Genomic DNA, 72,089 nt, shown 5'->3' on the forward strand with positions numbered 1-72,089 from the left:
TGGTCATAATGTGAGTCATTTTACATTGTTTTCATTCAGGACTAACTAGACATCTGAAGAACTCTTCTGACGAATACCCATCTCAAAATTACTTTCCACTGAGGAATAGAGCAAGAATTTCCAAATGACCATTGGGTCGTCAGTTTAGCATTAGTTATGACCAACTGGACATCACAACAACTCTTTCAGTTAAAACACCATGCCGAATTGACCATTACATTGGCCACTGTTGTGGCCTGAGTGGCACCATTTTCATTAGAAACCTTAAGTTTTTAGTAAAATCCACATGTTAATAAGAAATCCATTTAGCACAAGAAGTGATGACAAAGTTCTCAAAATAGCCACTATGATAGCCATACTGAAGGAGTAATGATAAAAAACTTACTAATCTTTGAAATTCAATAAATTTCGAAACTCATTAATGCCTGAATTTAAATGTTTAAACTATCCAAGTTATATTTTTTCCAAACGTCTGACATAATGCAGTTTTAAGTTCATCTATGGCAACTATACAATTAAAATTGTAAACAGCTCACTGGTTGTGGATTTTGTGCTCACATTTGTGACTAACAAATAAAAGGATGATGCCAATTAATGCAACAATATACTGGTTAAAAAATACCAACACTTAATTATCATGTAAAAAATTCAAATTGCAACTACAGTAGCTTATCACTGGGAAAATATTTCAATATAAATTAAGGAAGAATCACTCACTTTTTATTTGTGTTTTCAAAACAGGTGAATTGGAAGATCCAAACTGCACCTTTTCTTTCTTAGATATAGAAAAGAAAAATTCACAGTGCAGCATGCATTTCCTTTTTTCTTTTTATCTAAGTATTTTTTTGTTCTCTTGCTGGGAGTATACTATGCAAAAATAAGAGTAACTCTTGGGTAACATCTAATTTTCATGCACACAATTCATTGTCATATTCCAGAAAATAACAACAATAATCTCACAACTATAACAACAATAAATATTTTCACTACAATAACATGTACAATGGATTTATGCTTTTCTGAAAAGAATTTTCAGGAATTGAATACAATGCCATTTTCTTGGTGAAGAGTAAGTAGACTGTTATGTATACTATAATACTATTTTAAATGATTATACATTGTAACGTGTGAATTTGTAGTTGGTGTTGTGAGCTTTAATGCCATTTTTCAGCACGTGAGAGGCTATATATGGCTGCCAGTATTATTGGTGGCGGAAGAACCAGGGAAAATCCCGGAAAGAACCACCGACCCACGAGAAGCTATTGGCAAGCTTTCTCACATACCCACATTAGCTGAATCCGAGACTTGAACCAGCGCAGACAGGTGAGATGGCAGTGATCCATAACGGAGAGCGCTCTCGACCACTCGGGGCCCCAAGTCATTTTGTAAAGATCATATTAAATAGTAATTTTGTCCGTTATTATGGGCTTTTACTTTAAGATAATGTAATTTTGTTTGTAAACATGTTAACATGGATGTGAATTCAGGACATTGGTCTTACCCTCTGAAAAACATGATCAACCTGCAGTTTTCTTAACAGCTTGCCAATATTTATGTAAACATTCATGACCTTTATCTGTTCTTTTTTTTTAAATCCAAATTTGATGGAAATTCTACTAAGATGACCGACTATTTCCCTAAAATTGTTTATTGCAACATAGCTCAATAAAGAAGGCATATACATCATACATGTAATGTTGTTTCAATCAGAATTACTATTCCTATCTTAACATTTGTTGTGGAAAAGGTCTTTTAGAAGTGTTCAATTATTATTTGAGGAGATTTATGTATTTTACTTACCAGTATCCATTGGAATTGCAAAGTTTTCATTGACTTTAGGATAATATAACTCTTCAAGGATTATTGTGAATTAATTCAAGGGCATATTCTAGGTTACATCAATTTGAAACAGCAAGACCATTTCCAAATTTAATATCATTCACGTATCAAATCATGTAAGATTGGGATTTGTTTGGACCACCACTGGAATTAGTTTGGAACATTACACTTTTGGAGATGTGGTATACTTTATAGGACTATTTGGGATTTAATTCACAAAGCTGTTCAGTTCCTTTTAAGGAAATACATTATCTGTTGAATTTTACAAAACTTGATGATTATTTTATCTGTTATTTTACTTAGTTGAAGAATATAGAGTGGTAACAAGATAACATGAAAGGTCTTTTAGTACAATCCTGATGAAAATATAATCATCCATGCTTGTGGGGGGGGGAGAGATTGCAACATTTTCAAGACAGTCAGTGTAACATCAATATTGGATATACCAATGGCAACATTTCCACTTAAAAACAGCTAGTCATCATAACTCTGCTGGTGAAAACCCTATGTTGATATAAACATACATTTAGGAGGAGAAGAGATAGCAACATTTTTAATATGTCCAGCATGGTGGTCATAATGTGAGTCATTTTACATTGTTTTCATTCAGGACTAACTAGACATCTGAAGAACTCTTCTGACGAATACCCATCTCAAAATTACTTTCCACTGAGGAATAGATCAAGAATTTCCAAATGACCATTGGGTCGTCAGTTTAGCATTAGTTATGACCAACTGGACATCACAACAACTCTTTCAGTTAAAACACCATGCTGAATTGACCATTACATTGGTCACTGTTGTGGCCTGAGTGGCACCATTTTCATTAGAAACCTTAAGTTTTTAGTAAAATCCACATGTTAATAAGAAATCCATTTAGCACAAGAAGTGATGACAAAGTTCTCAAAATAGCCACTATGATAGCCATACTGAAGGAGTAATGATAAAAAAACTAACTAATCTTTGAAATTCAATAAATGTCGAAACTCATTAATGCCTGAATTTAAATGTCTAAACTATCCAAGTTATATTTATTCCAAACGTCTGACATAATGCAGTTTTAAGTTCATCTATGGCAACTATAAAATTGAAATTGTAAACACAGCTCACTGGTTGTGGATTTTGTGCTCACATTTGTGACTAACAAATAAAAGGATGATGCCAATTAATGCAACAATAAACTGATTAAAAAATACCAACACTTAATTATCATGTAAAAAATTCAAATTGCAACTACAGTAGCTTATCACTGGGAAAATATTTCAATATAAATTAAGGAAGAATCACTCACTTTTTATTTGTGTTTTCAAAACAGCTGAATTGGAAGATCCAAACTGCACCTTTTCTTTCTTAGATATAGAAAAGAAAAATTCACAGTGCAGCATGCATTTCCTTTTTTCTTTTTATCTAAGTATTTTTTTGTTCTCTTGCTTGGAGTATACTATGCAAAAATAAGAGCAACTCTTGGGTAACATCTAATTTTCATGCACACAATTCATTGTCATATTCCAGAAAATAACAACAATAATCTCACAACTATAACAACAATAAATATTTTCACTACAATAACATGTACATTGGATTTATGCTTTTCTGAAAAGAATTTTCAGGAATTGAATACAATGCCATTTTCTTGGTGAAGAGTAAGTAGACTGTTATGTATACTATAATAATAGTTTAAATGATTATTCACTGTTACGTGTCATTTTGTAGTTGTTGTTGTGAGCTTTAATGCCATTTTTCAGCACGTGAGAGGCTATATATGGCGGCCAGTATTATTGGTGGCTGAAGAACCAGGGAAAATCCCGGAAAGAACCACCGACCCACGAGAAGCTATTGGCAAGCTTTCTCACATACCCACATTAGCTGAATCCGAGACTCGAACTAACGCAGACAGGTGAGATGGCAGTGATCCATAACGGAGAGCGCTCTCGACCACTCGGGGCCCCACGTCATTTTGTAAAGATCATATTAAATAGTAATTTTGTCCGTTATTATGGGCTTTTACTTTAAGATAATGAAATTTTGTTTGTAAACATGTTAACATGGATGTGAATTCAGGACATTGGTCTTACCCTCTGAAAAACATGATCAACCTGCCCTTTTCTTAACAGCTTGCCAATATTTATGTAAACATTCATGACCTTTATCTGTTCTTTTTTTTTAAATCCAAATTTGATGGAAATTCTACTAAGATGACCGACTATTTCCCAAAAAGTGTTTATTGCAACATAGCTCAAGAAAGAAGGCATATACATCATACATGTAATGTTGTTCCAATCAGAATTACTATTCCTATCTTAACATTTGTTGTGGAAAAGGTCTTTTAGAAGTGTTCAATTATTATTTGAGGAGATTTATGTATTTTACTTACCAGTATCCATTGGAATTGCAAAGTTTTCATTGACTTTAGGATAATATAACTCTTCAAGGATTATTGTGAATTAATTCAAGGGCATATTCTAGGTTACATCAATTTGAAACAGCAAGACCATTTCCAAATTTAATATCATTCACATATCAAATCATGCAAGATTGGGATTTGTTTGGACCACCACTGGAATTAGTTTGGAACATTACACTTTTGGAGATGTGGTATACTTTATAGGACTATTTGGGATTTAATTCACAAAGCTGTTCAGTTCCTTTTAAGGAAATACATTATCTGTTGAATTTTACAAAACTTGATGATTATTTTATCTGTTATTTTGCTTTGTTGAAGACCATAGAGTGGTAACAAGATAACATGAAAGGTCTTTTAGTACAATCCTGATGAAAATATAATCATCCATGCTTGTGGGGGGGGGGGAGAGATTGCAACATTTTCAAGACAGTCAGTGTAACATCAATATTGGATATACCAATGGCAACATTTCCACTTAAAAACAGCTAGTCATCATAACTGTGCTGGTGAAAACCCTATGTTGATATAAACATACATTTAGGAGGAGCAGAGATAGCAACACTCTTAATATGTCCAGCATGGTGGTCATAATGTGAGTCATTTTACATTGTTTTCATTCAGGACTAACTAGACATCTGAAGAACTCTTCTGACGAATACCCATCTCAAAATTACTTTCCACTGAGGAATAGAGCAAGAATTTCCAAATGACCATTGGGTCGTCAGTTTAGCATTAGTTATGACCAACTGGACATCACAACAACTCTTTCAGTTAAAACACCATGCTGAATTGACCATTACATTGGCCACTGTTGTGGCCTGAGTGGCACCATTTTCATTAGAAACCTTAAGTTTTTAGTAAAATCCACATGTTAATAAGAAATCCATTTAGCACAAGAAGTGATGACAAAGTTCTCAAAATAGCCACTATGATAGCCATACTGAAGGAGTAATGATAAAAAACTTACTAATCTTTGAAATTCAATAAATTTCGAAACTCATTAATGCCTGAATTTAAATGTTTAAACTATCCAAGTTATATTTATTCCAAACGTCTGACATAATGCAGTTTTAAGTTCATCTATGGCAACTATACAATTAAAATTGTAAACAGCTCACTGGTTGTGGATTTTGTGCTCACATTTGTGACTAACAAATAAAAGGATGATGCCAATTAATGCAACAATATACTGATTAAAAAATACCAACACTTAATTATCATGTAAAAAATTCAAATTGCAACTACAGTAGCTTATCACTGGGAAAATATTTCAATATAAATTAAGGAAGAATCACTCACTTTTTATTTGTGTTTTCAAAACAGGTGAATTGGAAGATCCAAACTGCACCTTTTCTTTCTTAGATATAGAAAAGAAAAATTCACAGTGCAGCATGCATTTCCTTTTTTCTTTTTATCTAAGTATTTTTTTGTTCTCTTGCTGGGAGTATACTATGCAAAAATAAGAGCAACTCTTGGGTAACATCTAATTTTCATGCACACAATTCATTGTCATATTCCAGAAAATAACAACAATAATCTCACAACTATAACAACAATAAATATTTTCACTACAATAACATGTACAATGGATTTATGCTTTTCTGAAAAGAATTTTCAGGAATTGAATACAATGCCATTTTCTTGGTGAAGAGTAAGTAGACTGTTATGTATACTATAATAATATTTTAAATGATTATTCACTGTTACGTGTCATTTTGTAGTTGTTGTTGTGAGCTTTAATGCCTTTTTTCAGCACGTGAGAGGCTATATATGGCGGCCAGTATTATTGGTGGCTGAAGAACCAGGGAAAATCCCGGAAAGAACCACCGACCCACGAGAAGCTATTGGCAAGCTTTCTCACATACCCACATTAGCTGAATCCGAGACTCGAACTAACGCAGACAGGTGAGATGGCAGTGATCCATAACGGAGAGCGCTCTCGACCACTCGGGGCCCCACGTCATTTTGTAAAGATCATATTAAATAGTAATTTTGTCCGTTATTATGGGCTTTTACTTTAAGATAATGAAATTTTGTTTGTAAACATGTTAACATGGATGTGAATTCAGGACATTGGTCTTACCCTCTGAAAAACATGATCAACCTGCCCTTTTCTTAACAGCTTGCCAATATTTATGTAAACATTCATGACCTGTATCTGTTCTTTTTTTTTAAATCCAAATTTGATGGAAATTCTACTAAGATGACCGACTATTTCCCAAAAAGTGTTTATTGCAACATAGCTCAAGAAAGAAGGCATATACATCATACATGTAATGTTGTTTCAATCAGAATTACTATTCCTATCTTAACATTTGTTGTGGAAAAGGTCTTTTAGAAGTGTTCAATTATTATTTGAGGAGATTTATGTATTTTACTTACCAGTATCCATTGGAATTGCAAAGTTTTCATTGACTTTAGGATAATATAACTCTTCAAGGATTATTGTGAATTAATTCAAGGGCATATTCTAGGTTACATCAATTTGAAACAGCAAGACCATTTCCAAATTTAATATCATTCACATATCAAATCATGCAAGATTGGGATTTGTTTGGACCACCACTGGAATTAGTTTGGAACATTACACTTTTGGAGATGTGGTATACTTTATAGGACTATTTGGGATTTAATTCACAAAGCTGTTCAGTTCCTTTTAAGGAAATACATGATCTGTTGAATTTTACAAAACTTGATGATTATTTTATCTGTTATTTTTCTTAGTTGAAGACCATAGAGTGGTAACAAGATGACATGAAAGGTCTTTTAGTACAATCCTGATGAAAATATAATCATCCATGCTTGTGGGGGGGGGGGGGGGAGATTGCAACATTTTCAAGACAGCCAGTGTAACATCAATATTGGATATACCAATGGCAACATTTCCACTTAAAAACAGCTAGTCATCATAACTCTGCTGGTGAAAACCCTATGTTGATATAAACATACATTTAGGAGGAGCAGAGATAGCAACACTTTTAATATGTCCAGCATGGTGGTCATAATGTGAGTCATTTTACATTGTTTTCATTCAGGACTAACTAGACATCTGAAGAACTCTTCTGACGAATACCCATCTCAAAATTACTTTCCACTGAGGAATAGAGCAAGAATTTCCAAATGACCATTGGGTCGTCAGTTTAGCATTAGTTATGACCAACTGGACATCACAACAACTCTTTCAGTTAAAACACCATGCTGAATTGACCATTACATTGGTCACTGTTGTGGCCTGAGTGGCACCATTTTCATTAGAAACCTTAAGTTTTTAGTAAAATCCACATGTTAATAAGAAATCCATTTAGCACAAGAAGTGATGACAAAGTTCTCAAAATAGCCACTATGATAGCCATACTGAAGGAGTAATGATAAAAAACTTACTAATCTTTGAAATTCAATAAATGTCGAAACTCATTAATGCCTGAATTTAAATGTTTAAACTATCCAAGTTATATTTATTCCAAACGTCTGACATAATGCAGTTTTAAGTTCATCTATGGCAACTATAAAATTAAAATTGTAAACACAGCTCACTGGTTGTGGATTTTGTGCTCACATTTGTGACTAACAAATAAAAGGATGATGCCAATTAATGCAACAATATACTGATTAAAAACTACCAACACTTAATTATCATGTAAAAAATTCAAATTGCAACTACAGTAGCTTATCACTGGGAAAATATTTCAATATAAATTAAGGAAGAATCACTCACTTTTTATTTGTGTTTTCAAAACAGGTGAATTGGAAGATCCAAACTGCACCTTTTCTTTCTTAGATATAGAAAAGAAAAATTCACAGTGCAGCATGCATTTCCTTTTTTCTTTTTATCTAAGTATTTTTTTGTTCTCTTGCTGGGAGTATACTATGCAAAAATAAGAGCAACTCTTGGGTAACATCTAATTTTCATGCACACAATTCATTGTCATATTCCAGAAAATAACAACAATAATCTCACAACTATAACAACAATAAATATTTTCACTACAATAACATGTACAATGGATTTATGCTTTTCTGAAAAGAATTTTCAGGAATTGAATACAATGCCATTTTCTTGGTGAAGAGTAAGTAGATTTTTATGTATACTATAATAATATTTTAAATGATTATTCACTGTTACGTGTCATTTTGTAGTTGTTGTTGTGAGCTTTAATGCCTTTTTTCAGCACGTGAGAGGCTATATATGGCGGCCAGTATTATTGGTGGCTGAAGAACCAGGGAAAATCCCGGAAAGAACCACCGACCCACGAGAAGCTATTGGCAAGCTTTCTCACATACCCACATTAGCTGAATCCGAGAATCGAACTAACGCAGACAGGTGAGATGGCAGTGATCCATAACGGAGAGCGCTCTCGACCACTCGGGGCCCCACGTCATTTTGTAAAGATCATATTAAATAGTAATTTTGTCCGTTATTATGGGCTTTTACTTTAAGATAATGAAATTTTGTTTGTAAACATGTTAACATGGATGTGAATTCAGGACATTGGTCTTACCCTCTGAAAAACATGATCAACCTGCCCTTTTCTTAACAGCTTGCCAATATTTATGTAAACATTCATGACCTTTATCTGTTCTTTTTTTTAAATCCAAATTTGATGGAAATTCTACTAAGATGACCGACTATTTCCCAAAAAGTGTTTATTGCAACATAGCTCAAGAAAGAAGGCATATACATCATACATGTAATGTTGTTCCAATCAGAATTACTATTCCTATCTTAACATTTGTTGTGGAAAAGGTCTTTTAGAAGTGTTCAATTATTATTTGAGGAGATTTATGTATTTTACTTACCAGTATCCATTGGAATTGCAAAGTTTTCATTGACTTTAGGATAATATAACTCTTCAAGGATTATTGTGAATTAATTCAAGGGCATATTCTAGGTTACATCAATTTGAAACAGCAAGACCATTTCCAAATTTAATATCATTCACATATCAAATCATGCAAGATTGGGATTTGTTTGGACCACCACTGGAATTAGTTTGGAACATTACACTTTTGGAGATGTGGTATACTTTATAGGACTATTTGGGATTTAATTCACAAAGCTGTTCAGTTCCTTTTAAGGAAATACATTATCTGTTGAATTTTACAAAACTTGATGATTATTTTATCTGTTATTTTGCTTTGTTGAAGACCATAGAGTGGTAACAAGATAACATGAAAGGTCTTTTAGTACAATCCTGATGAAAATATAATCATCCATGCTTGTGGGGGGGGGGGAGAGATTGCAACATTTTCAAGACAGTCAGTGTAACATCAATATTGGATATACCAATGGCAACATTTCCACTTAAAAACAGCTAGTCATCATAACTGTGCTGGTGAAAACCCTATGTTGATATAAACATACATTTAGGAGGAGCAGAGATAGCAACACTCTTAATATGTCCAGCATGGTGGTCATAATGTGAGTCATTTTACATTGTTTTCATTCAGGACTAACTAGACATCTGAAGAACTCTTCTGACGAATACCCATCTCAAAATTACTTTCCACTGAGGAATAGAGCAAGAATTTCCAAATGACCATTGGGTCGTCAGTTTAGCATTAGTTATGACCAACTGGACATCACAACAACTCTTTCAGTTAAAACACCATGCTGAATTGACCATTACATTGGCCACTGTTGTGGCCTGAGTGGCACCATTTTCATTAGAAACCTTAAGTTTTTAGTAAAATCCACATGTTAATAAGAAATCCATTTAGCACAAGAAGTGATGACAAAGTTCTCAAAATAGCCACTATGATAGCCATACTGAAGGAGTAATGATAAAAAACTTACTAATCTTTGAAATTCAATAAATTTCGAAACTCATTAATGCCTGAATTTAAATGTTTAAACTATCCAAGTTATATTTATTCCAAACGTCTGACATAATGCAGTTTTAAGTTCATCTATGGCAACTATACAATTAAAATTGTAAACAGCTCACTGGTTGTGGATTTTGTGCTCACATTTGTGACTAACAAATAAAAGGATGATGCCAATGAATGCAACAATATACTGGTTAAAAAATACCAACACTTAATTATCATGTAAAAAATTCAAATTGCAACTACAGTAGCTTATCACTGGGAAAATATTTCAATATAAATTAAGGAAGAATCACTCACTTTTTATTTGTGTTTTCAAAACAGGTGAATTGGAAGATCCAAACTGCACCTTTTCTTTCTTAGATATAGAAAAGAAAAAATTCACAGTGCAGCATGCATTTCCTTTTTTCTTTTTATCTAAGTATTTTTTTGTTCTCTTGCTGGGAGTATACTATGCAAAAATAAGAGCAACTCTTGGGTAACATCTAATTTTCATGCACACAATTCATTGTCATATTCCAGAAAATAACAACAATAATCTCACAACTATAACAACAATAAATATTTTCACTACAATAACATGTACAATGGATTTATGCTTTTCTGAAAAGAATTTTCAGGAATTGAATACAATGCCATTTTCTTGGTGAAGAGTAAGTAGACTGTTATGTATACTATAATAATATTTTAAATGATTATTCACTGTTACGTGTCATTTTGTAGTTGTTGTTGTGAGCTTTAATGCCTTTTTTCAGCACGTGAGAGGCTATATATGGCGGCCAGTATTATTGGTGGCTGAAGAACCAGGGAAAATCCCGGAAAAGAACCACCGACCCACGAGAAGCTATTGGCAAGCTTTCTCACATACCCACATTAGCTGAATCCGAGACTCGAACTAACCGCAGACAGGTGAGATGGCAGTGATCCATAACGGAGAGCGCTCTCGACCACTCGGGGGCCCCACGTCATTTTGTAAAGATCATATTAAATAGTAATTTTGTCCGTTATTATGGGCTTTTACTTTAAGATAATGAAATTTTGTTTGTAAACATGTTAACATGGATGTGAATTCAGGACATTGGTCTTACCCTCTGAAAAACATGATCAACCTGCCCTTTTCTTAACAGCTTGCCAAATATTTATGTAAACATTCATGACCTGTATCTGTTCTTTTTTTTTAAATCCAAATTTGATGGAAATTCTACTAAGATGACCGACTATTTCCCAAAAAGTGTTTATTGCAACATAGCTCAAGAAAGAAGGCATATACATCATACATGTAATGTTCAATCAGAGATTACTATGTCCTATCTTAGAGCATTTGTTGTGGAAAAGGTCTTTTAGAAGTGTTCAATTATTATTTGAGGAGATTTATGTATTTTACTTACCAGTATCCATTGGAATTGCAAAGTTTTCATTGACTTTAGGATAATATAACTCTTCAAGGATTATTGTGAATTAATTCAAGGGCATATTCTAGGTTACATCAATTTGAAACAGCAAGACCATTTCCAAATTTAATATCATTCACATATCAAATCATGCAAGATTGGGATTTGTTTGGACCACCACTGGAATTAGTTTGGAACATTACACTTTTGGAGATGTGGTATACTTTATAGGACTATTTGGGATTTAATTCACAAAGCTGTTCAGTTCCTTTTAAGGAAAATACATTATCTGTTGAATTTTACAAAACTTGATGATTATTTTTATCTGTTATTTTTGCTTTGTTGAAGACCATAGAGTGGTAACAAGATAACATGAAAGGTCTTTTAGTACAATCCTGATGAAAATATAATCATCCATGCTTGTGGGGGGGGGGGGAGAGATTGCAACATTTTCAAGACAGTCAGTGTAACATCAATATTGGATATACCAATGGCAACATTTCCACTTAAAAACAGCTAGTCATCATAACTGTGCTGGTGAAAACCCTATGTTGATATAAACATACATTTAGGAGGAGCAGAGATAGCAACACTCTTAATATGTCCAGCATGGTGGTCATAATGTGAGTCATTTTACATTGTTTTCATTCAGGACTAACTAGACATCTGAAGAACTCTTCTGACGAATACCCATCTCAAAATTACTTTCCACTGAGGAATAGAGCAAGAATTTCCAAATGACCATTGGGTCGTCAGTTTAGCATTAGTTATGACCAACTGGACATCACAACAACTCTTTCAGTTAAAACACCATGCTGAATTGACCATTACATTGGCCACTGTTGTGGCCTGAGTGGCACCATTTTCATTAGAAACCTTAAGTTTTTAGTAAAATCCACATGTTAATAAGAAATCCATTTAGCACAAGAAGTGATGACAAAGTTCTCAAAATAGCCACTATGATAGCCATACTGAAGGAAGTAATGATAAAAAACTTACTAATCTTTGAAATTCAATAAATTTCGAAACTCATTAATGCCTGAATTTAAATGTTTAAACTATCCAAGTTATATTTATTCCAAACGTCTGACATAATGCAGTTTTAAGTTCATCTATGGCAACTATACAATTAAAATTGTAAACAGCTCACTGGTTGTGGATTTTGTGCTCACATTTGTGACTAACAAATAAAAGGATGATGCCAATGAATGCAACAATATACTGGTTAAAAAATACCAACACTTAATTATCATGTAAAAAATTCAAATTGCAACTACAGTAGCTTATCACTGGGAAAATATTTCAATATAAATTAAGGAAGAATCACTCACTTTTTATTTGTGTTTTCAAAACAGGTGAATTGGAAGATCCAAACTGCACCTTTTCTTTCTTAGATATAGAAAAGAAAAATTCACAGTGCAGCATGCATTTCCTTTTTTCTTTTTATCTAAGTATTTTTTTGTTCTCTTGCTGGGAGTATACTATGCAAAAATAAGAGCAACTCTTGGGTAACATCTAATTTTCATGCACACAATTCATTGTCATATTCCAGAAAATAACAACAATAATCTCACAACTATAACAACAATAAATATTTTCACTACAATAACATGTACAATGGATTTATGCTTTTCTGAAAAGAATTTTCAGGAATTGAATACAATGCCATTTTCTTGGTGAAGAGTAAGTAGACTGTTATGTATACTATAATAATATTTTAAATGATTATTCACTGTTACGTGTCATTTTGTAGTTGTTGTTGTGAGCTTTAATGCCTTTTTTCAGCACGTGAGAGGCTATATATGGCGGCCAGTATTATTGGTGGCTGAAGAACCAGGGAAAATCCCGGAAAGAACCACCGACCCACGAGAAGCTATTGGCAAGCTTTCTCACATACCCACATTAGCTGAATCCGAGACTCGAACTAACGCAGACAGGTGAGATGGCAGTGATCCATAACGGAGAGCGCTCTCGACCACTCGGGGCCCCACGTCATTTTGTAAAGATCATATTAAATAGTAATTTTGTCCGTTATTATGGGCTTTTACTTTAAGATAATGAAATTTTGTTTGTAAACATGTTAACATGGATGTGAATTCAGGACATTGGTCTTACCCTCTGAAAAACATGATCAACCTGCCCTTTTCTTAACAGCTTGCCAATATTTATGTAAACATTCATGACCTGTATCTGTTCTTTTTTTTTAAATCCAAATTTGATGGAAATTCTACTAAGATGACCGACTATTTCCCAAAAAGTGTTTATTGCAACATAGCTCAAGAAAGAAGGCATATACATCATACATGTAATGTTGTTTCAATCAGAATTACTATTCCTATCTTAACATTTGTTGTGGAAAAGGTCTTTTAGAAGTGTTCAATTATTATTTGAGGAGATTTATGTATTTTACTTACCAGTATCCATTGGAATTGCAAAGTTTTCATTGACTTTAGGATAATATAACTCTTCAAGGATTATTGTGAATTAATTCAAGGGCATATTCTAGGTTACATCAATTTGAAACAGCAAGACCATTTCCAAATTTAATATCATTCACATATCAAATCATGCAAGATTGGGATTTGTTTGGACCACCACTGGAATTAGTTTGGAACATTACACTTTTGGAGATGTGGTATACTTTATAGGACTATTTGGGATTTAATTCACAAAGCTGTTCAGTTCCTTTTAAGGAAATACATGATCTGTTGAATTTTACAAAACTTGATGATTATTTTATCTGTTATTTTTCTTAGTTGAAGACCATAGAGTGGTAACAAGATGACATGAAAGGTCTTTTAGTACAATCCTGATGAAAATATAATCATCCATGCTTGTGGGGGGGGGGGGGGGGAGATTGCAACATTTTCAAGACAGCCAGTGTAACATCAATATTGGATATACCAATGGCAACATTTCCACTTAAAAACAGCTAGTCATCATAACTCTGCTGGTGAAAACCCTATGTTGATATAAACATACATTTAGGAGGAGCAGAGATAGCAACACTTTTAATATGTCCAGCATGGTGGTCATAATGTGAGTCATTTTACATTGTTTTCATTCAGGACTAACTAGACATCTGAAGAACTCTTCTGACGAATACCCATCTCAAAATTACTTTCCACTGAGGAATAGAGCAAGAATTTCCAAATGACCATTGGGTCGTCAGTTTAGCATTAGTTATGACCAACTGGACATCACAACAACTCTTTCAGTTAAAACACCATGCTGAATTGACCATTACATTGGTCACTGTTGTGGCCTGAGTGGCACCATTTTCATTAGAAACCTTAAGTTTTTAGTAAAATCCACATGTTAATAAGAAATCCATTTAGCACAAGAAGTGATGACAAAGTTCTCAAAATAGCCACTATGATAGCCATACTGAAGGAGTAATGATAAAAAACTTACTAATCTTTGAAATTCAATAAATGTCGAAACTCATTAATGCCTGAATTTAAATGTTTAAACTATCCAAGTTATATTTATTCCAAACGTCTGACATAATGCAGTTTTAAGTTCATCTATGGCAACTATAAAATTAAAATTGTAAACACAGCTCACTGGTTGTGGATTTTGTGCTCACATTTGTGACTAACAAATAAAAGGATGATGCCAATTAATGCAACAATATACTGATTAAAAACTACCAACACTTAATTATCATGTAAAAAATTCAAATTGCAACTACAGTAGCTTATCACTGGGAAAATATTTCAATATAAATTAAGGAAGAATCACTCACTTTTTATTTGTGTTTTCAAAACAGGTGAATTGGAAGATCCAAACTGCACCTTTTCTTTCTTAGATATAGAAAAGAAAAATTCACAGTGCAGCATGCATTTCCTTTTTTCTTTTTATCTAAGTATTTTTTTGTTCTCTTGCTGGGAGTATACTATGCAAAAATAAGAGCAACTCTTGGGTAACATCTAATTTTCATGCACACAATTCATTGTCATATTCCAGAAAATAACAACAATAATCTCACAACTATAACAACAATAAATATTTTCACTACAATAACATGTACAATGGATTTATGCTTTTCTGAAAAGAATTTTCAGGAATTGAATACAATGCCATTTTCTTGGTGAAGAGTAAGTAGATTTTTATGTATACTATAATAATATTTTAAATGATTATTCACTGTTACGTGTCATTTTGTAGTTGTTGTTGTGAGCTTTAATGCCTTTTTTCAGCACGTGAGAGGCTATATATGGCGGCCAGTATTATTGGTGGCTGAAGAACCAGGGAAAATCCCGGAAAGAACCACCGACCCACGAGAAGCTATTGGCAAGCTTTCTCACATACCCACATTAGCTGAATCCGAGAATCGAACTAACGCAGACAGGTGAGATGGCAGTGATCCATAACGGAGAGCGCTCTCGACCACTCGGGGCCCCACGTCATTTTGTAAAGATCATATTAAATAGTAATTTTGTCCGTTATTATGGGCTTTTACTTTAAGATAATGAAATTTTGTTTGTAAACATGTTAACATGGATGTGAATTCAGGACATTGGTCTTACCCTCTGAAAAACATGATCAACCTGCCCTTTTCTTAACAGCTTGCCAATATTTATGTAAACATTCATGACCTTTATCTGTTCTTTTTTTTAAATCCAAATTTGATGGAAATTCTACTAAGATGACCGACTATTTCCCAAAAAGTGTTTATTGCAACATAGCTCAAGAAAGAAGGCATATACATCATACATGTAATGTTGTTCCAATCAGAATTACTATTCCTATCTTAACATTTGTTGTGGAAAAGGTCTTTTAGAAGTGTTCAATTATTATTTGAGGAGATTTATGTATTTTACTTACCAGTATCCATTGGAATTGCAAAGTTTTCATTGACTTTAGGATAATATAACTCTTCAAGGATTATTGTGAATTAATTCAAGGGCATATTCTAGGTTACATCAATTTGAAACAGCAAGACCATTTCCAAATTTAATATCATTCACATATCAAATCATGCAAGATTGGGATTTGTTTGGACCACCACTGGAATTAGTTTGGAACATTACACTTTTGGAGATGTGGTATACTTTATAGGACTATTTGGGATTTAATTCACAAAGCTGTTCAGTTCCTTTTAAGGAAATACATTATCTGTTGAATTTTACAAAACTTGATGATTATTTTATCTGTTATTTTGCTTTGTTGAAGACCATAGAGTGGTAACAAGATAACATGAAAGGTCTTTTAGTACAATCCTGATGAAAATATAATCATCCATGCTTGTGGGGGGGGGGGAGAGATTGCAACATTTTCAAGACAGTCAGTGTAACATCAATATTGGATATACCAATGGCAACATTTCCACTTAAAAACAGCTAGTCATCATAACTGTGCTGGTGAAAACCCTATGTTGATATAAACATACATTTAGGAGGAGCAGAGATAGCAACACTCTTAATATGTCCAGCATGGTGGTCATAATGTGAGTCATTTTACATTGTTTTCATTCAGGACTAACTAGACATCTGAAGAACTCTTCTGACGAATACCCATCTCAAAATTACTTTCCACTGAGGAATAGAGCAAGAATTTCCAAATGACCATTGGGTCGTCAGTTTAGCATTAGTTATGACCAACTGGACATCACAACAACTCTTTCAGTTAAAACACCATGCTGAATTGACCATTACATTGGCCACTGTTGTGGCCTGAGTGGCACCATTTTCATTAGAAACCTTAAGTTTTTAGTAAAATCCACATGTTAATAAGAAATCCATTTAGCACAAGAAGTGATGACAAAGTTCTCAAAATAGCCACTATGATAGCCATACTGAAGGAGTAATGATAAAAAACTTACTAATCTTTGAAATTCAATAAATTTCGAAACTCATTAATGCCTGAATTTAAATGTTTAAACTATCCAAGTTATATTTATTCCAAACGTCTGACATAATGCAGTTTTAAGTTCATCTATGGCAACTATACAATTAAAATTGTAAACAGCTCACTGGTTGTGGATTTTGTGCTCACATTTGTGACTAACAAATAAAAGGATGATGCCAATGAATGCAACAATATACTGGTTAAAAAATACCAACACTTAATTATCATGTAAAAAATTCAAATTGCAACTACAGTAGCTTATCACTGGGAAAATATTTCAATATAAATTAAGGAAGAATCACTCACTTTTTATTTGTGTTTTCAAAACAGGTGAATTGGAAGATCCAAACTGCACCTTTTCTTTCTTAGATATAGAAAAGAAAAATTCACAGTGCAGCATGCATTTCCTTTTTTCTTTTTATCTAAGTATTTTTTTGTTCTCTTGCTGGGAGTATACTATGCAAAAATAAGAGCAACTCTTGGGTAACATCTAATTTTCATGCACACAATTCATTGTCATATTCCAGAAAATAACAACAATAATCTCACAACTATAACAACAATAAATATTTTCACTACAATAACATGTACAATGGATTTATGCTTTTCTGAAAAGAATTTTCAGGAATTGAATACAATGCCATTTTCTTGGTGAAGAGTAAGTAGACTGTTATGTATACTATAATAATATTTTAAATGATTATTCACTGTTACGTGTCATTTTGTAGTTGTTGTTGTGAGCTTTAATGCCTTTTTTCAGCACGTGAGAGGCTATATATGGCGGCCAGTATTATTGGTGGCTGAAGAACCAGGGAAAATCCCGGAAAGAACCACCGACCCACGAGAAGCTATTGGCAAGCTTTCTCACATACCCACATTAGCTGAATCCGAGACTCGAACTAACGCAGACAGGTGAGATGGCAGTGATCCATAACGGAGAGCGCTCTCGACCACTCGGGGCCCCACGTCATTTTGTAAAGATCATATTAAATAGTAATTTTGTCCGTTATTATGGGCTTTTACTTTAAGATAATGAAATTTTGTTTGTAAACATGTTAACATGGATGTGAATTCAGGACATTGGTCTTACCCTCTGAAAAACATGATCAACCTGCCCTTTTCTTAACAGCTTGCCAATATTTATGTAAACATTCATGACCTGTATCTGTTCTTTTTTTTTAAATCCAAATTTGATGGAAATTCTACTAAGATGACCGACTATTTCCCAAAAAGTGTTTATTGCAACATAGCTCAAGAAAGAAGGCATATACATCATACATGTAATGTTGTTTCAATCAGAATTACTATTCCTATCTTAACATTTGTTGTGGAAAAGGTCTTTTAGAAGTGTTCAATTATTATTTGAGGAGATTTATGTATTTTACTTACCAGTATCCATTGGAATTGCAAAGTTTTCATTGACTTTAGGATAATATAACTCTTCAAGGATTATTGTGAATTAATTCAAGGGCATATTCTAGGTTACATCAATTTGAAACAGCAAGACCATTTCCAAATTTAATATCATTCACATATCAAATCATGCAAGATTGGGATTTGTTTGGACCACCACTGGAATTAGTTTGGAACATTACACTTTTGGAGATGTGGTATACTTTATAGGACTATTTGGGATTTAATTCACAAAGCTGTTCAGTTCCTTTTAAGGAAATACATGATCTGTTGAATTTTACAAAACTTGATGATTATTTTATCTGTTATTTTTCTTAGTTGAAGACCATAGAGTGGTAACAAGATGACATGAAAGGTCTTTTAGTACAATCCTGATGAAAATATAATCATCCATGCTTTTGGGGGGGGGGGGGGAGATTGCAACATTTTCAAGACAGCCAGTGTAACATCAATATTGGATATACCAATGGCAACATTTCCACTTAAAAACAGCTAGTCATCATAACTCTGCTGGTGAAAACCCTATGTTGATATAAACATACATTTAGGAGGAGCAGAGATAGCAACACTTTTAATATGTCCAGCATGGTGGTCATAATGTGAGTCATTTTACATTGTTTTCATTCAGGACTAACTAGACATCTGAAGAACTCTTCTGACGAATACCCATCTCAAAATTACTTTCCACTGAGGAATAGAGCAAGAATTTCCAAATGACCATTGGGTCGTCAGTTTAGCATTAGTTATGACCAACTGGACATCACAACAACTCTTTCAGTTAAAACACCATGCTGAATTGACCATTACATTGGTCACTGTTGTGGCCTGAGTGGCACCATTTTCATTAGAAACCTTAAGTTTTTAGTAAAATCCACATGTTAATAAGAAATCCATTTAGCACAAGAAGTGATGACAAAGTTCTCAAAATAGCCACTATGATAGCCATACTGAAGGAGTAATGATAAAAAACTTACTAATCTTTGAAATTCAATAAATGTCGAAACTCATTAATGCCTGAATTTAAATGTTTAAACTATCCAAGTTATATTTATTCCAAACGTCTGACATAATGCAGTTTTAAGTTCATCTATGGCAACTATAAAATTAAAATTGTAAACACAGCTCACTGGTTGTGGATTTTGTGCTCACATTTGTGACTAACAAATAAAAGGATGATGCCAATTAATGCAACAATATACTGATTAAAAACTACCAACACTTAATTATCATGTAAAAAATTCAAATTGCAACTACAGTAGCTTATCACTGGGAAAATATTTCAATATAAATTAAGGAAGAATCACTCACTTTTTATTTGTGTTTTCAAAACAGGTGAATTGGAAGATCCAAACTGCACCTTTTCTTTCTTAGATATAGAAAAGAAAAATTCACAGTGCAGCATGCATTTCCTTTTTTCTTTTTATCTAAGTATTTTTTTGTTCTCTTGCTGGGAGTATACTATGCAAAAATAAGAGCAACTCTTGGGTAACATCTAATTTTCATGCACACAATTCATTGTCATATTCCAGAAAATAACAACAATAATCTCACAACTATAACAACAATAAATATTTTCACTACAATAACATGTACAATGGATTTATGCTTTTCTGAAAAGAATTTTCAGGAATTGAATACAATGCCATTTTCTTGGTGAAGAGTAAGTAGATTTTTATGTATACTATAATAATATTTTAAATGATTATTCACTGTTACGTGTCATTTTGTAGTTGTTGTTGTGAGCTTTAATGCCTTTTTTCAGCACGTGAGAGGCTATATATGGCGGCCAGTATTATTGGTGGCTGAAGAACCAGGGAAAATCCCGGAAAGAACCACCGACCCACGAGAAGCTATTGGCAAGCTTTCTCACATACCCACATTAGCTGAATCCGAGAATCGAACTAACGCAGACAGGTGAGATGGCAGTGATCCATAACGGAGAGCGCTCTCGACCACTCGGGGCCCCACGTCATTTTGTAAAGATCATATTAAATAGTAATTTTGTCCGTTATTATGGGCTTTTACTTTAAGATAATGAAATTTTGTTTGTAAACATGTTAACATGGATGTGAATTCAGGACATTGGTCTTACCCTCTGAAAAACATGATCAACCTGCCCTTTTCTTAACAGCTTGCCAATATTTATGTAAACATTCATGACCTTTATCTGTTCTTTTTTTTAAAATCCAAATTTGATGGAAATTCTACTAAGATGACCGACTATTTCCCAAAAAGTGTTTATTGCAACATAGCTCAAGAAAGAAGGCATATACATCATACATGTAATGTTGTTTCAATCATAATTACTATTCCTATCTTAACATTTGTTGTGGAAAAGGTCTTTTAGAAGTGTTCAATTATTATTTGAGGAGATTTATGTATTTTACTTACCAGTATCCATTGGAATTGCAAAGTTTTCATTGACTTTAGGATAATATAACTCTTCAAGGGTTATTGTGAATTAATTCAAGGGCATATTCTAGGTCACATCAATTTGAAACAGCAAGACCATTTCCAAATTTAATATCATTCACATATCAAATCATGCAAGATTGGGATTTGTTTGGACCACCACTGGAATTAGTTTGGAACATTACACTTTTGGAGATGTGGTATACTTTATAGGACTATTTGGGATTTAATTCAAAAAGCTGTTCAGTTCCTTTTAAGGAAATACATTATCTGTTGAATTTTACAAAACTTGATGATTGTTTTATCTGTTATTTTACTTTGTTGAAGACCATAGAGTGGTAACAAGATAACATGAAAGGTCTTTTAGTACAATCCTGATGAAAATATAATCATCCATGCTTGTGGGGGGGGGGGGGAGATTGCAACATTTTCAAGACAGCCAGTGTAACATCAATATTGGATATACCAATGGCAACATTTCCACTTAAAAACAGCTAGTCATCATAACTGTGCTGGTGAAAACCCTATGTTGATATAAACATACATTTAGGAGGAGCAGAGATAGCAACACTCTTAATATGTCCAGCATGGTGGTCATAATGTGAGTCATTTTACATTGTTTTCATTCAGGACTAACTAGACATCTGAAGAACTCTTCTGACGAATACCCATCTCAAAATTACTTTCCACTGAGGAATAGAGCAAGAATTTCCAAATGACCATTGGGTCGTCAGTTTAGCATTAGTTATGACCAACTGGACATCACAACAACTCTTTCAGTTAAAACACCATGCTGAATTGACCATTACATTGGTCACTGTTGTGGCCTGAGTGGCACCATTTTCATTAGAAACCTTAAGTTTTTAGTAAAATCCACATGTTAATAAGAAATCCATTTAGCACAAGAAGTGATGACAAAGTTCTCAAAATAGCCACTATGATAGCCATACTGAAGGAGTAATGATAAAAAACTTACTAATCTTTGAAATTCAATAAATGTCGAAACTCATTAATGCCTGAATTTAAATGTTTAAACTATCCAAGTTATATTTATTCCAAACGTCTGACATAATGCAGTTTTAAGTTCATCTATGGCAACTATACAATTAAAATTGTAAACAGCTCACTGGTTGTGGATTTTGTGCTCACATTTGTGACTAACAAATAAAAGGATGATGCCAATTAATGCAACAATATACTGATTAAAAAATACCAACACTTAATTATCATGTAAAAAATTCAAATTGCAACTACAGTAGCTTATCACTGGGAAAATATTTCAATATAAATTAAGGAAGAATCACTCACTTTTTATTTGTGTTTTCAAAACAGGTGAATTGGAAGATCCAAACTGCACCTTTTCTTTCTTAGATATAGAAAAGAAAAATTCACAGTGCAGCATGCATTTCCTTTTTTCTTTTTATCTAAGTATTTTTTTGTTCTCTTGCTGGGAGTATAATATGCAAAAATAAGAGCAACTCTTGGGTAACATCTAATTTTCATGCACACAATTCATTGTCATATTCCAGAAAATAACAACAATAATCTCACAACTATAACAACAATAAATATTTATACTACAATAACATGTACAATGGATTTATGCTTTTCTGAAAAGAATTTTCAGGAATTGAATACAATGTCATTTTCTTGGTGAAGAGTAAGTAGACTGTTATGTATACTATAATAATATTTTAAATGATTATTCACTGTTACGTGTCATTTTGTAGTTGTTGTTGTGAGCTTTAATGCCCTTTTTCAGCACGTGAGAGGCTATATATGTCGGCCAGTATTATTGGTGGCTGAAGAACCAGGGAAAATCCCGGAAAGAACCACCGACCCACGAGAAGCTATTGGCAAGCTTTCTCACATACCCACATTAGCTGAATCCGAGACTCGAACTAACGCAGACAGGTGAGATGGCAGTGATCCATAACGGAGAGCGCTCTCGACCACTCGGGGCCCCACGTCATTTTGTAAAGATCATATTAAATAGTAATTTTGTCCGTTATTATGGGCTTTTACTTTAAGATAATGAAATTTTGTTTGTAAACATGTTAACATGGATGTGAATTCAGGACATTGGTCTTACCCTCTGAAAAACATGATCAACCTGCCCTTTTCTTAACAGCTTGCCAATATTTATGTAAACATTCATGACCTTTATCTGTTCTTTTTTTAAAATCCAAATTTGATGGAAATTCTACTAAGATGACCGACTATTTCCCAAAAAGTGTTTATTGCAACATAGCTCAAGAAAGAAGGCATATACATCATACATGTAATGTTGTTTCAATCAGAATTACTATTCCTATCTTAACATTTGTTGTGGAAAAGGTCTTTTAGAAGTGTTCAATTATTATTTGAGGAGATTTATGTATTTTACTTACCAGTATCCATTGGAATTGCAAAGTTTTCATTGACTTTAGGATAATATAACTCTTCAAGGATTATTGTGAATTAATTCAAGGGCATATTCTAGGTTACATCAATTTGAAACAGCAAGACCATTTCCAAATTTAATATCATTCACATATCAAATCATGTAAGATTGGGATTTGTTTGGACCACCACTGGAATTAGTTTGGAACATTACACTTTTGGAGATGTGGTATACTTTATAGGACTATTTGGGATTTAATTCACAAAGCTGTTCAGTTCCTTTTAAGGAAATACATTATCTGTTGAATTTTACAAAACTTGATGATTATTTTATCTGTTATTTTACTTAGTTGAAGAATATAGAGTGGTAACAAGATAACATGAAAGGTCTTTTAGTACAATCCTGATGAAAATATAATCATCCATGCTTGTGGGGGGGGGGGAGAGATTGCAACATTTTCAAGACAGTCAGTGTAACATCAATATTGGATATACCAATGGCAACATTTCCACTTAAAAACAGCTAGTCATCATAACTCTGCTGGTGAAAACCCTATGTTGATATAAACATACATTTAGGAGGAGAAGAGATAGCAACATTTTTAATATGTCCAGCATGGTGGTCATAATGTGAGTCATTTTACATTGTTTTCATTCAGGACTAACTAGACATCTGAAGAACTCTTCTGACGAATACCCATCTCAAAATTACTTTCCACTGAGGAATAGATCAAGAATTTCCAAATGACCATTGGGTCGTCAGTTTAGCATTAGTTATGACCAACTGGACATCACAACAACTCTTTCAGTTAAAACACCATGCTGAATTGACCATTACATTGGTCACTGTTGTGGCCTGAGTGGCACCATTTTCATTAGAAACCTTAAGTTTTTAGTAAAATCCACATGTTAATAAGAAATCCATTTAGCACAAGAAGTGATGACAAAGTTCTCAAAATAGCCACTATGATAGCCATACTGAAGGAGTAATGATAAAAAAACTAACTAATCTTTGAAATTCAATAAATGTCGAAACTCATTAATGCCTGAATTTAAATGTCTAAACTATCCAAGTTATATTTATTCCAAACGTCTGACATAATGCAGTTTTAAGTCCATCTATGGCAACTATAAAATTGAAATTGTAAACACAGCTCACTGGTTGTGGATTTTGTGCTCACATTTGTGACTAACAAATAAAAGGATGATGCCAATTAATGCAACAATAAACTGATTAAAAAATACCAACACTTAATTATCATGTAAAAAATTCAAATTGCAACTACAGTAGCTTATCACTGGGAAAATATTTCAATATAAATTAAGGAAGAATCACTCACTTTTTATTTGTGTTTTCAAAACAGCTGAATTGGAAGATCCAAACTGCACCTTTTCTTTCTTAGATATAGAAAAGAAAAATTCACAGTGCAGCATGCATTTCCTTTTTTCTTTTTATCTAAGTATTTTTTTGTTCTCTTGCTTGGAGTATACTATGCAAAAATAAGAGCAACTCTTGGGTAACATCTAATTTTCATGCACACAATTCATTGTCATATTCCAGAAAATAACAACAATAATCTCACAACTATAACAACAATAAATATTTTCACTACAATAACATGTACATTGGATTTATGCTTTTCTGAAAAGAATTTTCAGGAATTGAATACAATGCCATTTTCTTGGTGAAGAGTAAGTAGACTGTTATGTATACTATAATAATAGTTTAAATGATTATTCACTGTTACGTGTCATTTTGTAGTTGTTGTTGTGAGCTTTAATGCCATTTTTCAGCACGTGAGAGGCTATATATGGCGGCCAGTATTATTGGTGGCTGAAGAACCAGGGAAAATCCCGGAAAGAACCACCGACCCACGAGAAGCTATTGGCAAGCTTTCTCACATACCCACATTAGCTGAATCCGAGACTCGAACTAACGCAGACAGGTGAGATGGCAGTGATCCATAACGGAGAGCGCTCTCGACCACTCGGGGCCCCACGTCATTTTGTAAAGATCATATTAAATAGTAATTTTGTCCGTTATTATGGGCTTTTACTTTAAGATAATGAAATTTTGTTTGTAAACATGTTAACATGGATGTGAATTCAGGACATTGGTCTTACCCTCTGAAAAACATGATCAACCTGCCCTTTTCTTAACAGCTTGCCAATATTTATGTAAACATTCATGACCTTTATCTGTTCTTTTTTTTTAAATCCAAATTTGATGGAAATTCTACTAAGATGACCGACTATTTCCCAAAAAGTGTTTATTGCAACATAGCTCAAGAAAGAAGGCATATACATCATACATGTAATGTTGTTCCAATCAGAATTACTATTCCTATCTTAACATTTGTTGTGGAAAAGGTCTTTTAGAAGTGTTCAATTATTATTTGAGGAGATTTATGTATTTTACTTACCAGTATCCATTGGAATTGCAAAGTTTTCATTGACTTTAGGATAATATAACTCTTCAAGGATTATTGTGAATTAATTCAAGGGCATATTCTAGGTTACATCAATTTGAAACAGCAAGACCATTTCCAAATTTAATATCATTCACATATCAAATCATGCAAGATTGGGATTTGTTTGGACCACCACTGGAATTAGTTTGGAACATTACACTTTTGGAGATGTGGTATACTTTATAGGACTATTTGGGATTTAATTCACAAAGCTGTTCAGTTCCTTTTAAGGAAATACATTATCTGTTGAATTTTACAAAACTTGATGATTATTTTATCTGTTATTTTGCTTTGTTGAAGACCATAGAGTGGTAACAAGATAACATGAAAGGTCTTTTAGTACAATCCTGATGAAAATATAATCATCCATGCTTGTGGGGGGGGGGGAGAGATTGCAACATTTTCAAGACAGTCAGTGTAACATCAATATTGGATATACCAATGGCAACATTTCCACTTAAAAACAGCTAGTCATCATAACTGTGCTGGTGAAAACCCTATGTTGATATAAACATACATTTAGGAGGAGCAGAGATAGCAACACTCTTAATATGTCCAGCATGGTGGTCATAATGTGAGTCATTTTACATTGTTTTCATTCAGGACTAACTAGACATCTGAAGAACTCTTCTGACGAATACCCATCTCAAAATTACTTTCCACTGAGGAATAGAGCAAGAATTTCCAAATGACCATTGGGTCGTCAGTTTAGCATTAGTTATGACCAACTGGACATCACAACAACTCTTTCAGTTAAAACACCATGCTGAATTGACCATTACATTGGCCACTGTTGTGGCCTGAGTGGCACCATTTTCATTAGAAACCTTAAGTTTTTAGTAAAATCCACATGTTAATAAGAAATCCATTTAGCACAAGAAGTGATGACAAAGTTCTCAAAATAGCCACTATGATAGCCATACTGAAGGAGTAATGATAAAAAACTTACTAATCTTTGAAATTCAATAAATTTCGAAACTCATTAATGCCTGAATTTAAATGTTTAAACTATCCAAGTTATATTTATTCCAAACGTCTGACATAATGCAGTTTTAAGTTCATCTATGGCAACTATACAATTAAAATTGTAAACAGCTCACTGGTTGTGGATTTTGTGCTCACATTTGTGACTAACAAATAAAAGGATGATGCCAATTAATGCAACAATATACTGATTAAAAAATACCAACACTTAATTATCATGTAAAAAATTCAAATTGCAACTACAGTAGCTTATCACTGGGAAAATATTTCAATATAAATTAAGGAAGAATCACTCACTTTTTATTTGTGTTTTCAAAACAGGTGAATTGGAAGATCCAAACTGCACCTTTTCTTTCTTAGATATAGAAAAGAAAAATTCACAGTGCAGCATGCATTTCCTTTTTTCTTTTTATCTAAGTATTTTTTTGTTCTCTTGCTGGGAGTATACTATGCAAAAATAAGAGCAACTCTTGGGTAACATCTAATTTTCATGCACACAATTCATTGTCATATTCCAGAAAATAACAACAATAATCTCACAACTATAACAACAATAAATATTTTCACTACAATAACATGTACAATGGATTTATGCTTTTCTGAAAAGAATTTTCAGGAATTGAATACAATGCCATTTTCTTGGTGAAGAGTAAGTAGACTGTTATGTATACTATAATAATATTTTAAATGATTATTCACTGTTACGTGTCATTTTGTAGTTGTTGTTGTGAGCTTTAATGCCTTTTTTCAGCACGTGAGAGGCTATATATGGCGGCCAGTATTATTGGTGGCTGAAGAACCAGGGAAAATCCCGGAAAGAACCACCGACCCACGAGAAGCTATTGGCAAGCTTTCTCACATACCCACATTAGCTGAATCCGAGACTCGAACTAACGCAGACAGGTGAGATGGCAGTGATCCATAACGGAGAGCGCTCTCGACCACTCGGGGCCCCACGTCATTTTGTAAAGATCATATTAAATAGTAATTTTGTCCGTTATTATGGGCTTTTACTTTAAGATAATGAAATTTTGTTTGTAAACATGTTAACATGGATGTGAATTCAGGACATTGGTCTTACCCTCTGAAAAACATGATCAACCTGCCCTTTTCTTAACAGCTTGCCAATATTTATGTAAACATTCATGACCTGTATCTGTTCTTTTTTTTTAAATCCAAATTTGATGGAAATTCTACTAAGATGACCGACTATTTCCCAAAAAGTGTTTATTGCAACATAGCTCAAGAAAGAAGGCATATACATCATACATGTAATGTTGTTTCAATCAGAATTACTATTCCTATCTTAACATTTGTTGTGGAAAAGGTCTTTTAGAAGTGTTCAATTATTATTTGAGGAGATTTATGTATTTTACTTACCAGTATCCATTGGAATTGCAAAGTTTTCATTGACTTTAGGATAATATAACTCTTCAAGGATTATTGTGAATTAATTCAAGGGCATATTCTAGGTTACATCAATTTGAAACAGCAAGACCATTTCCAAATTTAATATCATTCACATATCAAATCATGCAAGATTGGGATTTGTTTGGACCACCACTGGAATTAGTTTGGAACATTACACTTTTGGAGATGTGGTATACTTTATAGGACTATTTGGGATTTAATTCACAAAGCTGTTCAGTTCCTTTTAAGGAAATACATGATCTGTTGAATTTTACAAAACTTGATGATTATTTTATCTGTTATTTTTCTTAGTTGAAGACCATAGAGTGGTAACAAGATGACATGAAAGGTCTTTTAGTACAATCCTGATGAAAATATAATCATCCATGCTTGTGGGGGGGGGGGGGAGATTGCAACATTTTCAAGACAGCCAGTGTAACATCAATATTGGATATACCAATGGCAACATTTCCACTTAAAAACAGCTAGTCATCATAACTCTGCTGGTGAAAACCCTATGTTGATATAAACATACATTTAGGAGGAGCAGAGATAGCAACACTTTTAATATGTCCAGCATGGTGGTCATAATGTGAGTCATTTTACATTGTTTTCATTCAGGACTAACTAGACATCTGAAGAACTCTTCTGACGAATACCCATCTCAAAATTACTTTCCACTGAGGAATAGAGCAAGAATTTCCAAATGACCATTGGGTCGTCAGTTTAGCATTAGTTATGACCAACTGGACATCACAACAACTCTTTCAGTTAAAACACCATGCTGAATTGACCATTACATTGGTCACTGTTGTGGCCTGAGTGGCACCATTTTCATTAGAAACCTTAAGTTTTTAGTAAAATCCACATGTTAATAAGAAATCCATTTAGCACAAGAAGTGATGACAAAGTTCTCAAAATAGCCACTATGATAGCCATACTGAAGGAGTAATGATAAAAAACTTACTAATCTTTGAAATTCAATAAATGTCGAAACTCATTAATGCCTGAATTTAAATGTTTAAACTATCCAAGTTATATTTATTCCAAACGTCTGACATAATGCAGTTTTAAGTTCATCTATGGCAACTATAAAATTAAAATTGTAAACACAGCTCACTGGTTGTGGATTTTGTGCTCACATTTGTGACTAACAAATAAAAGGATGATGCCAATTAATGCAACAATATACTGATTAAAAACTACCAACACTTAATTATCATGTAAAAAATTCAAATTGCAACTACAGTAGCTTATCACTGGGAAAATATTTCAATATAAATTAAGGAAGAATCACTCACTTTTTATTTGTGTTTTCAAAACAGGTGAATTGGAAGATCCAAACTGCACCTTTTCTTTCTTAGATATAGAAAAGAAAAATTCACAGTGCAGCATGCATTTCCTTTTTTCTTTTTATCTAAGTATTTTTTTGTTCTCTTGCTGGGAGTATACTATGCAAAAATAAGAGCAACTCTTGGGTAACATCTAATTTTCATGCACACAATTCATTGTCATATTCCAGAAAATAACAACAATAATCTCACAACTATAACAACAATAAATATTTTCACTACAATAACATGTACAATGGATTTATGCTTTTCTGAAAAGAATTTTCAGGAATTGAATACAATGCCATTTTCTTGGTGAAGAGTAAGTAGATTTTTATGTATACTATAATAATATTTTAAATGATTATTCACTGTTACGTGTCATTTTGTAGTTGTTGTTGTGAGCTTTAATGCCTTTTTTCAGCACGTGAGAGGCTATATATGGCGGCCAGTATTATTGGTGGCTGAAGAACCAGGGAAAATCCCGGAAAGAACCACCGACCCACGAGAAGCTATTGGCAAGCTTTCTCACATACCCACATTAGCTGAATCCGAGAATCGAACTAACGCAGACAGGTGAGATGGCAGTGATCCATAACGGAGAGCGCTCTCGACCACTCGGGGCCCCACGTCATTTTGTAAAGATCATATTAAATAGTAATTTTGTCCGTTATTATGGGCTTTTACTTTAAGATAATGAAATTTTGTTTGTAAACATGTTAACATGGATGTGAATTCAGGACATTGGTCTTACCCTCTGAAAAACATGATCAACCTGCCCTTTTCTTAACAGCTTGCCAATATTTATGTAAACATTCATGACCTTTATCTGTTCTTTTTTTTAAATCCAAATTTGATGGAAATTCTACTAAGATGACCGACTATTTCCCAAAAAGTGTTTATTGCAACATAGCTCAAGAAAGAAGGCATATACATCATACATGTAATGTTGTTCCAATCAGAATTACTATTCCTATCTTAACATTTGTTGTGGAAAAGGTCTTTTAGAAGTGTTCAATTATTATTTGAGGAGATTTATGTATTTTACTTACCAGTATCCATTGGAATTGCAAAGTTTTCATTGACTTTAGGATAATATAACTCTTCAAGGATTATTGTGAATTAATTCAAGGGCATATTCTAGGTTACATCAATTTGAAACAGCAAGACCATTTCCAAATTTAATATCATTCACATATCAAATCATGCAAGATTGGGATTTGTTTGGACCACCACTGGAATTAGTTTGGAACATTACACTTTTGGAGATGTGGTATACTTTATAGGACTATTTGGGATTTAATTCACAAAGCTGTTCAGTTCCTTTTAAGGAAATACATTATCTGTTGAATTTTACAAAACTTGATGATTATTTTATCTGTTATTTTGCTTTGTTGAAGACCATAGAGTGGTAACAAGATAACATGAAAGGTCTTTTAGTACAATCCTGATGAAAATATAATCATCCATGCTTGTGGGGGGGGGGGGGAGAGATTGCAACATTTTCAAGACAGTCAGTGTAACATCAATATTGGATATACCAATGGCAACATTTCCACTTAAAAACAGCTAGTCATCATAACTGTGCTGGTGAAAACCCTATGTTGATATAAACATACATTTAGGAGGAGCAGAGATAGCAACACTCTTAATATGTCCAGCATGGTGGTCATAATGTGAGTCATTTTACATTGTTTTCATTCAGGACTAACTAGACATCTGAAGAACTCTTCTGACGAATACCCATCTCAAAATTACTTTCCACTGAGGAATAGAGCAAGAATTTCCAAATGACCATTGGGTCGTCAGTTTAGCATTAGTTATGACCAACTGGACATCACAACAACTCTTTCAGTTAAAACACCATGCTGAATTGACCATTACATTGGCCACTGTTGTGGCCTGAGTGGCACCATTTTCATTAGAAACCTTAAGTTTTTAGTAAAATCCACATGTTAATAAGAAATCCATTTAGCACAAGAAGTGATGACAAAGTTCTCAAAATAGCCACTATGATAGCCATACTGAAGGAGTAATGATAAAAAACTTACTAATCTTTGAAATTCAATAAATTTCGAAACTCATTAATGCCTGAATTTAAATGTTTAAACTATCCAAGTTATATTTATTCCAAACGTCTGACATAATGCAGTTTTAAGTTCATCTATGGCAACTATACAATTAAAATTGTAAACAGCTCACTGGTTGTGGATTTTGTGCTCACATTTGTGACTAACAAATAAAAGGATGATGCCAATTAATGCAACAATATACTGGTTAAAAAATACCAACACTTAATTATCATGTAAAAAATTCAAATTGCAACTACAGTAGCTTATCACTGGGAAAATATTTCAATATAAATTAAGGAAGAATCACTCACTTTTTATTTGTGTTTTCAAAACAGGTGAATTGGAAGATCCAAACTGCACCTTTTCTTTCTTAGATATAGAAAAGAAAAATTCACAGTGCAGCATGCATTTCCTTTTTTCTTTTTATCTAAGTATTTTTTTGTTCTCTTGCTGGGAGTATACTATGCAAAAATAAGAGCAACTCTTGGGTAACATCTAATTTTCATGCACACAATTCATTGTCATATTCCAGAAAATAACAACAATAATCTCACAACTATAACAACAATAAATATTTTCACTACAATAACATGTACAATGGATTTATGCTTTTCTGAAAAGAATTTTCAGGAATTGAATACAATGCCATTTTCTTGGTGAAGAGTAAGTAGACTGTTATGTATACTATAATAATATTTTAAATGATTATTCACTGTTACGTGTCATTTTGTAGTTGTTGTTGTGAGCTTTAATGCCTTTTTTCAGCACGTGAGAGGCTATATATGGCGGCCAGTATTATTGGTGGCTGAAGAACCAGGGAAAATCCCGGAAAGAACCACCGACCCACGAGAAGCTATTGGCAAGCTTTCTCACATACCCACATTAGCTGAATCCGAGACTCGAACTAACGCAGACAGGTGAGATGGCAGTGATCCATAACGGAGAGCGCTCTCGACCACTCGGGGCCCCACGTCATTTTGTAAAGATCATATTAAATAGTAATTTTGTCCGTTATTATGGGCTTTTACTTTAAGATAATGAAATTTTGTTTGTAAACATGTTAACATGGATGTGAATTCAGGACATTGGTCTTACCCTCTGAAAAACATGATCAACCTGCCCTTTTCTTAACAGCTTGCCAATATTTATGTAAACATTCATGACCTGTATCTGTTCTTTTTTTTTAAATCCAAATTTGATGGAAATTCTACTAAGATGACCGACTATTTCCCAAAAAGTGTTTATTGCAACATAGCTCAAGAAAGAAGGCATATACATCATACATGTAATGTTGTTTCAATCAGAATTACTATTCCTATCTTAACATTTGTTGTGGAAAAGGTCTTTTAGAAGTGTTCAATTATTATTTGAGGAGATTTATGTATTTTACTTACCAGTATCCATTGGAATTGCAAAGTTTTCATTGACTTTAGGATAATATAACTCTTCAAGGATTATTGTGAATTAATTCAAGGGCATATTCTAGGTTACATCAATTTGAAACAGCAAGACCATTTCCAAATTTAATATCATTCACATATCAAATCATGCAAGATTGGGATTTGTTTGGACCACCACTGGAATTAGTTTGGAACATTACACTTTTGGAGATGTGGTATACTTTATAGGACTATTTGGGATTTAATTCACAAAGCTGTTCAGTTCCTTTTAAGGAAATACATGATCTGTTGAATTTTACAAAACTTGATGATTATTTTATCTGTTATTTTTCTTAGTTGAAGACCATAGAGTGGTAACAAGATGACATGAAAGGTCTTTTAGTACAATCCTGATGAAAATATAATCATCCATGCTTTTGGGGGGGGGGGGAGATTGCAACATTTTCAAGACAGCCAGTGTAACATCAATATTGGATATACCAATGGCAACATTTCCACTTAAAAACAGCTAGTCATCATAACTCTGCTGGTGAAAACCCTATGTTGATATAAACATACATTTAGGAGGAGCAGAGATAGCAACACTTTTAATATGTCCAGCATGGTGGTCATAATGTGAGTCATTTTACATTGTTTTCATTCAGGACTAACTAGACATCTGAAGAACTCTTCTGACGAATACCCATCTCAAAATTACTTTCCACTGAGGAATAGAGCAAGAATTTCCAAATGACCATTGGGTCGTCAGTTTAGCATTAGTTATGACCAACTGGACATCACAACAACTCTTTCAGTTAAAACACCATGCTGAATTGACCATTACATTGGTCACTGTTGTGGCCTGAGTGGCACCATTTTCATTAGAAACCTTAAGTTTTTAGTAAAATCCACATGTTAATAAGAAATCCATTTAGCACAAGAAGTGATGACAAAGTTCTCAAAATAGCCACTATGATAGCCATACTGAAGGAGTAATGATAAAAAACTTACTAATCTTTGAAATTCAATAAATGTCGAAACTCATTAATGCCTGAATTTAAATGTTTAAACTATCCAAGTTATATTTATTCCAAACGTCTGACATAATGCAGTTTTAAGTTCATCTATGGCAACTATAAAATTAAAATTGTAAACACAGCTCACTGGTTGTGGATTTTGTGCTCACATTTGTGACTAACAAATAAAAGGATGATGCCAATTAATGCAACAATATACTGATTAAAAACTACCAACACTTAATTATCATGTAAAAAATTCAAATTGCAACTACAGTAGCTTATCACTGGGAAAATATTTCAATATAAATTAAGGAAGAATCACTCACTTTTTATTTGTGTTTTCAAAACAGGTGAATTGGAAGATCCAAACTGCACCTTTTCTTTCTTAGATATAGAAAAGAAAAATTCACAGTGCAGCATGCATTTCCTTTTTTCTTTTTATCTAAGTATTTTTTTGTTCTCTTGCTGGGAGTATACTATGCAAAAATAAGAGCAACTCTTGGGTAACATCTAATTTTCATGCACACAATTCATTGTCATATTCCAGAAAATAACAACAATAATCTCACAACTATAACAACAATAAATATTTTCACTACAATAACATGTACAATGGATTTATGCTTTTCTGAAAAGAATTTTCAGGAATTGAATACAATGCCATTTTCTTGGTGAAGAGTAAGTAGATTTTTATGTATACTATAATAATATTTTAAATGATTATTCACTGTTACGTGTCATTTTGTAGTTGTTGTTGTGAGCTTTAATGCCTTTTTTCAGCACGTGAGAGGCTATATATGGCGGCCAGTATTATTGGTGGCTGAAGAACCAGGGAAAATCCCGGAAAGAACCACCGACCCACGAGAAGCTATTGGCAAGCTTTCTCACATACCCACATTAGCTGAATCCGAGAATCGAACTAACGCAGACAGGTGAGATGGCAGTGATCCATAACGGAGAGCGCTCTCGACCACTCGGGGCCCCACGTCATTTTGTAAAGATCATATTAAATAGTAATTTTGTCCGTTATTATGGGCTTTTACTTTAAGATAATGAAATTTTGTTTGTAAACATGTTAACATGGATGTGAATTCAGGACATTGGTCTTACCCTCTGAAAAACATGATCAACCTGCCCTTTTCTTAACAGCTTGCCAATATTTATGTAAACATTCATGACCTTTATCTGTTCTTTTTTTTAAAATCCAAATTTGATGGAAATTCTACTAAGATGACCGACTATTTCCCAAAAAGTGTTTATTGCAACATAGCTCAAGAAAGAAGGCATATACATCATACATGTAATGTTGTTTCAATCATAATTACTATTCCTATCTTAACATTTGTTGTGGAAAAGGTCTTTTAGAAGTGTTCAATTATTATTTGAGGAGATTTATGTATTTTACTTACCAGTATCCATTGGAATTGCAAAGTTTTCATTGACTTTAGGATAATATAACTCTTCAAGGGTTATTGTGAATTAATTCAAGGGCATATTCTAGGTCACATCAATTTGAAACAGCAAGACCATTTCCAAATTTAATATCATTCACATATCAAATCATGCAAGATTGGGATTTGTTTGGACCACCACTGGAATTAGTTTGGAACATTACACTTTTGGAGATGTGGTATACTTTATAGGACTATTTGGGATTTAATTCAAAAAGCTGTTCAGTTCCTTTTAAGGAAATACATTATCTGTTGAATTTTACAAAACTTGATGATTGTTTTATCTGTTATTTTACTTTGTTGAAGACCATAGAGTGGTAACAAGATAACATGAAAGGTCTTTTAGTACAATCCTGATGAAAATATAATCATCCATGCTTGTGGGGGGGGGGGGGAGATTGCAACATTTTCAAGACAGCCAGTGTAACATCAATATTGGATATACCAATGGCAACATTTCCACTTAAAAACAGCTAGTCATCATAACTGTGCTGGTGAAAACCCTATGTTGATATAAACATACATTTAGGAGGAGCAGAGATAGCAACACTCTTAATATGTCCAGCATGGTGGTCATAATGTGAGTCATTTTACATTGTTTTCATTCAGGACTAACTAGACATCTGAAGAACTCTTCTGACGAATACCCATCTCAAAATTACTTTCCACTGAGGAATAGAGCAAGAATTTCCAAATGACCATTGGGTCGTCAGTTTAGCATTAGTTATGACCAACTGGACATCACAACAACTCTTTCAGTTAAAACACCATGCTGAATTGACCATTACATTGGTCAGTGTTGTGGCCTGAGTGGCACCATTTTCATTAGAAACCTTAAGTTTTTAGTAAAATCCACATGTTAATAAGAAATCCATTTAGCACAAGAAGTGATGACAAAGTTCTCAAAATAGCCACTATGATAGCCATACTGAAGGAGTAATGATAAAAAACTTACTAATCTTTGAAATTCAATAAATGTCGAAACTCATTAATGCCTGAATTTAAATGTTTAAACTATCCAAGTTATATTTATTCCAAACGTCTGACATAATGCAGTTTTAAGTTCATCTATGGCAACTATACAATTAAAATTGTAAACAGCTCACTGGTTGTGGATTTTGTGCTCACATTTGTGACTAACAAATAAAAGGATGATGCCAATTAATGCAACAATATACTGATTAAAAAATACCAACACTTAATTATCATGTAAAAAATTCAAATTGCAACTACAGTAGCTTATCACTGGGAAAATATTTCAATATAAATTAAGGAAGAATCACTCACTTTTTATTTGTGTTTTCAAAACAGGTGAATTGGAAGATCCAAACTGCACCTTTTCTTCCTTAGATATAGAAAAGAAAAATTCACAGTGCAGCATGCATTTCCTTTTTTCTTTTTATCTAAGTATTTTTTTGTTCTCTTGCTGGGAGTATAATATGCAAAAATAAGAGCAACTCTTGGGTAACATCTAATTTTCATGCACACAATTCATTGTCATATTCCAGAAAATAACAACAATAATCTCACAACTATAACAACAATAAATATTTATACTACAATAACATGTACAATGGATTTATGCTTTTCTGAAAAGAATTTTCAGGAATTGAATACAATGTCATTTTCTTGGTGAAGAGTAAGTAGACTGTTATGTATACTATAATAATATTTTAAATGATTATTCACTGTTACGTGTCATTTTGTAGTTGTTGTTGTGAGCTTTAATGCCCTTTTTCAGCACGTGAGAGGCTATATATGTCGGCCAGTATTATTGGTGGCTGAAGAACCAGGGAAAATCCCGGAAAGAACCACCGACCCACGAGAAGCTATTGGCAAGCTTTCTCACATACCCACATTAGCTGAATCCGAGACTCGAACTAACGCAGACAGGTGAGATGGCAGTGATCCATAACGGAGAGCGCTCTCGACCACTCGGGGCCCCACGTCATTTTGTAAAGATCATATTAAATAGTAATTTTGTCCGTTATTATGGGCTTTTACTTTAAGATAATGAAATTTTGTTTGTAAACATGTTAACATGGATGTGAATTCAGGACATTGGTCTTACCCTCTGAAAAACATGATCAACCTGCCCTTTTCTTAACAGCTTGCCAATATTTATGTAAACATTCATGACCTTTATCTGTTCTTTTTTTAAAATCCAAATTTGATGGAAATTCTACTAAGATGACCGACTATTTCCCAAAAAGTGTTTATTGCAACATAGCTCAAGAAAGAAGGCATATACATCATACATGTAATGTTGTTTCAATCAGAATTACTATTCCTATCTTAACATTTGTTGTGGAAAAGGTCTTTTAGAAGTGTTCAATTATTATTTGAGGAGATTTATGTATTTTACTTACCAGTATCCATTGGAATTGCAAAGTTTTCATTGACTTTAGGATAATATAACTCTTCAAGGATTATTGTGAATTAATTCAAGGGCATATTCTAGGTTACAACAATTTGAAACAGCAAGACCATTTCCAAATTTAATATCATTCACATATCAAATCATGCAAGATTGGGATTTGTTTGGACCACCACTGGAATTAGTTTGGAACATTACACTTTTGGAGATGTGGTATACTTTATAGGACTATTTGGGATTTAATTCACAAAGCTGTTCAGTTCCTTTTAAGGAAATACATTATCTGTTGAATTTTACAAAACTTGATCATTATTGTATCTGTTATTTTACTTTGTTGAAGACCATAGAGTGGTAACAAGATAACATGAAAGGTCTTTTAGAACAATCCTGATGAAAATATAATCATCTATGCTTGGGGGGGGGGGGGGAGAGATTGCAACATTTTCAAGACAGTCAGTGTAACATCAGTATTGGATATACCAATGGCAACATTTCCACTTAAAAACAGCTAGTCATCATAACTGTGCTGGTGAAAACCCTATGTTGATATAGACATACATTTAGGAGGAGCAGAGATAGCAACACTTTTAATATGTCCAGCATGGTGGTCATAATGTGAGTCATTTTACATTGTTTTCATTCAGGACTAACTAGACATCTGAAGAACTCTTCTGACGAATACCCATCTCAAAATTACTTTCCACTGAGGAATAGAGCAAGAATTTCCAAATGACCATTGGGTCGTCAGTTTAGCATTAGTTATGACCAACTGGACATCACAACAATTCTTTCAGTTAAAACACCATGCTGAATTGACCATTACATTGGTCACTGTTGTGGCCTGAGTGGCACCATTTTCATTAGAAACCTTAAGTTTTTAGTAAAATCCACATGTTAATAAGAAATCCATTTAGCACAAGAAGTGATGACAAAGTTCTCAAAATAGTCACTATGATAGCCATACTGAAGGAGTAATGATAAAAAACTTACTAATCTTTGAAATTCAATAAATGTCGAAACTCATTAATGCCTGCATTTAAATGTTTAAACTATCCAAGTTATATTTATTCCAAACGTCTGACATAATGCAGTTTTAAGTTCATCTATGGCAACTATAAAATTAAAATTGTAAACAGCTCACTGGTTGTGGATTTTGTGCTCACATTTGTTACTAACAAATAAAAGGATGATGCCAATTAATGCAACAATATACTGATTAAAAAATACCAACACTTAATTATCATGTAAAAAATTCAAATTGCAACTACAGTAGCTTATCACTGGGAAAATATTTCAATATAAATTAAGGAAGAATCACTCACTTTTTATTTGTGTTTTCAAAACAGGTGAATTGGAAGATCCAAACTGCACCTTTTCTTTCTTAGATATAGAAAAGAAAAATTCACAGTGCAGCATGCATTTCCTTTTTTCTTTTTATCTAAGTATTTTTTTGTTCTCTTGCTGGGAGTATACTATGCAAAAATAAGAGCAACTCTTGGGTAACATCTAATTTTCATGCACACAATTCATTGTCATATTCCAGAAAATAACAACAATAATCTCACAACTATAACAACAATAAATATTTTCACTACAATAACATATACAATGGATTTATTCTTTTCTGAAAAGAATTTTCAGGAATTGAATACAATGCCATTTTCTTGGTGATGAGTAAGTAGACTGTTATGTATACTATAATAATATTTTAAATGATTGTACACTGTTACGTGTCATTTTGTAGTTGTTGTTGTGAGCTTTAATGCCATTTTTCAGCACGTGAGAGGCTATATATGGCGGCCAGTATTATTGGTGGCGGAAGAACCAGGGAAAATCCCGGAAAGAACCACCGACCCACGAGAAGCTATTGGCAAGCTTTCTCACATACCCACATTAGCTGAATCCGAGACTCGAACCAGCGCAGACAGGTGAGATGGCAGTGATCCATAACGGAGAGCGCTCTCGACCACTCGAGGCCCCAAGTCATTTTGTAAAGATCATATTAAATAGTAATCTTGTCCGTTATTATGGGCTTTTACTTTAAGATAATGTAATTTTGTATGTAAACATGTTAACATGGATGTGAATTCAGGACATTGGTCTTACCCTCTGAAAAACATGATCAACCTGCCCTTTTCTTAACAGCTTGCCAATATTTATGTAAACATTCATGACCTTTATCTGTTCTTTTTTTTTAAATCCAAATTTGATGGAAATTCTACTAAGATGACCGACTATTTCCCAAAAAGTGTTTATTGCAACATAGCTCAAGAAAGAAGGCATATACATCATACATGTAATGTTGTTCCAATCAGAATTACTATTCCTATCTTAACATTTGTTGTGGAAAAGGTCTTTTAGAAGTGTTCAATTATTATTTGAGGAGATTTATGTATTTTACTTACCAGTATCCATTGGAATTGCAAAGTTTTCATTGACTTTAGGATAATATAACTCTTCAAGGATTATTGTGAATTAATTCAAGGGCATATTCTAGGTTACATCAATTTGAAACAGCAAGACCATTTCCAAATTTAATATCATTCACATATCAAATCATGCAAGATTGGGATTTGTTTGGACCACCACTGGAATTAGTTTGGAACATTACACTTTTGGAGATGTTGTATACTTTATATTACTATTTGGGATTTAATTCACAAAGCTGTTCAGTTCCTTTTAAGGAAATACATTATCTGTTGAATTTTACAAAACTTGATGATTATTTTATCTGTTATTTTACTTTGTTGAAGACCATAGAGTGGTAACAAGATAACATGAAAGGTCTTTTAGTACAATCCTGATGAAAATATAATCATCCATGCTTGGGGGGGGGGAGAGATTGCAACATTTTCAAGACAGTCAGTGTAACATCAATATTGGATATACCAATGGCAACATTTCCACTTAAAAACAGCTAGTCATCATAACTGTGCTGGTGAAAACCCTATGTTGATATAAACATACATTTAGGAGGAGCAGAGATAGCAACACTTTTAATATGTCCAGCATGGTGGTCATAATGTGAGTCATTTTACATTGTTTTCATTCAGGACTAACTAGACATCTGAAGAACTCTTCTGACGAATACCCATCTCAAAATTACTTTCCACTGAGGAATAGAGCAAGAATTTCCAAATGACCATTGGGTCGTCAGTTTAGCATTAGTTATGACCAACTGGACATCACAACAACTCTTTCAGTTAAAACACCATGCTGAATTGACCATTACATTGGTCACTGTTGTGGCCTGAGTGGCACCATTTTCATTAGAAACCTTAAGTTTTTAGTAAAATCAACATGTTAATAAGAAATCCATTTAGCACAAGAAGTGATGACAAAGTTCTCAAAATAGCCACTATGATAGCCATACTGAAGGAGTAATGATAAAAAACTTACTAATCTTTGAAATTCAATAAATGTCGAAACTCATTAATGCCTGAATTTAAATGTTTAAACTATCCAAGTTATATTTATTCCAAACGTCTGACATAATGCAGTTTTAAGTTCATCTATGGCAACTATAAAATTAAAATTGTAAACACAGCTCACTGGTTGTGGATTTTGTGCTCACATTTGTGACTAACAAATACAAGGATGATGCCAATTAATGCAACAATATACTGATTAAAAAATACCAACACTTAATTATCATGTAAAAAATTCAAATTGCAACTACAGTAGCTTATCACTGGGAAAATATTTCAATATAAATTAAGGAAGAATCACTCACTTTTTATTTGTGTTTTCAAAACAGGTGAATTGGAAGATCCAAACTGCACCTTTTCTTTCTTAGATATAGAAAAGAAAAATTCACAGTGCAGCATGCATTTCCTTTTTTCTTTTTATCTAAGTATTTTTTTGTTCTCTTGCTTGGAGTATACTATGCAAAAATAAGAGCAACTCTTGGGTAACATCTAATTTTCATGCACACAATTCATTGTCATATTCCAGAAAATAACAACAATAATCTCACAACTATAACAACAATAAATATTTTCACTACAATAACATGTACAATGAAGTTATGCTTTTCTGAAAAGAATTTTCAGGAATTGAATACAATGCCATTTTCTTGGTGAAGAGTAAGTAGACTGTTATGTATACTATAATAATATTTTAAATGATTATTCACTGTTACGTGTCATTTTGTAGTTGTTGTTGTGAGCTTTAATGCCTTTTTTCAGCACGTGAGAGGCTATATATGGCGGCCAGTATTATTGGTGGCTGAAGAACCAGGGAAAATCCCGGAAAGAACCACCGACCCACGAGAAGCTATTGGCAAGCTTTCTCACATACCCACATTAGCTGAATCCGAGACTCGAACTAACGCAGACAGGTGAGATGGCAGTGATCCATAACGGAGAGCGCTCTCGACCACTCGGGGCCCCACGTCATTTTGTAAAGATCATATTAAATAGTAATTTTGTCCGTTATTATGGGCTTTTACTTTAAGATAATGAAATTTTGTTTGTAAACATGTTAACATGGATGTGAATTCAGGACATTGGTCTTACCCTCTGAAAAACATGATCAACCTGCCCTTTTCTTAACAGCTTGCCAATATTTATGTAAACATTCATGACCTTTATCTGTTCTTTTTTTAAAATCCAAATTTGATGGAAATTCTACTAAGATGACCGACTATTTCCCAAAAAGTGTTTATTGCAACATAGCTCAAGAAAGAAGGCATATACATCATACATGTAATGTTGTTTCAATCAGAATTACTATTCCTATCTTAACATTTGTTGTGGAAAAGGTCTTTTAGAAGTGTTCAATTATTATTTGAGGAGATTTATGTATTTTACTTACCAGTATCCATTGGAATTGCAAAGTTTTCATTGACTTTAGGATAATATAACTCTTCAAGGATTATTGTGAATTAATTCAAGGGCATATTCTAGGTTACATCAATTTGAAACAGCAAGACCATTTCCAAATTTAATATCATTCACATATCAAATCATGCAAGATTGGGATTTGTTTGGACCACCACTGGAATTAGTTTGGAACATTACACTTTTGGAGATGTGGTATACTTTATAGGACTATTTGGGATTTAATTCACAAAGCTGTTCAGTTCCTTTTAAGGAAATACATTATCTGTTGAATTTTACAAAACTTGATCATTATTGTATCTGTTATTTTACTTTGTTGAAGACCATAGAGTGGTAACAAGATAACATGAAAGGTCTTTTAGTACAATCCTGATGAAAATATAATCATCAATGCTTGGGGGGGGAGAGATTGCAACATTTTCAAGACAGTCAGTGTAACATCAGTATTGGATATACCAATGGCAACATTTCCACTTAAAAACAGCTAGTCATCAGAACTGTGCTGGTGAAAACCCTATGTTGATATAGACATACATTTAGGAGGAGCAGAGATAGCAACACTTTTAATATGTCCAGCATGGTGGTCATAATGTGAGTCATTTTACATTGTTTTCATTCAGGACTAACTAGACATCTGAAGAACTCTTCTGACGAATACCCATCTCAAAATTACTTTCCACTGAGGAATAGAGCAAGAATTTCCAAATGACCATTGGGTCGTCAGTTTAGCATTAGTTATGACCAACTGGACATCACGACAACTCTTTCAGTTAAAACACCATGCTGAATTGACCATTACATTGGTCACTGTTGTGGCCTGAGTGGCACCATTTTCATTAGAAACCTTAAGTTTTTAGTAAAATCCACATGTTAATAAGAAATCCATTTAGCACAAGAAGTGATGACAAAGTTCTCAAAATAGCCACTATGATAGCCATACTGAAGGAGTATTGATACAAAACTTACTAATCTTTGAATTTCAATAAATGTCGAAACTCATTAATGCGTGAATTTAAATGTTTAAACTATCCAAGTTATATTTATTCCAAACGTCTGACATAATGCAGTTTTAAGTTCATCTATGGCAACTATACAATTAAAATTGTAAACACAGCTCACTGGTTGTGGATTTTGTGCTCACATTTGTGACTAACAAATAAAAGGATGATGCCAATTAATGCAACAATATACTGATTAAAAAATACCAACACTTAATTATCATGTAAAAAATTCAAATTGCAACTACAGTAGCTTATCACTGGGAAAATATTTCAATATAAATTAAGGAAGAATCACTCACTTTTTATTTGTGTTTTCAAAACAGGTGAATTGGAAGATCCAAACTGCACCTTTTCTTTCTTAGATATAGAAAAGAAAAATTCACAGTGCAGCATGCATTTCCTTTTTTCTTTTTATCTAAGTATTTTTTTGTTCTCTTGCTGGGAGTATACTATGCAAAAATAAGAGCAACTCTTGGGTAACATCTAATTTTCATGCACACAATTCATTGTCATATTCCAGAAAATAACAACAATAATCTCACAACTATAACAACAATAAATATTTTCACTACAATAACATGTACAATGGATTTATGCTTTTCTGAAAAGAATTTTCAGGAATTGAATACAATGCCATTTTCTTGGTGATGAGTAAGTAGACTGTTATGTATACTATAATACTATTTTAAATGATTATACATTGTAACGTGTGAATTTGTAGTTGGTGTTGTGAGCTTTAATGCCATTTTTCAGCACGTGAGAGGCTATATATGGCGGCCAGTATTATTGGTGGCTGAAGAACCAGGGAAAATCCCGGAAAGAACCACCGACCCACGAGAAGCTATTGGCAAGCTTTCTCACATACCCACATTAGCTGAATCCGAGACTCGAACCAGCGCAGACAGGTGAGATGGAGTGATCCATAACGGAGAGCGCTCTCGACCACTCGGGGCCCCAAGTCATTTTGTAAAGATCATATTAAATAGTAATTTTGTCCGTTATTATGGGCTTTTACTTTAAGATAATGTAATTTTGTTTGTAAACATGTTAACATGGATGTGAATTCAGGACATTGGTCTTACCCTCTGAAAAACATGATCAACCTGCCCTTTTCTTAACAGCTTGCCAATATTTATGTAAACATTCATGACCTTTATCTGTTCTTTTTTTTAAAATCCAAATTTGATGGAAATTCTACTAAGATGACCGACTATTTCCCAAAAATTGTTTATTGCAACATAGCTCAAGAAAGAAGGCATATACATCATACATGTAATGTTGTTTCAATCAGAATTACTATTCCTATCTTAACATTTGTTGTGGAAAAGGTCTTTTAGAAGTGTTCAATTATTATTTGAGGAGATTTATGTATTTTACTTACCAGTATCCATTGGAATTGCAAAGTTTTCATTGACTTTAGGATAATATAACTCTTCAAGGATTATTGTGAATTAATTCAAAGGCAGATTCTAGGTTACATCAATTTGAAACAGCAAGACCATTTCCAAATTTAATATCATTCACATATCAAATCATGCAAGATTGGGATTTGTTTGGACCACCACTGGAATTAGTTTGGAACATTACACTTTTGGAGATGTGGTATACTTTATAGGACTATTTGGGATTTAATTCACAAAGCTGTTCAGTTCCTTTTAAGGAAATACATTATCTGTTGAATTTTACAAAACTTGATGATTATTTTATCTGTTATTTTACTTTGTTGAAGACCATAGAGTGGTAACAAGATAACATGAAAGGTCTTTTAGTACAATCCTGATGAAAATATAATCATCCATGCTTGTGGGGGGGGGGAGAGATTGCAACATTTTCAAGACAGTCAGTGTAACATCAATATTGGATATACCAATGGCAACATTTCCACTTAAAAACAGCTAGTCATCATAACTGTGCTAGTGAAAACACTATGTTGATATAAACATACATTTAGGAGGAGCAGAGATAGCAACACTTTTAATATGTCCAGCATGGTGGTCACAATGTGAGTCATTTTACATTGTTTTCATTCAGGACTAACTAGACATCTGAAGAACTCTTCTGACGAATACCCATCTCAAAATTACTTTCCACTGAGGAATAGAGCAAGAATTTCCAAATGACCATTGGGTCAACAGTTTAGCATTAGTTATGACCAACTGGACATCACAACAACTCTGTCAGTTAAAACACCATGCTGAATTGACCATTACATTGGTCACTGTTGTGGCCTGAGTGGCACCATTTTCATTAGAAACCTTAAGTTTTTAGTAAAATCCACATGTTAATAAGAAATCCATTTAGCACAAGAAGTGATGACAAAGTTCTCAAAATAGCCACTATGATAGCCATACTGAAGGAGTAATGATAAAAAAACTTACTAATCTTTGAATTTCAATAAATGTCGAAACTCATTAATGCCTGAATTTAAATGTTTAAACTATCCAAGTTATATTTATTCCAAACGTCTGACATAATGCAGTTTTAAGTTCATCTATGGCAACTATAAAATTAAAATTGTAAACACAGCTCACTGGTTGTGGATTTTGTGCTCACATTTGTGACTAACAAATAAAAGGATGATGCCAATTAATGCAACAATATACTGATTAAAAAATACCAACACTTAATTATCATGTAAAAAATTCAAATTGCAACTACAGTAGCTTATCACTGGGAAAATATTTCAATATAAATTAAGGAAGAATCACTCACTTTTTATTTGTGTTTTCAAAACAGGTGAATTGGAAGATCCAAACTGCACCTTTTCTTTCTTAGATATAGAAAAGAAAAATTCACAGTGCAGCATGCATTTCCTTTTTTCTTTTTATCTAAGTATTTTTTTGTTCTCTTGCTTGGAGTATACTATGCAAAAATAAGAGCAACTCTTGAGTAACATCTAATTTTCATGCACACAATTCATTGTCATATTCCAGAAAATAACAACAATAATCTCACAACTATAACAACAATAAATATTTTCACAACAATAACATGTACAATGGATTTATGCTTTTCTGAAAAGAATTTTCAGGAATTGAATACAATGCCATTTTCGTGGTGATGAGTAAGTAGACTGTTATGTATACTATAATACTATTTTAAATGATTATACATTGTAACGTGTGAATTTGTAGTTGGTGTTGTGAGCTTTAATGCCATTTTTCAGCACGTGAGAGGCTATATATGGCGGCCAGTATTATTGGTGGCGGAAGAACCAGGGAAAATCCCGGAAAGAACCACCGACCCACGAGAAGCTATTGGCAAGCTTTCTCACATACCCACATTAGCTGAATCCGAGACTTGAACCAGCGCAGACAGGTGAGATGGCAGTGATCCATAACGGAGAGCGCTCTCGACCACTCGGGGCCCCAAGTCATTTTGTAAAGATCATATTAAATAGTAATTTTGTCCGTTATTATGGGCTTTTACTTTAAGATAATGTAATTTTGTTTGTAAACATGTTAACATGGATGTGAATTCAGGACATTGGTCTTACCCTCTGAAAAACATGATCAACCTGCCCTTTTCTTAACAGCTTGCCAATATTTATGTAAACATTCATGACCTTTATCTGTTCTTTTTTTTTAAATCCAAATTTGATGGAAATTCTACTAAGATGACCGACTATTTCCCTAAAATTGTTTATTGCAACATAGCTCAAGAAAGAAGGCATATACATCATACATGTAATGTTGTTTCAATCAGAATTACTATTCCTATCTTAACATTTGTTGTGGAAAAGGTCTTTTAGAAGTGTTCAATTATTATTTGAGGAGATTTATGTATTTTACTTACCAGTATCCATTGGAATTGCAAAGTTTTCATTGACTTTAGGATAATATAACTCTTCAAGGATTATTGTGAATTAATTCAAAGGCAGATTCTAGGTTACATCAATTTGAAACAGCAAGACCATTTCCAAATTTAATATCATTCACATATCAAATCATGCAAGATTGGGATTTGTTTGGACCACCACTGGAATTAGTTTGGAACATTACACTTTTGGAGATGTGGTATACTTTATAGGACTATTTGGGATTTAATTCACAAAGCTGTTCAGTTCCTTTTAAGGAAATACATTATCTGTTGAATTTTACAAAACTTGATGATTATTTTATCTGTTATTTTACTTTGTTGAAGACCATAGAGTGGTAACAAGATAACATGAAAGGTCTTTTAGTACAATCCTGATGAAAATATAATCATCCATGCTTGTGGGGGGGGGGGGAGAGATTGCAACATTTTCAAGACAGTCAGTGTAACATCAATATTGGATATACCAATGGCAACATTTCCACTTAAAAACAGCTAGTCATCATAACTGTGCTAGTGAAAACACTATGTTGATATAAACATACATTTAGGAGGAGCAGAGATAGCAACACTTTTAATATGTCCAGCATGGTGGTCATAATGTGAGTCATTTTACATTGTTTTCATTCAGGACTAACTAGACATCTGAAGAACTCTTCTGACGAATACCCATCTCAAAATTACTTTCCACTGAGGAATAGAGCAAGAATTTCCAAATGACCATTGGGTCAACAGTTTAGCATTAGTTATGACCAACTGGACATCACAACAACTCTGTCAGTTAAAACACCATGCTGAATTGACCATTACATTGGTCACTGTTGTGGCCTGAGTGGCACCATTTTCATTAGAAACCTTAAGTTTTTAGTAAAATCCACATGTTAATAAGAAATCCATTTAGCACAAGAAGTGATGACAAAGTTCTCAAAATAGCCACTATGATAGCCATACTGAAGGAGTAATGATAAAAAAACTTACTAATCTTTGAATTTCAATAAATGTCGAAACTCATTAATGCCTGAATTTAAATGTTTAAACTATCCAAGTTATATTTATTCCAAACGTCTGACATAATGCAGTTTTAAGTTCATCTATGGCAACTATAAAATTAAAATTGTAAACACAGCTCACTGGTTGTGGATTTTGTGCTCACATTTGTGACTAACAAATAAAAGGATGATGCCAATTAATGCAACAATATACTGATTAAAAAATACCAACACTTAATTATCATGTAAAAAATTCAAATTGCAACTACAGTAGCTTATCACTGGGAAAATATTTCAATATAAATTAAGGAAGAATCACTCACTTTTTATTTGTGTTTTCAAAACAGGTGAATTGGAAGATCCAAACTGCACCTTTTCTTTCTTAGATATAGAAAAGAAAAATTCACAGTGCAGCATGCATTTCCTTTTTTCTTTTTATCTAAGTATTTTTTTGTTCTCTTGCTTGGAGTATACTATGCAAAAATAAGAGCAACTCTTGAGTAACATCTAATTTTCATGCACACAATTCATTGTCATATTCCAGAAAATAACAACAATAATCTCACAACTATAACAACAATAAATATTTTCACAACAATAACATGTACAATGGATTTATGCTTTTCTGAAAAGAATTTTCAGGAATTGAATACAATGCCATTTTCGTGGTGATGAGTAAGTAGACTGTTATGTATACTATAATACTATTTTAAATGATTATACATTGTAACGTGTGAATTTGTAGTTGGTGTTGTGAGCTTTAATGCCATTTTTCAGCACGTGAGAGGCTATATATGGCGGCCAGTATTATTGGTGGCGGAAGAACCAGGGAAAATCCCGGAAAGAACCACCGACCCACGAGAAGCTATTGGCAAGCTTTCTCACATACCCACATTAGCTGAATCCGAGACTTGAACCAGCGCAGACAGGTGAGATGGCAGTGATCCATAACGGAGAGCGCTCTCGACCACTCGGGGCCCCAAGTCATTTTGTAAAGATCATATTAAATAGTAATTTTGTCCGTTATTATGGGCTTTTACTTTAAGATAATGTAATTTTGTTTGTAAACATGTTAACATGGATGTGAATTCAGGACATTGGTCTTACCCTCTGAAAAACATGATCAACCTGCCCTTTTCTTAACAGCTTGCCAATATTTATGTAAACATTCATGACCTTTATCTGTTCTTTTTTTTTAAATCCAAATTTGATGGAAATTCTACTAAGATGACCGACTATTTCCCTAAAATTGTTTATTGCAACATAGCTCAAGAAAGAAGGCATATACATCATACATGTAATGTTGTTTCAATCAGAATTACTATTCCTATCTTAACATTTGTTGTGGAAAAGGTCTTTTAGAAGTGTTCAATTATTATTTGAGGAGATTTATGTATTTTACTTACCAGTATCCATTGGAATTGCAAAGTTTTCATTGACTTTAGGATAATATAACTCTTCAAGGATTATTGTGAATTAATTCAAGGGCATATTCTAGGTTACATCAATTTGAAACAGCAAGACCATTTCCAAATTTAATATCATTCACATATCAAATCATGCAAGATTGGGATTTGTTTGGACCACCACTGGAATTAGTTTGGAACATTACACTTTTGGAGATGTGGTATACTTTATAGGACTATTTGGGATTTAATTCACAAAGCTGTTCAGTTCCTTTTAAGGAAATACATTATCTGTTGAATTTTACAAAACTTGATGATTATTTTATCTGTTATTTTACTTAGTTGAAGAATATAGAGTGGTAACAAGATAACATGAAAGGTCTTTTAGTACAATCCTGATGAAAATATAATCATCCATGCTTGTGGGGGGGGGAGAGATTGCAACATTTTCAAGACAGTCAGTGTAACATCAATATTGGATATACCAATGGCAACATTTCCACTTAAAAACAGCTAGTCATCATAACTCTGCTGGTGAAAACCCTATGTTGATATAAACATACATTTAGGAGGAGAAGAGATAGCAACATTTTTAATATGTCCAGCATGGTGGTCATAATGTGAGTCATTTTACATTGTTTTCATTCAGGACTAACTAGACATCTGAAGAACTCTTCTGACGAATACCCATCTCAAAATTACTTTCCACTGAGGAATAGATCAAGAATTTCCAAATGACCATTGGGTCGTCAGTTTAGCATTAGTTATGACCAACTGGACATCACAACAACTCTTTCAGTTAAAACACCATGCTGAATTGACCATTACATTGGTCACTGTTGTGGCCTGAGTGGCACCATTTTCATTAGAAACCTTAAGTTTTTAGTAAAATCCACATGTTAATAAGAAATCCATTTAGCACAAGAAGTGATGACAAAGTTCTCAAAATAGCCACTATGATAGCCATACTGAAGGAGTAATGATAAAAAAACTAACTAATCTTTGAAATTCAATAAATGTCGAAACTCATTAATGCCTGAATTTAAATGTCTAAACTATCCAAGTTATATTTATTCCAAACGTCTGACATAATGCAGTTTTAAGTTCATCTATGGCAACTATAAAATTGAAATTGTAAACACAGCTCACTGGTTGTGGATTTTGTGCTCACATTTGTGACTAACAAATAAAAGGATGATGCCAATTAATGCAACAATAAACTGATTAAAAAATACCAACACTTAATTATCATGTAAAAAATTCAAATTGCAACTACAGTAGCTTATCACTGGGAAAATATTTCAATATAAATTAAGGAAGAATCACTCACTTTTTATTTGTGTTTTCAAAACAGGTGAATTGGAAGATCCAAACTGCACCTTTTCTTTCTTAGATATAGAAAAGAAAAATTCACAGTGCAGCATGCATTTCCTTTTTTCTTTTTATCTAAGTATTTTTTTGTTCTCTTGCTTGGAGTATACTATGCAAAAATAAGAGCAACTCTTGGGTAACATCTAATTTTCATGCACACAATTCATTGTCATATTCCAGAAAATAACAACAATAATCTCACAACTATAACAACAATAAATATTTTCACTACAATAACATGTACATTGGATTTATGCTTTTCTGAAAAGAATTTTCAGGAATTGAATACAATGCCATTTTCTTGGTGAAGAGTAAGTAGACTGTTATGTATACTATAATAATATTTTAAATGATTATTCACTGTTACGTGTCATTTTGTAGTTGTTGTTGTGAGCTTTAATGCCTTTTTTCAGCACGTGAGAGGCTATATATGGCGGCCAGTATTATTGGTGGCTGAAGAACCAGGGAAAATCCCGGAAAGAACCACCGACCCACGAGAAGCTATTGGCAAGCTTTCTCACATACCCACATTAGCTGAATCCGAGACTCGAACTAACGCAGACAGGTGAGATGGCAGTGATCCATAACGGAGAGCGCTCTCGACCACTCGGGGCCCCACGTCATTTTGTAAAGATCATATTAAATAGTAATTTTGTCCGTTATTATGGGCTTTTACTTTAAGATAATGAAATTTTGTTTGTAAACATGTTAACATGGATGTGATTTCAGGACATTGGTCTTACCCTCTGAAAAACATGATCAACCTGCCCTTTTCTTAACAGCTTGCCAATATTTATGTAAACATTCATGACCTTTATCTGTTCTTTTTTTTAAAATCCAAATTTGATGGAAATTCTACTAAGATGACCGACTATTTCCCAAAAAGTGTTTATTGCAACATAGCTCAAGAAAGAAGGCATATACATCATACATGTAATGTTGTTCCAATCAGAATTACTATTCCTATCTTAACATTTGTTGTGGAAAAGGTCTTTTAGAAGTGTTCAATTATTATTTGAGGAGATTTATGTATTTTACTTACCAGTATCCATTGGAATTGCAAAGTTTTCATTGACTTTAGGATAATATAACTCTTCAAGGATTATTGTGAATTAATTCAAGGGCAGATTCTAGGTTACATCAATTTGAAACAGCAAGACCATTTCCAAATTTAATATCATTCACATATCAAATCATGCAAGATTGGGATTTGTTTGGACCACCACTGGAATTAGTTTGGAACATTACACTTTTGGAGATGTGGTATACGTTATAGGACTATTTGGGATTTAATTCACAAAGCTGTTCAGTTCCTTTTAAGGAAATACATTATCTGTTGAATTTTACAAAACTTGATGATTATTTTATCTGTTATTTTACTTTGTTGAAGACCATAGAGTGGTAACAAGATAACATGAAAGGTCTTTTAGTACAATCCTGATGAAAATATAATCATCCATGCTTGTGGGGGGGGAGAGATTGCAACATTTTCAAGACAGTCAGTGTAACATCAATATTGGATATACCAATGGCAACATTTCCACTTAAAAACAGCTAGTCATCATAACTGTGCTAGTGAAAACCCTATGTTGATATAAACATACATTTAGGAGGAGCAGAGATAGCAACACTTTTAATATGTCCAGCATGGTGGTCATAATGTGAGTCATTTTACATTGTTTTCATTCAGGACTAACTAGACATCTGAAGAACTCTTCTGACGAATACCCATCTCAAAATTACTTTCCACTGAGGAATAGAGCAAGAATTTCCAAATGACCATTGGGTCGTCAGTTTAGCATTAGTTATGACCAACTGGACATCACAACAACTCTTTCAGTTAAAACACCATGCTGAATTGACCATTACATTGGTCACTGTTGTGGCCTGAGTGGCACCATTTTCATTAGAAACCTTAAGTTTTTAGTAAAATCCACATGTTAATAAGAAATCCATTTAGCACAAGAAGTGATGACAAAGTTCTCAAAATAGCCACTATGATAGCCATACTGAAGGAGTAATGATAAAAAAACTTACTAATCTTTGAATTTCAATAAATGTCGAAACTCATTAATGCCTGAATTTAAATGTTTAAACTATCCAAGTTATATTTATTCCAAACGTATGACATAATGCAGTTTTAAGTTCATCTATGGCAACTATAAAATTAAAATTGTAAACACAGCTCACTGGTTGTGGATGTTGTGCTCACATTTGTGACTAACAAATAAAAGGATGATGCCAATTAATGCAACAATATACTGATTAAAAAATACCAACACTTAATTATCATGTAAAAAATTCAAATTGCAACTACAGTAGCTTATCACTGGGAAAATATTTCAATATAAATTAAGGAAGAATCACTCACTTTTTATTTGTGTTTTCAAAACAGGTGAATTGGAAGATCCAAACTGCACCTTTTCTTTCTTAGATATAGAAAAGAAAAATTCACAGTGCAGCATGCATTTCCTTTTTTCTTTTTATCTAAGTATTTTTTTGTTCTCTTGCTTGGAGTATACTATGCAAAAATAAGAGCAACTCTTGAGTAACATCTAATTTTCATGCACACAATTCATTGTCATATTCAAGAAAATAACAACAATAATCTCACAACTATAACAACAATAAATATTTTCACAACAATAACATGTACAATGGATTTATGCTTTTCTGAAAAGAATTTTCAGGAATTGAATACAATGCCATTTTCTTGGTGATGAGTAAGTAGACTGTTATGTATACTATAATACTATTTTAAATGATTATACATTGTAACGTGTGAATTTGTAGTTGGTGTTGTGAGCTTTAATGCCATTTTTCAGCACGTGAGAGGCTATATATGGCGGCCAGTATTATTGGTGGCGGAAGAACCAGGGAAAATCCCGGAAAGAACCACCGACCCACGAGAAGCTATTGGCAAGCTTTCTCACATACCCACATTAGCTGAATCCGAGACTCGAACCAGCGCAGACAGGTGAGATGGCAGTGATCCATAACGGAGAGCGCCCTCGACCAGTCGGGGCCCCAAGTCATTTTGTAAAGATCATATTAAATAGCAATTTTGTCCGTTATTATGGGCTTTTACTTTAAGATAATGTAATTTTGTTTGTAAACATGTTAACATGGATGTGAATTCAGGACATTGGTCTTACCCTCTGAAAAACATGATCAACCTGCCCTTTTCTTAACAGCTTGCCAATATTTATGTAAACATTCATGACCTTTATCTGTTCTTTTTTTTTAAATCCAAATTTGATGGAAATTCTACTAAGATGACCGACTATTTCCCAAAAATTGTTTATTGCAACGTAGCTCAAGAAAGAAGGCATATACATCATACATGTAATGTTGTTTCAATCAGAATTACTATTCCTATCTTAGCATTTGTTGTGGAAAAGGTCTTTTAGAAGTGTTCAAATATTATTTGAGGAGATTTATGTATTTTACTTACCAGTATCCATTGGAATTGCAAAGTTTTCATTGACTGTAGGATAATATAACTCTTCAAGGATTATTGTGAATTAATTCAAGGGCATATTCTAGGTTACATCAATTTGAAACAGCAAGACCATTTCCAAATTTAATATCATTCACATATCAAATCATGCAAGATTGGGATTTGTTTGGACCACCACTGGAATTAGTTTGGAACATTACACTTTTGGAGATGTGGTATACTTTATAGGACTATTTGGGATTTAATTCACAAAGCTGTTCAGTTCCTTTTAAGGAAATACATTATCTTTTGAATTTTACAAAACTTGATGATTATTTTATCTGTTATTTTACTTTGTTGAAGACCATAGAGTGGTAACAAGATAACATGAAAGGTCTTTCAGTACAATCCTGATGAAAATATAATCATCCATGCTTGTGGGGGGGGGGGAGAGATTGCAACATTTTCAAGACAGTCAGTGTAACATCAATATTTGATATACCAATGGCAACATTTCCACTTAAAAACAGCTAGTCATCATAACTCTGCTGGTGAAAACCCTATGTTGATATAAACATACATTTAGGAGGAGCAGAGATAGCGACACTTTTAATATGTCCAGCATGGTGGTCATAATGTGAGTCATTTTACATTGTTTTCATTCAGGACTAACTAGACATCTGAAGAACTCTTCTGACGAATAACAATCTCAAAATGACTTTCCACTGAGGAATAGAGCAAGAATTTCCAAATGACCATTGGGTCGTGAGTTTACCATTAGTTATGACCAACTGGACATCACAACAACTCTTTCAGTTAAAACACCATGCTGAATTGTCCATTACATTGGTCACTGTGGTGGCCTGAGTGGCACCATTTTCATTAGAAACCTTAAGTTTTTAGTAAAATCCACATGTTAATAAGAAATCCATTTAGCACAAGAAGTGATGACAAAGTTCTCAAAATAGCCACTATGATAGTCATACTGAAGGAGTAATGATAAAAAAAAACTTACTAATCTTTGAATTTCAATAAATGTCGAAACTCAGGAATGCCTGAATTTAAATGTTTAAACTATCCAAGTTATATTTATTCCAAACGTCTGACATAATGCAGTTTTTAGTTCATCTATGGCAACTATAAAATTAAAATTGTAAACACAGCTCACTGGTTGTGGATTTTGTGCTCACATTTGTGACTAACAAATAAAAGGATGATGCCAATTAATGCAACAATATACTGATTAAAAAATACCAACACTTAATTATCATGTAAAAAATTCAAATTGCAACTACAGTAGCTTATCACTGGGAAAATATTTCAATATAAATTAAGGAAGAATCACTCACTTTTTATCTGTGTTTTCAAAACAGGTGAATTGGAAGATCCAAACTGCACCTTTTCTTTCTTAGATATAGAAAAGAAAAATTCACAGTGCAGCATGCATTTCCTTTTTTCTTTTTATCTAATTATTTTTTTGTTCTCTTGCTGAGAGTATACTATGCAAAAATAAGAGCAACTCTTGAGTAACATCTAATTTTCATGCACACAATTCATTGTCATATTCCAGAAAATAACAACAATAATCTCACAACAATAACAACAATAAATATTTTCACTACAATAACATGTACAATGGATTTATGCTTTTCTGAAAAGAATTTTCAGGAATTGAATACAATGCCATTTTCTTGGTCAAGACTAAGAAGACTGTTATGTATACTATAATAATTTTTTAAATGATTATACACTATTACGTGTCATTTTGTAGTTGTTGTTGTGAGCTTTAATGCCATTTTTCAGCACGTGAGAGGCTATATATGGCGGCCAGTATTATTGGTGGCGGAAGAACCAGGGAAAATCCCGGAAGGAACCACCGACCCACGAGAAGCTATTGGCAAGCTTTCTCACATACCCACATTAGCTGAATCCGAGATTCGAACCAGCGCAGACAGGTGAGATGGCAGTGATCCATAACGGAGAGCGCCCTCGACCAGTCGGGGCCCCAAGTCATTTTGTAAAGATCATATTAAATAGCAATTTTGTCCGTTATTATGGGCTTTTACTTTAAGATAATGTAATTTTGTTTGTAAACATGTTAACATGGATGTGAATTCAGGACATTGGTCTTACCCTCTGAAAAACATGATCAACCTGCCCTTTTCTTAACAGCTTGCCAATATTTAGGTAAACATTCATGACCTTTATCTGTTCTTTTTTTTTAAATCCAAATTTGATGGAAATTCTACTAAGATGACCGACTATTTCCCAAAAATTGTTTATTGCAACGTAGCTCAAGAAAGAAGGCATATACATCATACATGTAATGTTGTTTCAATCAGAATTACTATTCCTATCTTAACATTTGTTGTGGAAAAGGTCTTTTAGAAGTGTTCAATTATTATTTGAGGAGATTTATGTATTTTACTTACCAGTATCCATTGGAATTGCAAAGTTTTCATTGACTGTAGGATAATATAACTCTTCAAGGATTATTGTGAATTAATTCAAGGGCGTATTCTAGGTTACATCAATTTTTAAACAGCAAGACCATTTCCAAATTTAATATCATTCACATATCAAATCATTCAAGATTGGGTTTTTTTTTGGACCACCACTGGAATTAGTTTGGAACATTACACTTTTGGAGATGTGGTATACTTTATAGGACTATTTGGGATTTAATTCACAAAGCTGTTCAGTTCCTTTTAAGGAAATACATTATCTGTTGAATTTTACAAAACTTGATGATTATTTTATCTGTTATTTTACTTTGTTGAAGACCATAGAATGGTAACAAGATAACATGAAAGGTCTTTCAGTACAATCCTGATGAAAATATAATCATCCATGCTTGTGGGGGGGGGGGAGAGATTGCAACATTTTCAAGACAGTCAGTGTAACATCAATATTTGATATACCAATGGCAACATTTCCACTTAAAAACAGCTAGTCATCATAACTCTGCTGGTGAAAACCCTATGTTGATATAAACATACATTTAGGAGGAGCAGAGATAGCGACAATTTTAATATGTCCAGCATGGTGGTCATAATGTGAGTCATTTTACATTGTTTTCATTCAGGACTAACTAGACATCTGAAGAACTCTTCTGACGAATAACAATCTCAAAATGACTTTCCACTGAGGAATAGAGCAAGAATTTCCAAATGACCATTGGGTCGTGAGTTTACCATTAGTTATGACCAACTGGACATCACAACAACTCTTTCAGTTAAAACACCATGCTGAATTGTCCATTACATTGGTCACTGTGGTGGCCTGAGTGGCACCATTTTCATTAGAAACCTTAAGTTTTTAGTAAAATCCACATGTTAATAAGAAATCCATTTAGCACAAGAAGTGATGACAAAGTTCTCAAAATAGCCACTATGATAGTCATACTGAAGGAGTAATGATAAAAAAAAACTTACTAATCTTTGAATTTCAATAAATGTCGAAACTCATTAATGCCTGAATTTAAATGTTTAAACTATCCAAGTTATATTTATTCCAAACGTCTGACATAATGCAGTTTTAAGTTCATCTATGGCAACTATAAAATCAAAATTGTAAACACAGCTCACTGGTTGTGGATTTTGTGCTCACATGTGTGACTAACAAATAAAAGGATGATGCCAATTAATGCAACAATATACTGATTAAAAAATACCAACACTTAATTATCATGTAAAAAATTCAAATTGCAACTACAGTAGCTTATCACTGGGAAAATATTTCAATATAAATTAAGGAAGAATCACTCACTTTTTATCTGTGTTTTCAAAACAGGTGAATTGGAAGATCCAAACTGCACCTTTTCTTTCTTAGATATAGAAAAGAAAAATTCACAGTGCAGCATGCATTTCCTTTTTTCTTTTTATCTAATTATTTTTTTGTTCTCTTGCTGAGAGTATACTATGCAAAAATACGAGCAACTCTTGAGTAACATCTAATTTTCATGCACACAAGTCATTGTCATATTCCAGAAAATAACAACAATAATCTCACAACAATAACAACAATAAATATTTTCACTACAATAACATGTACAATGGATTTATGCTTTTCTGAAAAGAATTTTCAGGAATTGAATACAATGCCATTTTCTTGTTCAAGACTAAGAAGACTGTTATGTATACTATAATAATTTTTTAAATGATTATACACTATTACGTGTCATTTTGTAGTTGTTGTTGTGAGCTTTAATGCCATTTTTCAGCACGTGAGAGGCTATATATGGCGGCCAGTATTATTGGTGGCGGAAGAACCAGGGAAAATCCCGGAAGGAACCACCGACCCACGAGAAGCTATTGGCAAGCTTTCTCACATACCCACATTAGCTGAATCCGAGACTCGAACCAGCGCAGACAGGTGAGATGGCAGTGATCCATAACGGAGAGCGCTCTCGACCACTCGGGGCCCCAAGTCATTTTGTAAAGATCATATTAAATAGTAATTTTCTCCGTTATTATGGGCTTTTACTTTAAGATAATGTAATTTTGTTTGTAAACATGTTAACATGGATGTGAATTCAGGACATTGGTCTTACCCTCTGAAAAACATGATCAACCTGCCCTTTTCTTAACAGCTTGCCAATATTTATGTAAACATTCATGACCTTTATCTGTTCTTTTTTTTAAAACCAAATTTGATGGAAATTCTACTAAGATGACCGACTATTTCCCAAAAATTGTTTATTGCAACATAGCTCAAGAAAGAAGGCATATGCATCATACATGTAATGTTGTTTCAATCAGAATTACTATTCCTATCTTAACATTTGTTGTGGAAAAGGTCTTTTAGAAGTGTTCAATTATTATTTGAGGAGATTTATGTATTTTACTTACCAGTATCCATTGGAATTGCAAAGTTTTCATTGACTTTAGGATAATATAACTCTTCAAGGATTATTGTGAATTAATTCAAGGGCATATTCTAGGTTACATCAATTTGAAACAGCAAGACCATTTCCAAATTTAATATCATTCACATATCAAATCATGCAAGATTGGCATTTGTTTGGACCACCACTGGAATTAGTTTGGAACATTACACTTTTGGAGATGTGGTATACTTTATAGGACTATTTGGGATTTAATTCACAAAGCTGTTCAGTTCCTTTTAAGGAAATACATTATCTGTTGAATTTTACAAAACTTGATGATTATTTTATCTGTTATTTTACTTTGTTGAAGACCATAGAGTGGTAACAAGATAACATGAAAGGTCTGTTAGTACAATCCTGATGAAAATATAATCATCCATGCTTGTGGGGGGGGGAGAGATTGCAACATGTTCAAGACAGCCAGTGTAACATCAATATTGGATATACCAATGGCAACATTTCCACTTAAAAACAGCTAGTCATCATAACTCTGCTGGTGAAAACCCTATGTTGATATAAACATACATTTAGGAGGAGCAGAGATAGCAACACTTTTAATATGTCCAGCATGGTGGTCATAATGTGAGTCATTTTACATTGTTTTCATTCAGGACTAACTAGACATCTGAAGAACTCTTCTGACGAATACCCATCTCAAAATTACTTTCCACTGAGGAATAGAGCAAGAATTTCCAAATGACCATTGGGTCGTGAGTTTAGCATTAGTTATGACCAACTGGACATCACAACAACTCTTTCAGTTAAAACACCATGCTGAATTGACCATTACATTGGTCACTGTGGTGGCCTGAGTGGCACCATTTTCATTAGAAACCTTAAGTTTTTAGTAAAATCCACATGTTAATAAGAAATCCATTTAGCACAAGAAGTGATGACAAAGTTCTCAAAATAGCCACTATGATAGCCATACTGAAGGAGTAATGATACAAAAACTTACTAATCTTTGAATTTCAATAAATGTCGAAACTCATTAATGCCTGAATTTAAATGTTTAAACTATCCAAGTTATATTTATTTCAAACGTCTGACATAATTCAGTTTTAAGTTCATCTATGGCAACTATAAAATTAAAATTGTAAACACAGCTCACTGGTTGTGGATTTTGTGCTCACATTTGTGACTAACAAATAAAAGGATGATGCCAATTAATGCAACAATATACTGATTAAAAAATACCAACACTTAATTATCATGTAAACAATTCAAATTGCAACTACAGTAGCTTATCACTGGTAAAATATTTCAATATAAATTAAGGAAGAATCACTCACTTTTTATTTGTGTTTTCAAAACAGCTGAATTGGAAGATCCAAACTGCACCTTTTCTTTCTTAGATATAGAAAAGAAAAATTCACAGTGCAGCATGCAATTCCTTTTTTCTTTTTATCTAAGTATTTTTTTGTTCTCTTGCTGGGAGTATACTATGCAAAAATAAGAGCAACTCTTTAGTAACATCTAATTTTCATGCACACAATTCATTGTCATATTCCAGAAAATAACAACAATAATCTCACAACTATAACAACAATAAATAGTTTCACTGCAATAACATGTACAATGGATTTATTCTTTTCTGAAAAGAATTTTCAGGAATTGAATACAATGCCATTTTCTTGGTGATGAGTAAGTACACTGTTATGTATACTATAATAATATTTTAAATGATTATACACTGTTACGTGTCATTTTGTAGTTGTTGTTGTGAGCTTTAATGCCATTTTTCAGCACGTGAGAGGCTATATATGGCGGCCAGTATTATTGGTGGATTAAGAACCAGGGAAAATCCCGGAAAGAACCACCGACCCACGAGAAGCTATTGGCAAGCTTTCTCACATACTCACATTAGCTGAATCCGAGACTCGAACCAGCGCAGACAGGTGAGATGGCAGTGATCCATAACGGAGAGCGCTCTCGACCACTCGGGGCCCCAAGTCATTTTGTAAAGATCATATTAAATAGTAATTGTGTCCGTTATTATGGGCTTTTACTTTAAGATAATGTAATTTTGTTTGTAAACATGTTAACATGGATGTGAATTCAGGACATTGGTCTCACCCTCTGAAAAAACATGATCAACCTGCCCTTTTCTTAACAACTTGCCAATATTTATGTAAACATTCATGACCTTTATCTTTTCTTTTTTTTAAATCCAAATTTGATGGAAATTCTACTAAGATGACCGACTATTTCCCAAAAATTGTTTATTGCAACATAGCTCAAGAAAGAAGGCATATACATCATACATGTAATGTTGTTTCAATCAGAATTACTATTCCTATCTTAACATTTGTTGTGGAAAAGGTCTTTTAGAAGTGTTCAATTATTATTTGAGGAGATTTATGTATTTTACTTACCAGTGTCCATTGGAATTGCAAAGTTTTCATTGACTTTAGGATAATATAACTCTTCAAGGATTATTGTGAATTAATTCAAGGGCATATTCTAGGTTACATCAATTTGAAACAGCAAGACCATTTCCAAATTTAATATCATTCACATATCAAATCATTCAAGATTGGCATTTGTTTGGACCACCACTGGAATTAGTTTGGAACATTACACTTTTGGAGATGTGGTATACTTTATAGGACTATTTGGGATTTAATTCACAAAGCTGTTCAGTTCCTTTTAAGGAAATACATTAACTGTTGAATTTTACAAAACTTGATGATTATTTTATCTCTTATTTTACTTTGTTGAAGACCATAGAGTGGTAACAAGATAACATGAAAGGTCTTTTAGTACAATCCTGATGAAAATATAATCATCCATGCTTGGGGGGGGGGGGGAGAGATTGCAACATTTTCAAGACAGTCAGTGTAACATCAATATTGGATATACCAATGGCAACATTTCCACTTAAAAACAGCTAGTCATCATAACTCTGCTGGTGAAAACCCTATGTTGATAAAAGCATACATTTAGGAGGAGCAGAGATAGCAACACTTTTAATATGTCCAGCATGGAAGTCATAATGTGATTCATTTTACATTGTTTTCATTCAGGACTAACTAGACATCTGAAGAACTCTTCTGACGAATACCCATCTCAAAATTACTTTCCACTGAGGAATAGAGCAAGAATTTCCAAATGACCATTGGGTCGTCAGTTTAGCATTAGTTATGACCAACTGGACATCACAACAACTCTTTCAGTTAAAACACCATGCTGAATTGACCATTACATTGGTCACTGTTGTGGCCTGAGTGGCACCATTTTCATTAGAAACCTTAAGTTTTTAGTAAAATCCACATGTTAATAAGAAATCCATTTAGCACAAGAAGTGATGACAAAGTTCTCAAAATAGCCACTATGATAGCCATACTGAAGGAGTAATGATAAAAAACTTACTAATCTTTGAATTTCAATAAATGTCGAAACTCATTAATGTCTGAATTTAAATGTTTAAACTATCCAAGTTATATTTATTCCAAACGTCTGACATAATGCAGTTTTAATTTCATCTATGGCAACTATAAAATTAAAATTGTAAACACAGCTCACTGATTGAGGGTTTTGTGCTCACATTTGTGACTGACAAATAAAAGGATGATGCCAATTAATGCAGCAATATACTGATTAAAAACTACCAACACCTAATTATCATGTAAAACTTTCAAATTGCAACTACAGTAGCTTATCACTGGGAAAATATTTCAATATAAATTAAGGAAGAATCACTCACGTTTTATTTGTGTTTTCAAAACAGGTAAATTGGATGATACAAACTGCACCGTTTCTTTGTTGGATATAGAAAAGAAAAATTCATAGTGCAGCATGCATTTCTTTTTTTTTTTTGATCTAAGTATTTTTTTGTTCTCTTGCTGGTAGTGTACTATGCAAAAATAAGAGCAACTCTTGAGTAACATCTAATTTTCATGCACACAATTCATTGTCATATTCCAGAAAATAACAACAACAATCTCACAACTATAACAACAATAAATAATTTTACTACAATAACATCTACAATGGATTTATGCTTTTCTGAAAAGAATTTTCAGGAATTGAATATAATGCCATTTTCTTGGTGAAGAGTAAGTAGACTGTTATGTATACTATAATAATATTTTAAATGATTATACACTGTTACGGGTCATTTTGTAGTTGTTGCTGTGAGGTTTAATGCCATTTTTCAGCACATGATAGGCTATATATGGCGGCCAGTATTATTGGTGGCGGAAGAACCAGGGAAAATCCCGGAAAGATCCACCCACCCTCGAGAAGCTATTGGCAAGCTTTCTCACATACCCACATTGGCTGAATCCGAGACTCGAACCAGCGCAGACAGGTGAGATGGCATTGATCCATAACGGAGGGCGCTTTCGACCACTCGGGGCCCCCAGGTCATTTTGTAAAGAGCATATTAAATAGCCATTTTGTCCGTTATTGTGGGCTTTTACTTTAAGACAATGTAATTTTGTTTGTAAACATGTTAACATGGATGTGAATTCAGGACATTGGTCTTACCCTCTTAAAAACATGATCTACCTGCCCTTTTCTTTACAGCTTGCCAGTATTTATGTAAACAGACATGACCTTTTTCTGTTATTTTTTTTAAAAATCCAAATTTGATGGAAATTCTACTAAGATGACAGACTATTTCCCAAAAAATTGTTTATTGCAACATAGCTCAAGAAAGAAGGCATATACATCGTACATGTAATGTTGTTTCAATCAGAATTACTATTCCTATCTTAACATTTGTTGTGGAATTGGTCTTTTAGAAGTGTTCAATTATTATTTGAGGAGATTTATGTAGTTTACTTACCAGTATTCATTGGAATTGCACAGTTTTCATTGACTTTAGGATAATATAACTCTTCAAGGATTATTGTGAATTAATTCAAGGGCATATTCTAGGTTACATCAATTTGAAACAGCAAGACCATTTGCAAATTTGATATCATTCACATATCAGATCATGCAAGATTGGGATTTGTTTGGACCACCAGTGGAATTAGTTTGGAACATTACACTTTTGGAGATGTGGTATAATTTATAGGACTTTTTGGGATTTGATTCACCAAGCTGTTAAGTTCCTTTTAAGGAAATACATTATCTGTTGAATTTTACAAAACTTGATGATTCTTTTATCTGTTCTTTCACTTAGGTGAAGACCATAGAGTTGTAACAAGATAACATGAGAAGTATTTTAGTACAATCCTGATGACAATATAATCATCCATGCCGGGGGGGGGGGGGGAGGGTAGTGATTGCAACATTTTCAAGACAGCCAAAGTAACATCAATATTAGATATACCAATCTAAACATTTCCACTTAAAAACAGCTAGGTATCATAACTCTGCTGGTAAAAACCTTATGTTGATGTAAGTATACATTTAGGATGAGCAGAGATAGCAACACTTTTACAATGTCCAGCATGGTGGTCATACTGTGAGTCATTTTACATTGTTTTCAAACAGGACTAACTAGACATTAGAAGGACTTTTCTGACTAATACCCATCTCAAAATGACTTTCCATTGAAGAGTAGAGTAAGAGTTTCCAAATGACCATTGGGTCGTCAGTTTAGCATTAGTTATGACCAACTGGACATCACAACAACTCTTTCAGTTAAAACACCATGCTGAATTGACCATTAAATTGATCACTCTGGTGCCCTGAGTGGCACCATTTCATTAGAAGCCTTAAGTTTTTAGTAAAATCCACATGTTAATAAGAAATCCATTTAGCACAAAAAGTGATGACAAAGTTCTCAAAATAGCCACTATGATAGCCATACTGATCTAGTAAAGATGACAACCTTACTCATCTTTCAATTTCAATAAATGTCGAAACTCATTAATGTCTGAATTTAAATGTTTAAACTATCCAAGTTATATTTGTTCCAAACGTCTGACATAATGCAGTTTTAAGTTCATCTATGGCAACTATAAAAATAAAATTGTAAAAAACAGGTAACTGGCTGAGGAGTTTGTGCTGACATTTGTGACTAACACATAAAAGTACGATGCCAATTAATGCAGCAATATACTGATTAAAAACTACCAACACTTAATTATCATGTAAAAAATTCAAATTGCAACTACAGTACCTTATCACTGGGAACATATTTCAAGATAAATTAAGGAAGAATCACTCACTTTGTATTTGTGTTTTCAAAACAGGTGAATTGGAAGATCCAAACTGCTCCTTTTCTTTCTTGGATATAGAAAAGAAAAATTCATAGTGCAGCATGCATTTCAGTGTTTTTTTTTTTGTTTTTTTTTTATCTAATTATTTTTTTCTTCTCTTGCTGGGAGTATACTATGCAAAAATAAGAGCAACTTTTGAGTAACATCTATTTTTCATGCACATAATTCATTGTCATATTCCAGAAAATAGCAACAACAATCTCACAACTATAACAACAATAAATACTTTTGCTACAATAACATCTACAATGCACTTATGCTTTTCTGAAAAGAAATTCCAGGAATTGAATACAATACCAATTTCTTGGTCAAGACTAAGTAGACTGTTATGTATACTGTAATAATTTTTTAAATGATTATACACTTTTACGGGTCATTTTGTAGTTGGTGTTGTGAGGTTTAATGCCATTTTTCAGCACATGATAGGCTATATATTACGGCCAGTATTAATGGTTGCGGAAGAACCAGGAAAAATCACGGAAAGAAGCATTTACCCACGAGAAGCTATTGGCAAGGTTTCTCACATACCCTCAATGGCTGAATCCGATACTCGAACAAGCACAGATAGGTGTAATGGCAGTGATCCATAACGGAGAGCGCTTTCGACCACTCGGGGCGCCAGGTCATTTTGTAAAGATCATATTAAATAGTTATTGTGTCCGTTATTGTGGGCTTTTACTTTAAGATAATATAATTTTGTTTGTATACATGTTAACATGGATGTGAATTCAGGACATTGGTCTTACCCTCTGAAAAACATGATCTACCTACCCTTTTCTTTACAACTTGCTAATATTTATGTAAACAGACATGACCTCTTTCTGTTCTTTTTTTTAAAATCCAAATTTGATGGAAATTTACTAAGATGACAGACTATTTCCCAAAACTGTTTATTGCAACATATCTCAAGAAAGAAGGTATATACATCATACATGTAATGTTGTTTAAATCAGAATTACTATTCCTATCTTAACATTTGTAGTGGAAAAGATCTTTTAGAAGTGTTCAATTATTATCTGAGGTGATTTATGTATTTTTCTTACCAGTTTTCATTGGAATTGCAAAGTTTTCATTGACTTTAGGATAATATAACTCTTCAAGGATTATTGTGATTTAATTCAAGGGCATATTGTAGGTTACATCAATTTGAAACAGCAAGAACATTTGCAAATTTAATACCATTCACATATCAGATCATGCAGGATTGGGATTTGTTTGGACCACCACTGAAATTAATTTGGAACATTACAGTTTTGGAGATGTGGTATAATTTATAGGACTATTTGGGATTTAATTCACAAAGCTGTTAGGTTCCTTTTAAGGAAATACATTATTTGTTGAATTTTACAAAACTTGATGATTATTTTATCTGTGCTTTTACTTAGTTTAATACCTTAGAGTGGTAACAAGATAACATGAAAAGTATTTTAGTACAATCCTGAGGACAATGTAATCATCCATGCTTGGGGTGGTGGTGGTGATTGCAACATTTTCAAGACAGCCAATATAACATCAGTATTGGATATGCCAATGGCAACATTTCCACTTAAACACAGCTAGGTAGCATAACTCTGCTTGTGAAAACCCTATGTTGATATAAGCATACATTTAGGAGGAGCAGAGATTGCAACACTTTTAATATGTCCAGCATGGTGGTCATACTCTGAGTCATTTTATGTTTTTTTTTTATTCAGGACTAACTAGACATCAGAAGAACTCTTCTGACGAATACCCATCTCAAAATGACATTCCACTGAAGAGTACAGCAAGAATTTCCAAATGACCATTATGTCGTCAGTTTAACATTAGTTATGACCAACTGCACATCACAACAACTCTTTCAGTTAAAACACCATGCTGAACTGACCATTAAATTGGTCACTGTGGTGGCCTGAGTGGCACCATTTTCATTAGAAACCTTAAGTTTTTAGTAAAATCCACATGTTAATAAGAAATCCATTTAGCACAAGAAGTGATGACAAAGTTCTCCATCCGTAGCAAAAGCAGACGCGTTAGGTGCTGTTAGAAGCGCCGCTAGAATGGCTGTAAGGAAAGCATCAGGAAAAGGATATAAAATGGGAAGGGGTCTAAGATTACCAGGATCTCGTTGGAAAGAGGTCTGTGGTTTCCAGGATCACATCGTTAGACGCTTCAGCATCAATTTTTGATTTACTCGATGCTGCTAAACGATTAAAAATAAAACATAAAAATAAAGAAAAAAACTTCAGAGGTGTTCTTATGCGAGATCAATTTCCGAAACAACCAAACAGTGTTGAAACAGGTATTATTAATCTCGACTCGAATTCAGAACCCGGTTCTCATTTGGGTATCATACGCGGTTGATCCACGTGGAATCGTTTATTTTGATTTATGAGGGTTAGCTCCACCGCGTGAATTTACCAAGTATGTTGCACCAGTTCACGCGCAAGTTTGGCATACAACGCTACCCACACAAACAATGACAGATCCGCCAATATGCTGTCATGAAGTAATTAATGTACTAAACGCTATATCAAAATCATCCAAACCGCCACATAATGTCGTGCATGATTATATAAGTAACCGGTTCGTTTTAAACAGACCTTAAATTATAATGGTTGATATTTACGGAAGAATATCTTCTTCTACCGGCGTTACAAAAAAAGAAAGATGACATTGATATGTCGATGTTCGCGACTAAAGATGAACTCTCTGATAGTATGGATCTTTCTGGTGTTGACCCAGATGAGGTTGTTATTTTTCAGGATCGATATGGTAAACTAAAAACTAGCAATATCAAATGGAATGATATAGTTCGATGAGTACTTGGTGCGGTCACCTACAATATTCATGTGTTTATGACAGCGGAAAAATCAGGGATTCAAGTGTATCGTTTACAACTACCAGAGAGGAAATTGGAAAAATCGTTGCTAATCGCGTGAAAAATACCATTGACACAGTGACGGGAGAACTGAGCATGAACGGGAATAAAATAGTAGTTTTAAGAGGTCCACCATCCGACGAAGACGCAGCAACGAAAAGATATGTTGACGTCAACTACAACTCCGTAGATGGTAAATTGTCCACGTTGCGGGCCGAGTATAACGTTCACGTAAACGCGTTTACAAATCTCCGTATAAATTTTAGGAAACTTAACCACACCGCAGTTGAATTTTTTGGTAATCCGTTGACCGTTGACGCAAAATTATCTGATATAAAAAAAATATAAAAAAAATAGATACGATCAAACAAACACAGCAAAATATCGTAGCGGAGATTCCTGAGATTGTGAATAAAACCAGTTTGATTAAAATTCCACCCGGAATAACTCCCGGGAGTATAACCAACATCGTGTGTACGGTATCATCTGGATTTGCAACATGGTCAACGAAGAATAATACTTTCAAATATACCGCAACAGTCACTGGCGTGTATAGGTTGTCTATGTTCAGTGCTGCCAACATTGAGATATTCACAGCATATCCTTGTCGACATTCCACTGATAGGTTTTCCGGGGTTGTGACTGTTGTATTAAATAAAGGAACCGAAGAAATGTTTACACTGGAAGCAGCTGATAAGACATTAACCTCAACATCTTTCTGGTGGTGTTTGGAATTTGTAGCTGAAACACCTCAATTATATACTGCATACAATAATAATGAGTACCCCATTCGAAGTTCAAAATGATGTTGCATCGCAATATTACAGGCAGGTGAATGGCAAGTACAATTAAAATATATCATCGAACAATATACAGCAAAAATAAAAAAATATCGACTACCGCTAGTTATCGTCGACGTGGTTGTTTATTCAGTATCCGCTGTTGTTGCTGCAACCGGTGTGATATTATCAACAATTACAATGATGACATCAGTAACTGTGACAATCTGTATTTCAGCTACAACAACCATTGTACGTGTTCTTAATATCGTCGCAAAAAATATGTACTTGCACTAATGAAAAATTATCTGATTACATGCTAAAGTTACACACAGCGACGGTCGCATACTCGAAGTTATCTTCGTTGTTATCAGCGAGTCTCAGTGATGGAATTATATCTGATTTCGAGTTTTCAGAGATGATTAAAATATAAACTGGTCTGGTATTAAAGATACGAATATCATCACTGACAACGTCTCGAGAGCTACTCCAGCAGATCGTGACAAACACAACCCCGCACATGACCACGATTATATCATTAAGCTCGACTAATCCTGAATTTAACATCAATTTTCCAAGTGTAATTCCAGTAAAAGAAATTGCACTACCGCAATTGCGAGTATATTATAGCTGGCCAGATATCAGATCGAAATCATTTAATGGTACACAAGCAAATAATTCGCTTGTATTTGCTAATAAAAATAAACCGGATGGAACACCTGACTGGAACATTGTTGATTTTATCACAAATAAAATTAAAAAAAATGAGCTTCCAGAATACAGAAAAAAAAATATCCATTGTTGTACACTAGTGTAGGTGTAAGACGATATTTTACAGCATCAGATTGTACACATTTTCATAGAATAGAAAGAACTACATAAAATTACAAACGTGAATCATCTAAAGATCCATATATTGATGAAGAATGTATTAATATTTTTTTTTTTTTTGATGAAATTAAATTTGAGCATGCGCGATCATTTATAAATCTACAAACTTTATTTTTGGGTAGTATACAACATTACAATAGTGATATAATTCAACAAATAGTTTCAACAATAAGACATTTTAACCAGGTTATATCAGATCTTGAGTTAAATAATAAGGTCCTTACCGTAGAAGTACTCTTAGAAATTGATGAAATAGTTAAAAAAATTAAACGCGGACTTTCTGATTTGGAAGTGAAAATTAGCTGATGATAACAAAGGTTCTAATAGTATTATTCCAGATTATAAAGAGGAAAAAATAACACTTAAAAAATGATTTACTCATCATTATAAGACAACTGACGCGGATATGCCAACGTTCATATTGCCAGCATTTTCCACAGGCGAATTAAAAAAAAAAATATATCTCTCATTGATCTTATCACGAAAAACTTTCATAAAATCGTCGAATCATGGGGAAAAATAGCCCCAACAGCAACTGTTCTTATATATAATAATGATCCACGCGAAGGCGGCAGACACCTACCCAACGGAATCGTTAATATAACATCGACAATCGCGGTTAATCTAGTTTGTGATGTGATCGATGACAGTTATCAAATAGATCTTAGAAAATCAAATCAGGCTCAACAAGGATATATCTTATACTTGTTCACACCACAAGCTTCCTCTGCGGATTTGATCGTGCAAGTACCAACCAATCCTGTTTATCTTCTGTGTCATACTAATATGTTAACACGAATACATTTTAAACTAACTGACCACCTCGGACGCGTAGTTGACTTACGGGGAGAGGAATTGATAGTGAATCTGCATGTAAAGTCGTACGATTTTTATCGTAATGATCTTTGATCAGAAATATTTTATTTTATCCGAATTATTTTATTTTATCAGAAATATTTTATCATTATTCTGAAATATTTTATTTTATCAGAATTTTTTTCTATACTGAAATATGTTATTTTTATCAAAAATATTTTATTTGTTAAGACATGTTTATTATTATTCTGAACTATTTTATTTATTCTGAAATATTTGATTTATTCTGAAATATTTATTATTCTTCTGAAATATTTTTTTTTATTCCGAAATATTTTATTCATTCTGAAATATTTTATTTATTCTGAAATTATATTTTAGTCTTAAATATTTATGTTTATCAGAAATATTTTATTTATTCTGAAATATTTTATTTATTCTGCAATATTTTATTTTTATCAGACATATATTATTTATTCTGAAATATTTATTATCATTCTGAAATATTTTATTTATTCTGAAATATTTTATTTATTCTGAAATATTTTATTTATTCTGAAATTATTTTTAATTCTGAAATATTTTTTAATCATAAATATTTTTATTTATTTTATGCTAAGCAGTGAATTTCTCGATTATCTGGTTAAAATAATATTGATATTTCACTCCAGTGAAAAAATAACAATATATTTTCACTGCAGTGAAAAAATAACAATATTTTTTCACTACAGGAACCACTTTTGATGGTCAGAACATACTTACCTCCCTTTGATTTTCTGTCAGTGAACTACTTTTAACT

Source organism: Sinohyriopsis cumingii, chromosome 2 (genome assembly GCF_028554795.1).
Source record: "Sinohyriopsis cumingii isolate HCF-2022 chromosome 2, ASM2855479v2, whole genome shotgun sequence".
NCBI classification, from domain to species: domain Eukaryota; kingdom Metazoa; phylum Mollusca; class Bivalvia; order Unionida; family Unionidae; genus Sinohyriopsis; species Sinohyriopsis cumingii.